At 39.5% G+C, this 72,089-nt stretch overlaps 1 protein-coding gene across 9 annotated transcripts; it reads left to right on the forward strand.

The window, feature by feature from the left end:
* Positions 1–11,594: 11,594 nt before the first annotated feature.
* On the forward strand, positions 11,595–48,501 carry TANK (TRAF family member associated NFKB activator). 9 transcript variants are annotated; one of them, XM_081956550.1, is made up of 9 exons: positions 11,598–11,753; positions 21,464–21,622; positions 25,384–25,492; positions 28,090–28,220; positions 34,412–34,591; positions 36,589–36,665; positions 38,028–38,146; positions 40,639–41,028; positions 46,992–47,130. In XM_081956550.1, the coding sequence occupies exons 2-8, from the start codon at positions 21,524–21,526 to the stop codon at positions 40,992–40,994; spliced, it is 1,071 nt and encodes a 356-aa protein (XP_081812676.1). In that variant the 5' UTR covers positions 11,598–11,753; positions 21,464–21,523; the 3' UTR covers positions 40,995–41,028; positions 46,992–47,130. The 9 variants fall into 9 exon arrangements, with proteins under 9 accessions (XP_081812677.1, XP_081812676.1, XP_081812670.1 ...); XM_081956544.1 differs by having other exon boundaries at positions 11,602–11,753; positions 40,639–40,946; positions 46,992–48,501; XM_081956549.1 differs by having other exon boundaries at positions 11,607–11,742; positions 40,639–40,946; positions 46,992–48,501.
* The last annotated feature ends 23,588 nt before the right edge of the window (positions 48,502–72,089 follow it).

Below are 72,089 nucleotides of genomic sequence, written 5' to 3' on the forward strand. Positions count from 1 at the left end.
AATCTCCCTTTATGTTGCTCAAGTTCCTAACTAAAAGGTGGGAAACAAATCTGACATAGAAGTAAATATAAATCAATAAATTATGAACTGGCCTAAAGTACACAGAAATCAAAAGATGTGCATTCATCCATGAATTACAGTAAAGCATAAAAAAACATGCAAACCAAGAAATGTTGGGGTGGGGAATGTTTTGATTCAGTCCTTCTTGCAAGGTAACTTTTGATGCTAAAATAACAAACATAATTTATCCATTTCATTATATTTCTCCCTGTGGTCAAAATGTCCAAAGCCACAATGACTGGAAGGAACTGATGAGATTGGATTTCGGCTTGAAATGCAGAGATCTCTTGCAGTGTTCATCCACTGAGATCAGCTCTAATTTGGTTATAATGACACAAGATTTAATTTCTCCACAAATTATTTGCAGGAAATTATTCATTGTGTTAAGTATTTAGTACTGTTTTCTATGCACTATTCTAATAACAATCCAGAAAGTCTACAGAAGAAAAAGTTTAATTAAGTAGGATCAGAGAGGCATCCCCCAAAGTTAGGACTGATAGGACTACTGTATACAGGTAGCCTTCAACTTACAACCCTTCATTCAGCTAGTGACTATTTAAAGTTACAACGGCACTGAAAAAAATGAGCTATGACTGTTTTTCACAATTACAGCCGTTGCAGCATCCCCATGGTCACATCACCAAAATTCAGATACTTGACAACTGGTTCACAACTGGTTACTGTGTCCTGGGAGGGGGAGTGTCATGTTTTCACCTTTTACAACCTTCTGATAAGCAAAGACAATGGGGAAGCCCGATTCACTTAACAACCAGGTTACTAATTTATCCTGGGCTCAATTGTGGGCGTAAGTGAAGGAGTACCTGTACACATTATAGATCATGCAGATCTTATCTTTCCAGCTCAAAAAAATGAAAATAATAATCTTCCTTTAAAAAGCTCTTAAAGAAGTACAGAAATACTTTGGATCAGCCTACTGTCGCCTCTTGAAGGGGTTACTGTGAGCTTTTTCGGAGATGGAAGCAAGGCATGGAGAAGACAGTGTCCATCCCTAATGTCCCTCATCAGGTTTGACCTTGGAAAGTACCACTGCTGCTAAATCTGACTGTGTAGATCATAAATCAGGATCTCTCTGTGGCCTAAACAGTTTTGCATCTTTAGTGCTCCTTTGAAAGTTTACATTCTTGTCATTGTTGCAAAAGCACAATCTCTTGCAGAATTATCAAAGGCAGGGGGGGAAACAACTGGTTACTGTGTCCTGGGAGGGGGAGTGTCATGTTGTCACCTTTTACAACCTTCTGATAAGCAAAGACAATGGGGAAGCCCGATTCACTTAAAAACCAGGTTACTAATTTATTAACAGCAGTGATTCACTTAACAATTGTAGCAAGATAAGGTCATAAAATGGAGCAAAACTCACTTAACAAATCTCTCACTTAACAACAGAAATGTTGGGCTCAATTGTGGTTGTAGGTCCAGAATTACTTGTAATAATTAGGCAATCTGATCCACTGTATGGTTCCATGAATTAATTCCACCAAATATCTTCAAAAATCTTATAGACTACGGAGGCCTTCCCCTGCTCCCAATTCCCCCAAATCTGCTGTGGAGAGGCTGGAAATCAAATCCCTACAATTTTACATCTGTTCGCTATATGAACTTAAAACCTTATGTTTTTTGTTTGGTACAAAAAAATGATAGTAATATTACAAATATAGCTGTCAATTCAATATTGTGCAAAAGGATTTCTGCTCACGCAATAGGATTTATATTATCCTCCACACATTGCATTCTTGTCTAAGTCCTCCAAATGATCAGTTAATTGGGAAAATGAAAAGAAGGATCTATTCCTATCTTACGCTAGTAAATACCAAAGATCAATGTTTTTTTTTTCCCACTCTCGGCGGCTTTTAAAACTGTAATTCTATTTCTGTGTCTTCTATATTTTTGTCTGGCACTCATCTTCAAGACTGTTTGACCAAACACTATCAGATCTGCTGATGACTTTAAATTTACTTTCTCTGAATGGTTCAACTTATATAAAATAGACTGTATCATCGTTCCACATTTGGCTAAGTGTAGACAAACTTTTATAGCCATCTGTTTATGAATTATGTCTACCATGATGATGGATGATACAACTGATATAGTTGGTGCAGGCTGTGTATTTGTGGATCCCTGCCGTTAATAAACTTTCCCTGTAATCTTTAATTCTGTCCTTTGTTCTGGAAACTTGTACTAAGTTTCTAAAGTCATTCTAACTCATACAGGCGAGAAGTCTTTTCCAGGAAAAAAAACAACAATTTTCTTATTGGCCAACATAATAAAAATACAAACAGTAGCTCCATTGTTTTAATTGCAGCTGCTCAAATTCACACATAAAGCTATTCTTAAAATAGTTGTTGATTTGCTGGTTTGAGATTTTGCTTTAGGTAATCTACTGGATTATCTTATTATAATTTGATTAACTGATATTTTAAATTTGTAACTGGATTTGTATTTTACATTCTAAAGTTATTCTGCAAAAGGGTACACATCAGTATTATATATCAGCGCTTTTACTCAGGAAAATTGCAAAGGCTTTTAGCTAAGCACTAACTATTCGTTTGCTACCATACAACCAATTTAAAAGTTCATACAGAACTGTGCTGCAGAAACTTCCAATTATCCAGAACATGCACTGCCATTCAAATTTGCCACCTGATTTACAGCTACACAGTGGCTCAAATTCTACCACAAAAAGATAGCTCAGAGCGTGCAACACCATTTTTCAAAATGTGAAAATGGCAACTCCTTTTCAGTGCAAAACTTTTTATCAACAAAAATACATCTAACCTATATGTAGCCTCCCAAATCTGAACAAATTGTGCATCTCCCCCCATAAAATATTTGTGATTGTTTTTCATAACCTATACATCTGGTCAAAATAAGCCTTGCAAAATACTCCCCAGTATCTGCCAATTAAAAGACCATTAAACTCCTCTATCCTTCAATTCACATCCATAGAGCAGAAGTTTTACTGTAGTACATGGCATTATTGACAGGATATTAAAGTTCTACGACTAGTTTATATTCTGTTTTCACTTTAAATTCTGATTTAGTGAGAGTACAAATTATAATGATCAGCTCTATGTGGCTACATACAAGGAAGTATCATGTGGGGGATTTTTCAGTGGGGGAAGTTCCCAGCTAACATCAGTCATTAGCTAACAAGATAGTACTGTACTTCTAACCTCCTTTTGAGAAAGAGTTATGATAGCAAAACAGGCATGGAAGCAGACCTAAAGGGTGTGTTGTCAAATGATTTGAATGTTCTGGAAAGCAAAGGCTGCTGTTGCTAGGAAAGAAGGTATGTACTCTGCATCAAATCCATGTATTAAAAAGGGTGTGGATTTTATAATTCACTTACATTTAGGGCCTACTACCTCTACGTGCTTTGGTGTAGATAATTAGATTATTCTGTTCTTTCATGATTTTATAAGCAATAAAAATATGAACTATGCAATTGGAATTACTGATAAAAACCTGTGACTGTTTTTAACACCATTCCCCCCAAACAAAAAGCATCACAACTTGTTAAAACAAATCAGAATGCTAAAATTAATACGTGTTTTTTCAATTGTATCTCTCAACTGTATCTCATGAGGATACCAATTCCTTCTCCTAGCTATCTTCCATCTGCAACAGGAATTTTCTCAGCTTGAAAAATTATTTCTCCTTTAAATCGAATTGCAGACATTTACTAATCCAAAACACACAAACTAATAGATTATTAATTTATGATTTTGTCACACAGTCAGCCAGATGTTCAGATTGGATTTGGCATTTTTGTCTACCTATTGAGTGCTTTTCAAGGACCTGGGATAGGCAAATGTAAGCTGTTCAAAGGAAAGCTGCCGCATTGTTGTTGTTGTTATTCAGCTATTATTATGCTGGGCATAACAAACTCTAAACATTTTATAATAGTGACTTAGTTTTATATGTAAGGAAACTATATTTCAATGTTGACAACATTGATATAAATACAATAGCCTCAGCCCATTAGAAGCAGAAACATTTCTCGTGCTACTCAAATTTGTTTCCTTAGGAAACTTCCCAATATTAAATTATACCCAACTAAAGATTTACCCTAGTTGTCACCCAGGGAAAACGTCTTTTTATTTTGCTACATGAATAAAAAGATGGACATGGACAGGAACAGATCGAGCTAGAAAAAAAATTAACCTGCATTCACCCCTAATCTTAACTTTGAAATTATGCTTCCCTGAACAGAGGAATATATCTCCGAGTAGCCTTAAAAAACTATAGTAATATGAGTACCATCCACAAACAGGGAAGTTATGTGAAAACACGCAATCAGCTTTTTAAAAATTTATTTTAAATATTGTTACCTTTTGTGCAATGATTCTTCTGGTACTGAAGAAAATCTTAAGAAATTTGATTAAGCACATCAAAATAATTCAAGAATAATAAAACAATAGCTGTTAACTAGTTCAGCTATGCCATCATGAGCTCTCAAATGCTGAGGGTAAATAAACAGATTTTCATTTCACAGCAATTGCTATTCAACCATAGCAAAGTTGGCACGTGCTCAATTTCTAAAGCAGAGAGTGTTTCAAAGAAAGAATGGTACAATAGAAAAGTTCTTTCATGCTGATAGAAGTGAATGTCTAAAGCATGTGGAACGACCAGGCTGGCTTTTAATTATTACTAAGGGAATGTGATTTTTCCATCTCTACAGAATGAGATCTCCCACCCATTAATTTGGACAATATCACAAGATTCGCTAATACAATTTTGTGTTTAAGGGAGGGTAACGGTACAAGAAAAGGCTCATCTAGAAGTGTCCCATGTTGGTAAGGGATAAGAATAAATTCTGCCTTTGAAAGTGCTTTCTCTTCTCTAAGCCTAAAAGTGTCTAAATTAAAAGTAGATATGCTGTTCACATAATCTGCTGATCACTTTTTTCCAAAACAGACTTGTTACATAGAGTTCATACAATACAATAATACAATACAATACAATACAATACAATACAATACAATACAATACAATACAATACAATACAATACAATAGCAGAGTAGGGAGGGACCTTGGAGGTCTTCTAGTCGAACCCCCTGCCTAGGCAGGAAACCCTACACTGTTTCAGACAAATGGCTATCCAACATCTTAAAGACTTCCAGTGTTGGGGCATTTACAACTTCTGGAGGCAAGCTGTTCCACTGATTAATTGTTCTGTCAGGAAATTTCTCTTCAGTTCTAAGTTGCTTCTCTCCTTGATTAGTTTCCACCCATGGCTTCTTGTTCTACCCTCAGGTGCCTTGGAAAATAGCTTGACTCCCTCTTCTTTGTGGCAACCCCTGAGATATTGGAGCACTGCTATAGTGTCTCCCCTGGTCCTTCTTTTCATTAAACTAGACATACCCAGTTCCTGCAACCGTTCTTCATATGTTTTAGTCTCCAGTCCCCTAATCATCTTTGTTGCTCTTCTCTGCACTCTTTCTAGAGTCTGCACATCTTTTCTATAGCGTGGTGACCAAAACTGAATGCAGTATTCCAAGTGTGGCCTTACCAAACCATTATAAAGTGGTATTAACACTTCACGTGATCTTGATTCTATCCCTCTGTTTATGCAGCTTAGAACTGTGTTGGCTTTTTTGGTAGCTGCTGCACACTGCTAGCTCATATTTAAATGGTTGTCCACTAGGACTCCAAGATCCCTTTCATAGTTACCACTGTTGAGCAAGGTACCACCTATACTCTACCTGTACATTTCGTTTTTGTTGCCTAAATGTAGAACCTTACTCTTTTCACCATTGAATTTCATTTTATTAGATAGTGCCCAATGTTCAAGTTTGTCAAGATCCTTCTGTATCTTTAGCCTATCTTCTGGAGTGTTGGCTATTCCTGCCAGCTTGGTGTCATCTGCAAATTTGATGAGTTCCCCATTTATTCCCTCATCCAAATCATTGATGAAGATGTTGAAGAGTACTGGGCCCAAAACAGAGCCTTGGGGTACTCCATTGCATACTTCCCTCCATGAAGATGCAGTTCCATTGAGGACTACACGTTAAGTGTGGTTGGTCAGCCACTTACGAATCCATCTGGTGGTGATGCTGTCTAACCCACATTCTTCTACTTTATCTAGCAGTAGGTTATGGTCTACCTTATCAAATGCCTTACTGAAGTCCAAGTAAACTATATCGATGGTATTCCTCTGGTCCACTAATTTTGTCACATTATCAAATAATGCAATAAGATTAGTCTGGCATGATCTGTTTTTGACAAACCCATGTTGGCTTTTGGCTATTACTTTGTTTGCTTCCAGATGTTCGCTAATTCGTTGCTTTTCGATTATCTTTTCCAGAATCTTTCCTAGTATTGAGGTCAGGCTGATAGGTCTGTAGTTTCCTAGATCTGTTTTTTTCCCTTTTTTGAAGATGGGAACCACATCAGCTCTTTTGCAGTCCTCTGGTAGTTCCCCGGTGCTCCAGGATCTCTGAAATGGTTTTGAGATCTCGTCTGCCAGTTCCTTCAGAACCCTGGGGTGTAATCCATCCGGTCCTGGTGATTTGAACTCATCTAGGGTAGACAGGTGCTCACTCTCCATTTCCTTCCCTATTTCAACTTGTGTTCCCTATCTGATTTTTGTGGTGCTGTTTTTGTTAGGTTGGACTGTTTTATCCCTTTGTGTAAAGACAGATGCAAAATATGAGTTAAATAGTTCTGCTTTCTCCCTGTTGCTTGTCCCTTCTTGCCATTTTCTCCCAGCAATGGACCAATTATTTCCTTAGCTTTTTTCTTGTTTTTAACATGTTGGAAGAAGCTTTTTGTTATTTTTTACTTTTGTGGCAAGCCTTTCTTCATTGTGAGCCTTAGCTTTTCTCACTTCATCTTTACATGCTTGGGCTATTTGCTGATATTCTGCCTTAGTTATGCCCCCCCCCCTTTCCACTTTTTATACTTATCTTTTTTGTCTTTCAATTTGTCAGAGAGCTCTTTATGCAGCCATGCTGGTTTCTTTTGGGAGCTGTTATTTTTCTTCTTCATTGGTATTGTGCTAGACTGGGCTTTTGTACTCTCATTTTTCAAAATTTCCCAAGCTTCTTGAGTTGTTTTCCCCTTGAGAATTCTCATCCATGGAATTTTTTCCAAGCTCTAAGTTTATTGAAATTAGCTCTCTTAAAGTCCAAGACTCTAGTTTCACTTTGTTCTACTACTTGTGTTTGCATAATGTTGAATTCCAATATTGCATGGTCACTTGCCCCCAGGGTTCCTGTGGCTTCAACACCTTCTATCATTTCCTCTCTGTTAGTGAGAATTAAGTCCAATATGGCTGATACCCTTGTTCCCTCCTCTACATTTTGGGAAACAAGGTTTATCTGCTAGGTTTGTTAGGAACATGTTGGATTTTCCACTTGGTGCAGAGTTTGTTTCCCAGTTGATGTCAGGGTAGTTAAAATCCCCCACTACTATTGTGGTGTGCTTCCTACTGACTAGCAAAAAGTTCATCTACTTCCTCTGCTTGGTTGGGTGGCCTGTAGTATAGACCTATGGCAATATCATTCCCCCCACCACCACCTTTAATATTGACCCAAATGCATTCAAGATAATTCTCATCATTGTTGTGCTCTATTTCTGTAGAGAGGTAATTATTTCTTATATATAGTGCAACACCACCTCCTCTTTTATTTGGTCTATTTCTTTTAAATAATTTAAATCCTTCTAGCTGTATGTTCCATTTGTCGGTTTCATCCCATCAAGTTTCTGTAATGGCAACAATATCGTATCTGCCCTCTTTTTCTTGAATTTCTAATTCACCCTGTTTATTCCTCATACTCTTTGCATTGGTGTATAGGCATTTGAGTCCATTTTGATTGACCCTGTGTTTACTGTCTACATAACCTGTATTATGCTGGACTGACCCTATTTTCTTGCCACTTGTATGATTCATGCACATGGTATGGCACTCACTATTAAATGCTTGGTTCTGCTTGACAGCGGGAGTGATAATCTTACCTGCACAAACATCTGTGTTACATGCACTGATAACCCTATGAATTTTAGATTGCTGGGGACAGAAATGTTCTGTATCAATTAATTCTCTGTCCCCGCTGTTCAGTTTAAATGTTTAACCAGAAAACCTGTGAATTTAATGCCAAGTAACTCAGTCCCTTTCTTGGATGGGTACAAACCATCTCTTTTGTACAGTTTTTCATTGGACTAGCTGCAGACATCATGACTAATAAAACCAAAGCCTTCCCTTTTACACCACTCCTTTAGCCACACATTAAATTCTCCTACACACTGGCCCTTCCCTTTTTGTTCCTTATATACTGGTAAAACCACTGAAAAGATAAGCCTACAACCTATACTACTAAGTTCATACCCCAAGCTCTCGAAATCATTCTTCACAGAAAGTACATCTTTTTGGGACAGATCATTTGTGCCAAGATGTATAATAGCATCAACATCATAGTCCTTACTTGCATTCTTGACTATCCTAAGAATACGCCTCTTGTCTCTGCTGACAGTAGCACCTGGCAGACACCTGACCTCTTTTAAAACCTCCATATGCTTTCCTAAATTTACATCCCTTATGATTGAATCACCAACCAGAAGGTGACTTCTCTTTTTGCATACCTTGCTCTTCTTGTGCGACTGATGTGTGATACCTGGTTCCCCATTTCGCCTTTCCGAAGTAAGTTCTTCATTTTGGACCATGATCCCCTGCAAATTTGAGTCATCATTATCACAACTACCTTGACCTGTCTCTTTAGTGTCCCCATTAGGGTCAGCAAGGGCGCTATATCTGTTATGCTGGGTCACAGCAAAAGCTTCGGGTTTATGGTTCACAGCTCTCACCCTGCCAGATCCCAGAGATGTCCATACTGCTTTTCTCCTGCAGGAACTTTGCGGTGGGGGGGGGGGGGCTGATAGCGTGGCATCTCCATAGTGTGGAATGGCCAAATTAGACACCTAATTTCTGCTTGGAGAGCACAGATTAGAGATTCTAGATAGGTAATCTGTCTATGTAGACTAGTAATTTGTTTACAAAGGGGACAGTATCCAAATTTGAAAAGAGTACTGCAAAAGACAGGTGCAAGACAGCTATTACATTGAACTAAACCGGTCATTTTGAAATAAAATAAAATCACAATTTCAAGCCCACTAATCCGGAATGTATTATTACTATTTTGGTTTATGGACATATGATTCTACCTACTCCTCTTTGTCTCTCTGCTTCCCCCCTTCCAGCCAGCAGCTCCAATCACCAGCCATAGGAAAGTTCAAATGAAATGGAGTTAAAGGGCCACTACCTACTCCTCTTTGTCTCTCTGCTTCCCCCCTTCCAGCCGGCAGCTCCAATCATTCTCCATACAACCCCATACATTCTAAAGTTCTTTTGATTTTTCCAGGCTACACTTTAGTGTCTTTAACATTTGTACAATACCTTGCAATAATATACATAATCATTATATCAATGCAAATTATATATAATGTTCCAGGCATCACAGCTCTGTGATCACACACCAAATTCTTTTCCTTTTTTTGCAAAATATACATCCGACACACTTTGATAGAGGATGGAGGTTTTTTTCTGTGGTTAGACTCTCTCCTTAAGAATTTTTTCAAAATCTATAAATGATCTTGTTTGTTCAAATGGCATCAACTATAACCTCCTGTTTTCTTCAGTAAAACAGTTGTAATGGTTTTAGATCACAGAAGAGCAGAATTGTTCCACTTTAGGCCACCATAAGATCTGCCAATCAAGACGGGCTTAATTTTCTCAGGATTCTGTTTCAGCAATCAAGGTAGGCTGCAAACATACATGGAAGTTGAGCAGTTTCCCTTATTTCCAACTGAATATGTCTGTGATTCATCTGTTTTCCTCCTTCCTGCAAAGAAAGCATTAGTAGTTTTTCTGGTGATCAGAGATACACTTATTTTTTTACATAGCTGTTGCAGAAGCCAAATATTTAGCCACCAATATAGTAAAATAAAGCTTTATATAAGGCACTGTCCAAATGTTTAGTCTTTATGTTGCAATTAAAGTATAACAAGTAAGCCACTATCAGCCACCAAACCAAAGTTAATGGGAAATACTGAAAACGTCAATAGCTGTTTTGTCTCGTAAATGTCTGTCTATGAAACTGCATCTGTAGAATCCACTAAATCATAGTCAGCCACATCTTAAATCTAGTATGATGTACAAAAACCCATATCCCCATAAGGTTCAGTATGTTTGATATCAATTTATAGTTCAACAGGAGGGCCAAACCTATAAAACTGAGACAAGGACAGATGTGACTTCAAATATTCCAACAACTGTACCAGGGGAACAGAGATAAGAGAAATCTCCACCCATTGTCTGCTATTGGGTGGTCATCCAGATTTTTGTAGCCCAGATATGATAGGTGATACAAATAACTGTCTGGGTAAGCAACAACTTATATAGTATAGCCTTTATTGTCATTGTACATCATGTATACAATGAAATTGGTTTTAGCCTCGCTGGTGGAATCCATGACAAAAAATACAAACAACATAAATAGTATAAAGAATAATCCCTATGCAAGTAATTAGTAAAAACATACATCTGATACTTCTACATATGCAAGGTTCTAGATGTCCATTATGGTGGGTCCTTACCTGCAGCTTACTTTAGAAATTAGTAACTAGGGTACTGCTTGATCCGCACACTTGAATCACTGCCTCCTTCTGTTCTTTAGATATGGAGCAGGATTAAGCTGTGCTCTTCCCAGCCACTGTATATTAGCTGGAAGATAAAGTGGCCTCAGTTCAACTAAAATGCTGGGTTTTTCCTGAATACAACAACCTACTGCATCATCATTATTATTATTATTATTATTATTATTATTATTATTATTATTATTATTATTATTATTATTATTATTATTAATTAGCGTTTATATACCGCCCCCTCTCCCGAAAGGGACTCGGGGCGGTGTACAGTCCGTATCAAAATACAACAAATTAAAACATAGTAATAACTACATGAATACATGTATTATTGCACACAATAATGTCACAATGCTGTGCTTTCTTACAGGGTGTTTTTCCGATTGTTTGATATTGCCTAGGGAAAGATTGGAGGATTTCCGGGTGGTCCCCCGACCTTGTATTCCGAGAGGCCAAAGGGAGAATTACCAGTTTCTCTCATAGGGGAAACGGAGAAGGCAGCCGCAAGGAGGAGCGCAGGCCGACGACCTTCCTGTTGTCGGCTTCAACCTCTCGCTAGGTGGTGCAGCGACCGGGCCTAGCAGCAGCCCAATTCTCCGGGTGGGCAAGCGGGCAAACCACGGGCAGAGGTTCTTCCTGCCACTTTTGTTTTTCCCTCGCTTCCCGCTCGGGAAACCAGCAACCCCCACTTCCTCTCCCGGCGGGAAAAGTTCTCCTTTACCGGGCTGCCCAGCCAGAGGAAAGAAGGCGGGCGAGGGAAAGTTGCGGGAAGAGCCCATTTTGCCCTCTTCCTCCGACTAGGACGGGCAGAGAAGAGCCCGCGGGCAGGGCGGCAAGGTCGTGATCCGCGTCCCTGCCACCCCCGCCGAGCTAGCCCAGCTGCCGAGAGCTGGCAGGGCTTGTACGCGGCGGATCACATGGCGGCGGCGGCGGCTCAGCAGGAAGTTCGATCTGTTCCTGGGTGGCGCGTCGGAGTTTCGGTCTTGCTCCGAGGCGCTCGGAGCGCGTAGCCGATCACGGTGGGGGCTTCGTAAGTTTCTTCTCGCCTTTTACCAGATATCCCTCCACTAAGCGGCCGAGCCCGCAACTTTTCACTGTATTGCTTTGCCTTTTTCTCCAAGCCACTTTAACACCCAAGTTCGGTTCCCCCAAAGTTTCTCCCCCCACCCACCCACTCACTTCTTTGTACTTTAGCAATTCTGCTTCCGTTTTTTCTTTCCATTTTAAGCCCTGCCCGGGACTTCTTTAGCCTTTGGCGGGCGATCTCTTCACGCAGCAAAAACTTTACCTAGCTGCCTTTATAACCCCTAACCGTGCCGTTGTAAACAAGCTTTCTTTCTGGTCCGCCTCCCCTAATCTGGCTCCCGATTTGAGGTGTTGGGCGAAGAGATGCCGTCCTGTGTTTTCCTGGCCGGTTTTGGGATTGCTGGCCAGGGCCTTTGGGGTCACAACGCCACAAGGGTTGTGGATTTCAGCGCCTCCTGTCATTCATAGGTATAATTTTTTTTTCCCTCACAAAGGCGGAAGCGCCTAAGGAGGAAAAAGTACGCGGAGGCTCAAAGGGGAAAGAGAAGCGGCCGGGTGGCTGCTTTGTCTAAAACCAGTTATACCTGAAGCAAAGAAACCGCCGGTTCGTTTCCCCTTATAAGTAACACACAAACACATTTGGGTGTCTCGTAGCCTCCGGGTGTTTACGACCCAATTGCGGAAGGGCCGAGGAGAAAAGTTCCTCTTCCGGAAGCCTTGAACCCAGACGGTGGAAGATTGTTTGTTTTTTAACTGGGGAAACTGCACCTCTTAGAAATTCCTAAGGGCGAGCATTTGAGAAACCAATCTGCTCTTTCTCCCTAGACTGAAATAGAAACCCTGAAGGCTGTGAAGGTATTCCTCCAGTTTCCCTTCATGAAAAGTTTCCATCTTTGTAGCTCAAGAGAGCTGGAAATTACCCTACTGAAGCCTTTTCACAGTCATCTTTCCTGAAAGTAACAGAACTACGCCTAATTAAGTCAGAGTTTAGGGTTAGTGTGATGTGTGTATCCAGCCATACATTTTGTATACTGTTTATTATGTTATATAGGAGTGCAGTCAATTGTGGGTGGTTTTTGAGAAGCCATAGCTAAACAAAGATGGTTCTGTTCAAATCTGTGGGAATTATGTTTTTAATCATATGCATAGGTTTTAACTAAGAGAGATAGGTTCACATCTCTGTATTCATGTACATTAATTTAGAAGAAAACTTATTTAAAGTGATGGGAATCCATTTTAGTTAGATTCATGTGAAGAGCAGGGTAAAATATGCTCTGATTGCTTTCTGAATATAATGTACAAGGGTAGCTTTCTCCCCCCTCCCCTCTCTTTGGATTCAAAAACATTAGCCTGCTCCTCAAGATGAAAACACTATGCCTGTCCTTCTAAAATCTACAATCAACTGACTTTTTAAATATATGTATGCTGCCTTCCATTCAGTATTGATTTCTAGGAACTGTCTGGACAAATCCCTGCAGTTTTCATGGCAAGATTTTGAAAGCCCCCCCCCCCCCAATCAGGGTGATAGCATTTTGGGCGCTTGGCAACAAGCCCACATTTATGGCTGTTTGCAACATCCCTTGGTCATGTGATCATGATTTATGACTTTTTAGCCAAAAGCCGGCATTTACTTGGTTTCCAACCCCAAAATATCACAGTAAATAATGGATTTGCTGAACCAACACATTCACTTAACAACCACTTCAAATGTAACAAAATCAAGTGCAATTGTGCGGTGACCCACTTAATGAGCAGCATGACCTATGCTTATGTCCATAATTCCAGGCTCAATTACAGTTGTAAATCAAGGACTACCTGTAGAGTCTGGCAACTTTAGAAGCTGGGTCGGGGAACAGAATTGTGTCTGTACAACCAAAAGGTGGCATGGGCAAAGAAAAGATTGCAGTAGATTGTGTACATCAGATGATAGGCAAACCACACCACCTTATTCAACAATCGTGATGAGCATACTGACAAATCCTGAATTGTTATGTGAAAAAAGTCAATTTCTCTCTCCAAACCTGGAATTAGAAAAAATATAGGGCTGAAAGGTACTGATAGAACTCACATATCATTCTCAGCCATAATCAAGGTTGCTTAGTTTCAGCTTAGTATATTATGTGCTTGTTCAGCCACCATTTTTAAGCAAACCCTGGTAAATTTTGGGTGATTTTGAATCCCGCCCAATTCAATATCTCGCCTCCGAAAAATGGTCATTGAAAGTATCTGTTTAAACAGTTAAACCACTTAAGCATTTGTCATAATAATGTCGATGCTGAAAACTCCATAGAGGAGTTAAAAATTTCTGTGAGATTTTTATTCCATCACTTCAACTACTACAGTGATGAGTAAGGCATGTATGAGTGTAAAAACCTGCTTGTATTCTGATGCTAGGATTAAATTCTATCAAAACATGTCAGAATTACTTTCAGCAATGAACAAAAGAGAAGGGCTGTAGCTTGCTCTCCTAATTATAATAATTAGTTTTATGCAAAATTAAAGAATTTCAGCTAAGTATGATCATCTTAGATATTTTTAAAAAGAAATTCATCGCACACATATATGCATACTAGAAAATAACATCTTTTTAAACAAGATTTCTATTTCATAATTCCTGCAAAGAAAAAGGTGGACTATAGTATATGGATGTAGAATAAGCTTCAAACTAATTAATACAATCGTTACTCCAATTTCCATGGGGTACTAGGTAACCTTTATTATTGTCCCCTTGTATCCCCACAACTATCTTAGGAAAGTCTTCTTTTGAACCTGGCTTTAAAATGGCAGACTTGGCAGTCACAATTGCAAAAAATGATGGATAGAATGAAGATTAACTTTGATTTCATTCTCATGCATTACAATGTCTTTATTACCCTCCACTCAATTAACAATTTCACCCTTCAGTCATACAATTTGATAATTGTTGAGGTTATGTGGCAGTTACATGTTAGGTTTTAGTAGAATAACACAATTCAGGGGGTTTGAGCTCAGAGATTCTGACTTGCTCAGAATCAACTGTGAATTTCATGACTAAATAGAGAATCACAATCAAGCTCCATGTCCAACAGTTGTAGACTATTTATGGGTATATTGGCTAGAATGATGATTCTTAACAGTAATGTTCAATTTGTTTGCTTTTTCTACACCTGCCATTCTTCTCCCCATATTTTTTTGCATTGGTGTTTTTTTTCCTTTTGTCAGGTTTTGCAACTCAATGAGCTACTTTGATTTACAGATATTATCTTTTCCCCTGGTTCAATGAACTGGTGAATCCAGTGAAATATTTCTCCCTATTTTGTTTCTCTTTGTTGGTGAGCTTTGGATAACAACATTGTATTTTTATGTTGTTGACTTGAACAAAAAAAAAGCTACTCCTAAGTAGCTCGGGGGTAGAGATTCTGACTGGACAAAACTTCCATTTCTTTAAAGAAAGATACATTTTTCTTTGCTAGAGAAGTTAAAGTTGTGGAACTTTTCTTTAAAAGAATACTTATGTTTCAAGGGAAAAAAGGCTGACCCCAGAATGGCAACTCTGCATAGCATATTCCAGAATATTCATTTCCCACAAAAAAAAAGCTTTCAGAAACCCTAACAATTAAATTAAAACCATTTTCTAAACATTGCCAAAATGTCAAGTGAGAATGCTGAAATTTCATTCAATTTCTTTTGTAGTTTTTGAAGTCTTGCTTAATAAAATCATGCAGCAACTTTTTTGCTTTGCTGCTTATCCAAGTAGCTTCTTCAGTCTCAGGTTAGATAAGACTTGAATAAATGGTTAATTGTTTCAAACCAAAAATAAGCCCAACTGCCATGACTCAACTTCCAGACAACTCTGCCTGGATGACTGAGGATCTTCATTGACTTAGTTTTAGATGGTTTTCAAAGCAACGTTTCTCAACTGGGTACCCTCCAGATGGATGGGATTTTGACTTCTGCCATTTATAGCTAACATCGTCTTTTGCCGATGCCAGCTGGGAATGATGGAAATTGAACTTCAACACAACCAGAAATCCTCTTTAGAAAAACTGTTTTAAAGGATTCCACTGCCATCTCACATCTGCTTCCTAATCTCTGAAGTCAGTGGGGATAAATCCCCGATAACCTTTTACCCCATTTGATTCATTTGTATTGAATTGCAACTGAAATGGCATCTAAGCCCAATTTTCTTCCACCTCTCACTAAGTTTTAAGTCAATTACATTAGTTCTTGGCTGAGAAGCAAAACGTGTTCAAGGAAAAACAAAGAAAGTCTAGTTGCCTCTTGAAAAAGCACCTTTGGGATATTAGTTTTATAGGCTATGGAACCAGTTAGTTGAGAAAAAAGAATCCCAGAATCCCTGATTAAGAGACAAAGTTCTAATGCTAGAAAATTAGGAATAAAATTAAATTGTGTTCACTATAAATTATTTATGCAAATTTATGAATTTCACAAACTTGGATGTACCAATTACTGTCCCAGAAAGACATTTTAAATCAATGTTTCTCAACCATGCCAATTTTAAGAAGAGTGACTTAAGAATGCTATCTGAAGAATTCTGGGAATTAAAGGCCACACATCTTAAAGTTGCCAAGGTTGAAAAACTCTTATTTTAAATGGAAAATTAAAGATTTCAGCATACAAAAATTAAAACTAGTGTCAGACCTGGAAGCAATCTTTTACCTTTGGGACTTCAGGTGTGCCACGTTTTCTACTGTGGGAATATGGGAGGGGGGATTATACAGAGTGTGGGTGATATTTAGCCATAACAACATTCTTTCTCAGAAAGTCAAGGTCGTCTGGCCCTGCAGCTGCGATGAAGTGACTGGGAGGCATCTCCTAGACAATTCTAGTTACACAATAGAAGGCTGATGTTTCAACCAAGCAAATCAAAATTCAGTAATTGCAATTTGACTGCTATTTTTGAGAAAAAATGTACGGATGTCCTTGGTTGCGTTTGAGCTTTTGGCTTGTCTTTAAGCTCTCCCAGAATCTGATCAAGGTGTTGCAGGACCTTAAGGTTCCATGGAAAAGTTTCCAAACCTACTTGGGCATTCTGTGAGCAGGGTTCTAACCTAATTTAACCCATCACATGCATATTGCTTTGAGATTTGTTTTTCTAGGCAGGTATGTAGTTTATTTCCTATGCATATAGAATTTATATTCGGGAGCTGCCTGTCCTACCAGTAGCTCTTGGTCCTTTTATCTCTGCATTGGGATCAGTTGTTTCCCTCAAAAGGATGGGATGGTAACCTGGAAGTTATGGCTTCCTGTGGTGAACTTCAGGCCCCCTAAATCCTCCCCCTCCTTTACCTCCAATGTTAATTCCTGTGACAGAGTATATGTTTGGATGCTTTCAAGGAGAAACAATGCCCACGGATTGTGTACAGGTAATCCTTGACTTACAACCACAATTGAGCCCAAAACATCTGTTATTAAGTGAGACAGTTCTTAAATGAATTTTGTCCCATTTTACGACCTTTCTTGCCTCAGTGATTAAGTGAATCACTGCAGTTATTAAGTTAGTAACACCATTGTTCAGTGAATCTGGCTGTCCCGTTGACTTTGCTGGCTAGAAGGTCGCAAAAGATGATCACACGACTCGGGACACTGCAACCGTCATAAATATGAGTCAGTTGCCAAGCATCTGAATTTTGATCACGCGACCCTGGGGATGCTGTGATGGTTGTAAGCGTGCATAATGGTCGTAAATCACTTTTTTCAATGCCTCTGTAACTTCGAACAGTCACTAAATAAACTGTTGTAAGTCAAGGATTACCTATACTGTATTTGCATATTCTTTTAAAAAAGGTTTCTCTGTTTTTCTCCCAAAGCGTATAGTTTATGCTTCCTTGTTTATTTCAAAAAAAATTTTTAAAAGTAGCGGTACCTAACAGGGAAGCCCTGCAAAGCAACTACTGTAATCAAGGCCAAGCATCCATTTCCTCCCTAGCTTTAGTCCTGCATAGCTGAGTGACCTGATGCATTAATTATCAAAAAGATGCTCTCATTCCCATTTTGAAGACGCAATATTTGGCAGAAAAACACAAATTTCTTTATAGTCCCCCCCCCGCTCCCCCCATGTTGTGGATGCCAATTTGTGACATTTATCAAACTCTGACACATTTGGCTACTGTTGGGTTGGAAAGCTCAGCAGTTGTAGAAACATAACACCATGGCAACAGTTGTCATACATATAAAATTAATAGCTCCCTAGGGCTCTAATCCTCTTACCTTTGTCTCAAGGGATTCAACGGGGCTCACTTTTGAGTTAACATGAGCATTGCTGGACCATGGAAGAGCATGGAAAGAGGAGACGTCGGCAGTAAGGCCAATGTGTCTTCTCAGTCTTACAAGAGGGAAGAGTTCATTTTAGCCCAACCAAGTGAAGCATTTGACTAGTCGTCTGCAAAAGTACTGAGTAATCTTTGGCCTTTCATTCAGATCCCACTCCTTCAGGATGGTTGCACAATGGATAGAATCACCCTGGAATTACTCTTTGGCCTCTTGTGAGTTCTATCAAGCATCTATCCAGATAAGCGATTAAAAGCTGGAAACTCAAATCTCTTAAGCAACCACCTTGAGCCTACAAATTGCAGGAGATTCCTTGTGTTTGGTGATGCTAATGAGTTAACTGGCTTGGGAATGCACTTTTAGAAATCTATAAACCATTATGTTTCAGCTAAAATGAATGCTGAGCAGGAATGAGTAAGGGCTCCTTAAATAATAGTTTTCCCTCAATAATAAATAGGGAAGCAAAAGAATGCTGGTGCCAAAGTTGACTCTGTTTAAATTAGAAATTTGTCACATTTAATTAATTATGTTCTGGAAGCTGTTCTTGTTTGTTTGGTATGAAATCTGAGGAAAGATAATTGGTTTTGGTTTTTTAACTAGCATTAAAAATGTGGTTAAAGAGAACTCTGCAACATTTTGATCTACACAGGGAATAAGGACTGTTCCAGGCCATAATAAACTTCATTGCTGGTATTGCATTTAGATGATCTCATATTTTAAAAGAATTATAGTGGCAACTTGAGTATTTTCCTTACATATTCACACTACATCTTGTATTTGTGTTGTCACATGGTAGCGTGCTGCAAACAGGCTTAGCTAATAGATAAATATCCTAAGTGCTTTGTCCACTTATCATTTAGGTTTAAAATAACACTTTGATTTTTAATAATTTTTATTCCATTATAGTGTTACTGTAATAGGGTAATATTAAATGGGAAATTATATTTGACTGCTTTTAGTTAGCAAGTTAAATTGCCTCAAAATTCAGCATTTCAAAAGACAGCCCATTGTAATAGCAAAGGATTTTGTAAGTTGCAAATTACAGGTAGCTTCTAGGATAGCCCAGTTTCAATATTTATCAGTCTGTTTATAAGGTGCCCTCATTGTAACTTTTAAGGCATATGTGACTTGGATTAAATTAACTTGAAACACTGCTTTTTCATCTCATTAATTTATCTAGATGTTAAGGTTTTTGGGAAAAACATTTTTCCCTCCACTGACTTTAAATCACACATAATGGGAAAATTAAGAAAGATCTTTTGAAGGGTTTTTTCCAAGTCTTGAAATGCGTCTCCAAGATTGGTCTATTTCTTTTTCTATTAATTGCCTATTAATTTAAATGTTTATTGGATTGTTGAAGAGAGTTTTAATCAGGTCGTTCTCTTTTTTATTGATTTTTAATACTCTTAATTTAATTAAACTGTATAATTACATTAGTCACAGTACCATTTTCAAAAGAAAAATAACTTGTTAATAAATAAACAACCTATATAGACAATCTAGATAACAATCTAGATCTAAACATTAAAGCCTGTGAAATGTGGCTCGTCTAAGAGGGAGATTGAGAGGAATAACATTGGCTGTTTAGCCTGATTCTTCCTTCCTCCTGGCCAGTGGCAGTATTTCTGTCCCTCCCAGGATACTCAGTGTATTCATGCTGCCCACCATGGTAACATTCCTGGCATTATTTCTGGCTGCAATGCATCTAAGATGTCCATGGATACTCCTGTCCCCTAACAACCTGCACGGCCCTGTGAGGATGGCGAGTTCAGGAAAAAGAACCTGGAAATAACTTTATTGATTGTAGGATAAGGTAACAAAATCATAAAAGCCTGCAAAAGCAATTCTCCAACTCAGTTTATACTTAGCATAATTAAGACGGAGTCACCTTCTTTTTCATGCTATTCCCTCTGCTGGACTCGAGTAATCTCTTCTGCTATAGCCCATAATTATCTCCCTCACGAACCTGCCCCAGCTCTTCACTCATTCAATTCCATGGCCCCGTAACCACCATGGGGTCTCCAATTGGGCAGTATTTTGCAGTTCTTGGCTGCTCTACCAGGGCTTCCCACACACCCCTTCCATTCCAACCTCCTCTCCCATCACCGTGAGATGTCTCAGCTCTCAGCAATGTACTAGCAACAGCTTCTAGCCCCTTTTCTCACTGGGGGACGACAAGCCAAAGCCATACAGTAAGAACAGAGGAGTTGCCGCAGCTCCACCCAATCTGATCCCTAACTTCCAGGATCTCCCCTTCACCCATCTGGAAACTCCTATGATGCATGCAAGCTGATGTTCACCTGAATGGCCCATCTCACCTGCATACACACATCCACCACTTCCTGCTAACCCCTAGCAGCAAAACAGGGAGAGCACTATTGCTTCTGTAAGCCTGCACATCCTCACTCAATAAGGAAACGCATGGGGGCATCTTAAAAAACAATATAGATTGCCTGTTTGTAGCTTTTATATTTCTTTCTGGAGGGAAGCAGGGATGATTAGACAAGAGGAGATGTTAATGCCTTTTGGGCTGTTTTAGTGGTTGCCAGAAAGCTTGCTTTATAGAACTTATCAATAGGACTTAGACTTATATAACACTTCAGAAATGTTTTACAGCCCTCTCTAAGCAGTTTACAGAGTCAGCCTATTGCCCCCAACAATCTGGGTCCTCATTTTACCCACCTCGGAAGGATGGAAGGCTGAGTCAACCTTGAGCCATTCAGAATTGAATTCTTAAGAGTAAGCCAGCCTGAATAAATACTTGCATCTACATGGAACATGCATTTATAATTTATGGAATCCAAATTCACTTAAAAGCATTATCTGTGGCTACTGAATTTATAATAGCTGTGTGTTTCATTTCATACATTACAAGTAGACCTTGACTTAGTAACCATTCAAAATTCCAATGGCCCTGAAAAAAATGACCCCTTTTCACACTTATGACCGTTTCAGCATCCCCACCGTCATGTGGTTTACATTCTGCTGCTTGACAACTGATTCACATTTATGACAGTTGCAGCATCCCGGGGTCATGTCATCCCCTTTTTACGACCTTCTGACAAACAAAGTCAAAGGGGAAGCCAGATTCACTTAACAACCGTGTTACTAACTTAACAACTGCAGTGATCCACTTTACTACTGTGGCAAGAAAGGTCGTAAAATGGAGCAAAATTCACTTAAAACAAGCAAAAGAAATTTTGGGCTCAATTGCGGTCGTAAGTCGAGGACTACTTATACCTGGAGTATCAATGTTAAAAAGAGATCTTCAAATTAAAAGTGAGGAGGGGAGCAGCCCTTGTCCTAGGCAAAAAAATTTCAAATAGTGTCGAATGGGGTTTCACTACATTGCTCCATTAGTTGCTCTTTTCTCTGGACAAATGTGAAGCAGTAAAAATAATGTACTACAATAACCAATATTTTTCCTTTCCTCCCCCCCTAAAGTAATTTAACCAGATCTGCTGCATTCATAATCTATTCAGTGATGAAATATTGCTGGGAAGTATGGATAAAAATATTGCAGAGCAGCTTAATAAGGCATATGAAGCATTTCGACAGGCGTGTATGGAGAGAGATTTTGCTAGAAAAGAACTAAAGCAAAAGGTACGTTATGTTTTTAGTATCTAACCGTACAAGTAAAGATTTCCTTTACGTTTGCTTCTGGGGAAAAAAGGGCAACTCAGAATTCCCACACAACAGAAATATTGTGTAGTTTAAGAACGCTATGTTGATTATCTGCCAAAATCATACACTCACAGGTACGGAGCTGTGCCATGAGAAAGATAGTTTGTCTGTTTATGAAATTGAATTTTGTATCCCTCAAGGATAGTTTGCCTTTCTCTTTAACTCTTAGGCAGTTTTGACATGTACCACCAGTTGCCTCCAGGATTGCCTTTGTCAAAGGATAGTAGGGAAAGAAGTCTCCCACATTTGCATGAGGAAACAGTGAAGAAACAGCATGTGAAATGTTGTTTTTTTCTTTTGCTGGTAGTTTAGTATTACAGAAGGTAAAGATGAAATGAACTATAAAGTAGTGTTAAATTTAAAAATATAGTCTAGTGCGGTGTTTCTCCACCTATTTCAATCCATGGTGCAATATTGAATATAGAGCAGTAGTTCTGTGGCACACCACAAAATTATTAATCTTATATATGTATTTTTAAATATGTAACACATGGTTTGAAGGAAAGTTCTATAAAATAAAAAATATAACTTTTAACTTTTGTAATGTGTGTTTTTTAATGCTGTACACCGCCCGGAGTCCTTTGGGAGAAGGGCGGCATATAAATCCAATAAAACAAACAAACAAACATATATGTGCTGTACTAAATATATGGGATGGATGGATGGATAGAAGATAGATGATAGATAGATAGATAGATAGATAGATAGATAGATAGATAGATAGATGATAGATAGATAGATGATAGATAGATGATAGATAGATAGATAGATAGATGATAGATAGATAGATGATAGATAGATAGATAGATAAATAGATAGATAGATAGATAGATAGATAGATAGATAGATAGATAGATAGATAGATAGATAGATGATAGATAGATAGATAGATGGTAGATAGATAGATATAATAGACAGACAAACATGGCACACCCATATGCTGCAGCACACTAGCTGAAAACCACTGGTCTAGGGACATTATAGAGCAGTGATGGCAAACAGGTGGCATGCGGAGCCATTTGTCAGGGCACGCGAGGCGCTGCCCTGTCAGCTGGCCAGCTGAGTTCACCCTTTTTTAAAGCCATTTTTTGCCCTCCCCAGGCTTCAGAGCCTTTATAGGAACCTGGGGAGGGCGAAAAGAGCCTCCCATGCCCCCCCCCCCGAAGGCCCTCCGGAGGCTTCATGAGCTTCCCTAAAGCCTCCGGAGCGCAAAAAACCGGCCCTACGGGCAAACCACAGATTCAGAAACGGACTTCCGGTTTGCTCAGAGGTTCCTTTTGAGCGCTCCGGAGGCTTCGGGGAAACGTCCTGAAGGTCCCTCAAGCCTTCGGAGCGCTCAAAACGACGCTCCGAGCAAATGGGAAGTCATTTCCAGTTTGCTCAGAGGATCGTTTTGACTGCTCCGGAGGCTTCAGGGAAGCGTCCTGAAGGTCCCCCAAGCCTTCGGAGCGCTCAAAATGACCCTCCGAGCAAACCGGAAGTCACTTCCAGTTTGCTCAGAGGTTAGTTTTGACCGCTCTGGAGGCTTCAGGAAAGCTGGGGAGGGCATAAAAAGCCTGGGGAGGGCAAAAAAAGCACGCAAAAAATGGGGGGGAGCACCTGTAGTGCGCACATGCACACTGGGGGGTTGCGCATTGCATTATGGGTGCGGCACGCCTGCACAAGACCCCCCTGCGCTCCCCCCACTTATGGCACGCGAGCCAAAAAAGATTCGCCATCGCTGTTATAGGGCAATGAATTCTTAAGAGGGATGAGAGGAATATGCTATAGCTCAGTGGTTTTGCATGTAGAAGGCTCTGTATTCAGTCATTGGCATTTTATGTAAAACCATCAAACAAAATCCAGTAAGTCCTAGGAAAGCTGAAGTAAGATCATAAACACAGATGTAGTTTCACTTAGCAATCACGTCACTTAGCCACTGAGTTGTCAGTCACAATTGTGGTCACGAAACAAGGATTATCTGTATACTGTCCTTTACTGGATTGGCTGTAGATCAGTCTCATCTATAGTTCTGCAGCTTTGCAGGAAGCCTTTGTGCTATTGCTTCTGGATTTTCACTTTTCATTTCAATTGAAACACGGTAGAACTGGAGTTTCTCTTCCTTCTATTTAAGGAGATCTAAGAAGTATTCAAGCAGTGGTCTACCTACTACTTATCAAAGTCATTTGATAACTTTTAAATTTATTGCTGGCTGTTTTGATTATTTGTAAAAGTTTTTCAGGGGAAGTTTTTGCCTAGAGAAGTTTGCTTTACTGAACAGCCAAGGGGTTCTTTTTCTTAGTCTGAATGAAGGGCCTCTACATGGTACAAACAATTTAGCAGATCTCAGCTTAGTGGTCCCACCGAAGCAGATGACAAAATCTGCCCCTACACTATATGCTTCTGTGCCTCTGTGATATCCTGATTACCATTTAATACATTAACAAAATAAGTAGATTGTGTGGGGTGGGGTGTGTATGAAATGCCATTTAGATTCTCCCTTTCCTTAATTAGTTCATCTGTTTGAAGTTTTCTCTCCTTAAATTCCCAAGGGCAAAGTATAAGGCAGTTGCTTAAAGTTTGTCAACTTAGGAGTGTCTCCTCTTTAACTTGGGGTCGACTTAAAGAAGAGGCTTTTGTTCCGGTGACCCTCCTCCTTTTTGCTCTATGGTCTCAGGGACTGGTTGGAGCATCTGTCAGTTTATGGCTGATGGTGGATTCTGGTTGGCCACTTGTTTTGCTAGACTCTGCAGATCAAAGCTGTGTCAAATGCATAGAAGCCGGAGTCATCACAGCCAGATGGTACTCAATACAGATGGATATTTGGTTGTCAAGTATATCTTGTAGTTACTAACTTGTTGCTGCCATCTGACTCTAAAAGAATCACTTGTGCACGCTGGCTGTCAAAAGCATCTTTTCTTCTGTCTGTTTTAGCTGTCATGAGTGTGCTCTGTACAGAAGTGTTGACAAGACATTGCTGTTGTACATTTTCAATTTGGGTCTTAATGACTTTTTCTCTCTCCTTCTGCTTCCTGGGGTCATCCAGGCTGCTCAAATATACTGACCTCTTTGCCTTTTAATGGGTTTATGATGCAGCTATTGCTATCTGCTGAGCTCTTATTGTCTTTTGAGATACTTGCATCCTTTCCATTGCCTGCTCAAAGCTATGGTTTTCAGGACTGGAAGAATGGGGGGGGGGGGGAATTGAAATTGTGGCACTGCTATTGTTCAACCAAATAACTCATCTGTCTGTGCCAGAAAGCTAATTGTTTTCTTGTCCATAATTGTCTTGTCAAAAGTGGTGGTGGTGGGGAAATCCAGAATTTATTTTTAAAATGGCAGTACAGTACAGGATACAGCCATGAATATGATATTGATACTTTTTGACAAGTCACTGTTCTGCAGCCACACCGTCCTTTATCAGATTATTGTGAGGTAAATGGTGTGTGTGTGTAAACAAAGCCTTATATTCTATCCTGGTTCCTCAGAACAACAATCAAACAAGAATACAATAAATAAACAGACAGTAAACAAGATACATAGGCATTTCTAGCTCCTTGAGTATAAAATCAAGCTACGGTATTTAGAGTGAGGCAGTAAAACTAAGCACTTAACGCCATGGCGTAGCCATTCTTTGTTCCTGCCTGAGGTAAAACCTATTCAACATAAAATGATTGCTTCCAATTACACTATCGTTACAGACAGACAGCTATGAGAAGCAGATACATGAACAGCAGGAAAAAAATGAATTTCTAATGAGCATTGTTGCAAAACTCAAATCACAATTGGCTTCTATGACTGCCAACAGAGGTAGGTAGTTTTCAGCCTGCTTTTTACCGACTCTCTCCCTGTTTGTGTCTCTTGCCATCTTTGCGTGTCTGTGTTTGTGAGTCTGTCTTGTGTGTATGATGTCACAGGACTCTAGTTCTTTTCACACGATTCTCTTAGTATTGGAAATATCTACATTTATAACTTTTTTTAAAAAAAACCCAGGCAGTCTCTTATAAGCTGATTTGCCTCCATTCAGAATTGTATTACATAAACAATTTCTGGTCACCATTTTATAGCCTAAAAAGTTGATGTATGAATATTGAACAAGAAATTGAGATGAATAAAAACCAAGGACTGATTTTACCTGGGCGAAATCGTGCACCAAAGGGCAAAACATTTTCAACTAAGATACTTCAAATATCACTTACAGATTATGTCCAAACTCCAGGACCCATAACTCCCATGAAATTAAAATTTGCCAAATTTTATAAAACATGACATAAACATTTGGGACAACCATGACCCGGATGACTGAGAATCTCCAAAAACATGGTGCAGGAGTATGAATGAATTTCCATAAGAATTGCAGACTACAGGAACCATTTGTGCTTCAGTTTGAGATGCAAACAGCACAAACCCATCTTCAACAGTCTGCACCTGTGTTCAACAGTGAAAGGACACAGGGCAGAAAACATTCTGCAGAAAGCACAGCTCCATAACACAGTGCTTTCAGCAGTTCCAAGAAGGCATCACACCCATTTTCACTACTCAGGTCACCCTGAAGTCACAGAAAAAACTCCCAAGTGGCCTCAAGGACTCTCTAAAAGGATGCAAATGACCAGCTGTCTGAAAGGAATATAAATTCTTCCATTCCCCACCATCCAGTCAGAGCTGAAGAAGGTTCTTGCAAGAGAAGCAAAATGTCTTCAAAGAAAAACAATAAACTCCAGTTGCCTCTTGAAAAAGCACCTTTGGGATTTCCCGTGCTGGTGTTTGATTGTGCCATACAGTTCAGTGTGAGCTATTTTCAAGGCAGATATGTCTCCAAATTGTCCAGTGAAGTCAGTAAATTGTTGAAGGCATTGAGGAATCTGATAAGTAAATAATGTCTGAAAGGATGACCCAAGGAGTCATAGTGAAATCCTAAAAGTGGAGGAAGTGAAGGAAACCTCTGTGAGTGGATCAACAATATTTTTGGCAGTCCATTGTGGACTTTATTTCCACTTCCTCCAGTTGGTACCTTCCATCCAGTCTTGAGAGTACTCAACTTTTCAGCCTGATCACTTGATCACTTTTTTGGATCTTGCCCTTTAAAATTGCTAATAATATGCTACCGTACATTGGGAAAAAAATTGAACTTACTTTCTCTGCGCTATTTTGTAACTAATGGAAAGCATTTTAAAAATGTAAAACTTTAACTCTGGAAGCTAAAGAAAACAGCTAAAGCAATAGGAAATAGAAAACTGATTTCTCTTGCAAAAGAAGACTGAGAGAAAAGTTGAGAGTAGGATATTAATATTACCTGCAAGAAGGTGCAGACTCACTCTCCGCTAAAAGGGAGTGCAGGTCAAGGATCAGTGAGCTGATTTTTTTTTTAAAAAAACGATCATTATAGGGAATTTCCTGACAGTAAGCTATGGAGGAATCTAGGACAGTAGTAGATTCCCACACTGGAGTACAGCAGGAATAATTTAATGGTATCCTGTAATGACCAGTGGGTTGAACTTAGATGTTAGAGAAAGGCCCTCCAATAAAATGCTCAGTCATATGACATTGTTCTGTTCATACATTATTTCATTTTATGCAACAATCAAATGCCCTATTTGGAGGGAGCAGGTGAACGCACACATGCATTTCGTGTGCATATCTTGATATGCACACCGAGATAGATTTTAAAAGATTTGATGACAGTTAAATATATATATAGATGTGTTTTATAGCATAGAGATGTAAGTTAGGTACAAGCATTCTGAGACATTCCAGTAGGTTGTAAATTGGATCTTAGAAACTTGACTTCAAGGGAAGCTGTTTCCCAAATACTCACTCAAAAGAGCAGCTGAAATCTAGATAAGCCAATATTTAAAGTAAGAACTCTGTCTGACACTTCCAGCATTTGAGAAGCAGCAAATGATTAAGGCAAGGTTCTTGGGGGAAAGTTGGCAAACTCTCTACGTACTCAGAAAGAATCCTTCAGTTTAGTCACTGACGTTATCCCTCTTTGTGAACCCCAAGTTGGATTAAGTATACCCCTAAAGAAATAAGCTTTGATTCACTATGACGTTTAGCCAGAAATGAGTAACTGTTTCATTGTGTTGCTTATTGTTTAGTGGAATATCTGTTTTAACTGGTTTAAATAATTTGATTTAATTAATAGATTTTGCATTGTTTTGCAGTATCATTAAACAGCAATAAAATGCTATTTTAAAATTTATGCAATCTTTTTATGGTTTTCTTTTGTATATCTATGAAAAAGGGTTTTATTTAGAACATGTATACTGTTTTATCCATGTGATGGTGGAATGTTGCATTTTTAAATTCAAATTGGGATTTATTTGTGAAACAAAATCCTAATGTATTCCACATTTTTTTCACACCCACCTAAATATTTTAATTCAAAGCAATACTTTCTTTTATAGTCAACACACAAAGTCAGGTTCCAGTCCACGAAGACAATGAAATGAGAAGAAATGGTACCTTGTTGAACTCAGATATTGATCAGCTCCAAGAAAAGCTGAAATTGGCACTGCAAAGGGAAAAGCTTTTGAAGGTAGGACACTTTCTTTAAGATACAGTATATGGTGGCTTTAAAAGTTTGAAAGAGAAAAAGATAACTTATAAGGCAGTGGTGGGTTACGACCGGTACACCCTGGTATGGGCGTACCAATGCCTGCCGGGAGCACTGGGTACCATTCCAGTACGGTGCTCCGCCCACACTCATTACCGGTATTTGAGCTCTTTGGCACTTACACGCACAGAGCATATGGCGTCTGCACGACCCTCCGCCATGCAGCTGGAGCATCACAGGCGGTAAGTACTCATGCGCCCCATTGCACTGTACCAGTTGAAACGGGATCTGGAACACACCACAGTTATAAGGGTATATTATTGTTAGGAGAAGCCAATTTAATGGGAATGAATTTGAAGACATCATCATTCCTGCTGAACCTCAGCGGAGATATTTCAACCAGCGGTATGTTTTTGATCCACTGCAGCGTGTTGTTTCTTGTCAAAGCTTGTCAAAATGTAGGTAAGCTACATGGACAAGCCTGTTTGGAATCATTTGACACTCTTCAACTAGCCACAATTAAGAGTCACCACAATATAACTTCCAATTGAAAATGGAAGGCTTTAATTCTCTCCTTTGTGACCGTATTGGTCACAGTAAACTAGTGGCAAGTAATTTTCTGGTGTTCCCGAATTATTATTCCCAGCAGCCTTAGCCAGCATGTCAAGTGGTGATGGATGTTAAGAATTGTAGTTGAGCAGATAGTTGGAGGCCTGCAGGTTTTCTCCAGTATTATTTGCACTTCTTTTGCTTTTTATCTTCCTAGAACCGTAATGGCGAACCTAGGGCACACGTGCCACAGGAGGCACACGGAGCCATTTCCCAAGGCATGCAAGGCGTTGCTCTGTCAGCTCCAGCACATGTGCGCACACTGGCCAGCTGATTTTCGGCCTTGATTTTTCACCCACAGGGTGAAAAACCGCCCAACGCACAAACCAGAAGTTTGGGAACGGACTTCCGGTTTGTACTTTGGCTTGTTTTATGCCCTTCCAAGGCTCCTAGAAAGCCTCTGGAGCCTGGGGAGGGCAAAAAATGGATCTACGAGGCCCACCGGAAGTCAGAAAATGGGCCATTTCCAGCCTCCAGGGGGGGGCTGTTTTCGCCCTCCCCAAGTTCCAAGAAAGTTGTGCACGCATGTGCGGGGCAGCAGGGGGTCACGTGCACATGGTGCGGGGGGCATTAAATTATGGGGGTGGGCACGCAAGTGTGTGCAAAAGCGTGCATGCTTTTGGCACCCGAGGCGAAAAGAGTTCGCCATCACTGTCCTAGAGGTTATATATGTTTATGAAACAGAGAAGGTCCCCCAAGTCTGTTTGCGATAATCAATAGATAGGATCTTACCTCAATAAAATAGTATGTGGTTTACATGTAATGCTACTTGGGATTTTGGCCATTTTCTACCATCCCTAGCTGACATAAGAAAATTAGTAGATAACGGGAAAAACTCAGTCTGGAATCTTGGAGAGCTCAAAAAGATTAGTACTTGGCTAAATGAATTTTCTGATGCAGATTAAGGCAGCTTTTCTCAATTCCTAATATCAAACTCTTTTATGAAGGCTTATTTTTTAGCTTGCAGATAATGAGCTAGGGACTTGTATTTCTGTCAACTAAGCATATTTTAATCATATGTGTTAATTTGTTAATAAAGAATACCTATTTTGTCAAATTAGTGACACTTGGTAATTACGTTGGAGAAATCTAATTTCAGAATCTCTCTCATTCTCTCTTTTCTCCTTTCTCTTTAAGCAAGCTTTGCAATTTCTGCTTCAGAAATTTGGAATTGGAAACAAAAAGAAAAATTACATTCCTCTGGTAACAATATAGTACCTATATTTACACATTGCAAATATGGATATAAGAAATCCTCATTGCCCCTACAAAAATAGCCTCAGTATATTTGCTTATTTGTGTTTTAAGCAATGCTTGCATTGTGACAACATGCAGATGTCCAACTAATATTGTGTTCACAAAGTAACCATAATCAAGCCTCCTGTCCTCTGCTTCAATTCTCTAACTGTGGTAACACTAACCTACTTTAGAAGAGGGTCACACAAATTGGAAAAATAGAAGATGGCAAGTGTTTTGAAATTCAAATGTTATATGAAGTACAAATATCATTATTGTTTTTTAAACGATGTACCGTTATTTTTAGTATATATCAAAGGCAGAGGGTGTTCATCATATTTGAAAGTCAGGAGGTGAAAGGTATTTCCTGTTTTATCCAAACACAAGCCAGAAGAAAAAGAATATCTCCATAAAACAGGCAGCAACGTGCTTATTTTTTAAAAAAATTGCACGAAGAGGACACTCTTTGGAGGGTTGAGATCACGTCCAGATCAGAAAAAGAATAGGTCTATTGGGAAACGAAGAGGAAGAGCAGGATGGAAGTCAGAAAAAAATAAGCGTTTTTCCTGGTATACACTTAAACCATAAATTGTGAAAGCAACTGCCAAGGTCTTAGTCCCACTCATCAGATGGTAATAGTGAGGATTCCTATTAAATGTGCTTGTGGTTTTGTTGGTGGGGCTATATAGTTTGAATTGGGCTCTTCATACAAGTGAAGTTTAAGGCTACAAGCCAACTATTTTTACTTCTTTTTCTCCATTGTTACATTCATGCTTGATTCTCCCGTGTTCTCTTGAATAAGTGTGATGCTGTTGTTTGTTTACACAAAACATTAAATCTCCTTCAAATCACACTCTTCTCATGGTAACTCCAGGGATGTATAGCTGTGTAAGCAACACTACAGAAGTAATTTGTCATTGGAGGTTTCAAGGTTTTGGGGGGAGAGTGGGGGGCATAGGGTTGTTTATTTAAGTTCCCAATAGCACCTACAGCTGGGAATTTCCTGGTGTCTCCTCAACTATTTGCAAGGGTCAATGAAGTCCTTTTTCAATCTCATGTAATGAGAAGACTTTGATCTAAAATTTAATACTACAGAAGCAACAAAAGAGAAAGGAAAAAAATCAACTAGGATTATTTTTACTTCCAAGTATTCACCCCACTTCCTGGGCCGTGTCCAAAGGTTTGAAGGAAATAGGAAGATAACATAGCCCAGCACAGATATTCTCTAAAGCAGTTCCAAACTTAAGAAACAGCAAGGAAAGAAGGAAGACTACTGCAAATCTAGAATGATGGAATTCCAGGAGGCAAGAAATAATTGAATAAATTTTAACCTTGTTTTGTTACTTTTATAATTTTTTTAAATTCTTCCAGCATTCTTTTCAATTTGAAAATCAAAGATTTACGACCCTCCAGAGGTTCATAAATGAGCTTCAGGAACAAGACTAGAGACAAAATAATATTGGAGTTACAGACTGTCAAACTCTGCTTTAAGCATTTTTAATGTATTGTTTAGTTGTTTTTGCGCTTTAGGATTTATTTTTAGCAATAAAAAGTGGGTTCAGATATTCTCAGTCTCATAAATAGATGCAGTTATGCACCTTCTCCAGGTCCATTCTAACTTCCTTCCGTTTATCGTGTGAAGTTTGGGATTAGAAAGCCCTCATTCCATTGTATTATTTTCAGTTACATTTTAAACATTTTTTTTCTTTTTTAAAAAATCGTATATTCCTTAGAAAGGTCAGCTTGCTTGTTGCTGTTTTTAGAAACCTGTCACTGTCTCAGTACTTTTCACATCTTTCATTTGTTTCTTCTTCTGTTGTTTCTCTCCTATTATTTATTACCATCTTCCTTGGCTCCTCTCTGAGCAAAATGTGGTGCTAATAGCTTTTCCCACACATCCAGAAATAGAAAAATAGATTTCATCCTCCTAAAACCTTTCTATCAAACACGTCCACAAATTTATTTTATCATTTACATTTACGCAGGCAGCTAATAGCACCAAATGTTCTCTAGGTGGCTTACAAAAAGAAAAGAATGAAATACAGAACCCAGAGAATGACTGAGCAGCATTTTTAATAGTGGTTAAAGTCCTGGTGGCATCCACCTTATTTTCTTATTTCTCATTTTATTTCATTTCTTTATTAATTCAATTTGTTTGCTGCCTATCTCACTGCAAGGCAACTCTAAGCAGCTTGCTATATCAAAATAAAATATTTCTAAGTTTATACAGTCACACATAAATAAAATCTTTGAAATTTCAACTGGGGAATTAAAAATGTATTTACATAGATAAATACATATTTACATAGCTGGCCTGGCATAACTATAACTATAACTGTTACAACTGTTACCTCCTGGAAATATATTCTCAACTGGTATTTTAAGGGTATTGTTTTAAATCTAATTGATTTTAGGGCTTTTAGAGCCATATTCATATTCTTCTGTACAGTTCTTTTAATTTTTTAACCTCCTCCATATGTATATTTATATTTATATCTATATTTGTATTTATTATCTGTTATTTGCTGTGTGGACTGTACACCGCCCCGAGTCCTTTTTGGGAGAGCAGGCGGTCTAGAAGTGCGAAGAATAAATAAATAAATAAATAAATAGATGAGCTTTCATAACTGCAGCAGTTTCCCCTCTTTTCAGTTTGAGGAAAATACTTACCTTCATAATAGCATTTTGCAACCCAATATCTACCCAGAAGTAAATCTTATGGATGAGCCACTAAGACTGCACTTTTCTTCCTTCCCCATTCAAAATGTGAACAAAAAACAAATGTATTCTGGTTGTTTTGCTTGTCATTAGTTAAACAGATTGACCAGATGGAACCAACTAAGGCTTTAGCTACTCATCATTTTCACCACGTTCCAACTTCTGAGCCTATGTTTTCCAGTTTTGACTCTGGACTGCCATTTCTCAAAACACACACATACAATATGTAATATGATTACATTGAATTACTGCTCTTCATAGTAAATTGACAAATGGCATGCATCCATCAGAGCTGGAGATTTTAATCTTCAGGAAAACACAATGTTGTTACCACTGCTGGTGGTAGTGGTGGTGGTATAGCTTTGTGTTTTGATTTTATTTTGTTTTCTTGCTGAGGTTTTCCCCCTTTCTGTATAGATTGTCATTATATGCAGAGAATTAATAGATTATATCCTAATGATGCAGGAGAAAAGTAGACCATTTAAAAGTAGACTATTACGCTTATTTTTGAAGCGTAATATCTTGAGTCTTGCAAAATCCTAAGTGCTAAATAGCTACATTTTAACTGTTCCAGAAATTAAGAGCCTTGAAGACTATTGTCACTTTCTTTAAATATATTTTATCTTGATTCTAGCACATGCTGAAACTAATTAAATATTAGTGAACAGACTATATAAATGGAATAAGACAACATTTCTTGCATTTCTAAGCACTAATATGCATAGTGGTGGTGTGACTCCTTTTATGTATGTGTTCAAAATAAAGCACAATTGTTTTGAATAATTGTCCACAAGGAAATTAACTGCATGTTGTAAGTAAATGAATTATAATTATTTTATCTTAACCTAATGGTACTTACTCAAGTCTGATTTCATATAGGAGCACAAAAGGAGTCCCGATCAGACCAAAGGCCTATCTGGTCCCTTAATCACATGACTTTTGAAGAAAATAGGACTTTCCACTCAGTTGCTAAGCAGGTGCCATTGAAAAGAGCCATACTATCTTGGACCTTGGGTGCCATATTTAGCTATCTTACTACTCACTTTTCACTACCAACATGCTTGATGGGTTTTCCTGATATTGTCAGCCTTTGTTCAATGGTGAATGTCATACAAATCCCATCTTCCACTTCCACTGGATAATTCCAATAAATGAAGGAGAAACTTATCTATACATTACCTGTTTACATTGTGGCATATTATATATACTTTTATGCTGTATCTCTCTTAACTTACCATTTCTATTTTCTTCATAGAAAAATTACACCATTTCCTTGATCATTTTAATTGCTCCTTTTCTGCCTCTTTTCCAGCTCCATCACATAATATTTTTTTTTAAAATACAGCTACTAAAACTGTGTGCCATATTCCAAGTGTGGTCACACCATAGATTTGTATAAAGGCATGATGATATTGTCAGTTTTATTTTTCAATCTTTTTCCTAATGATCTCTAACATGGAATTCGCCTTTTCACAGCTTTTTCACAGATTGCTAAGACTTAATTTAGCCTATAACAATCTATTCTATAATGACATTCCTCAGAGCTTGAAAATTAACCAACTGTGCTCTCTCTTTCTCTGTGTGTGTGTATGTGTGGTTTTTTTTTAAAGGAACAATTGGAAAGTGAGAGTGTAAAATTTAAAAAAACTGAAGAAGATAGTAATTTAAAGGAAAAGAAATTTGAATCTATTATCACTGCCAAAGAAGATGAAATAAGGAATCTAAAAAAGCAGCTGAAAGAAAGAAATGAAGCACAAAATTGCATACAGGTATCAAGATATGAAAAAGAGGTAAGAAAATTCAGAGATCCTGTAGAGATCTGAAGACATTCAGATACTGTAGGATTGAAACTAATTTCATAAGCCAAAAACTAAATGCAATGTACTCTTGCGTAAATAAAGTACTCCAAATACTGGCCTATCTATTAAAAAAATAATCAGATTACCGTATTTTTCAGAGTATTAAGATGCACCTTTTTCCCTTCAAAAAAGAGGCTGAACATCTGGGTGCGTCTTATACATCAAATACAGCATTTTTTTTGCCTCCTGAAGCCCCGCCCCTTCACCAAAATGGCCGTGCCTACCCTTATGGAGGCTTTCAGACAGCTGGGGGCTGGCGAGAGCAGAAAATGTGCTGTTTTTTGCCCCAGCCCCCAGCAGCACTCTATAAGCCTCCATAAGGCTATGCATGCAGGTTTTTTTTGACAAAAAAACAGCCCATTTTTGTGAAAAATGGGCCATTTTTTTGCTTTTTGGGGGGGCCCACCCCCTCAGGAGCACTCTGCAAGCCCCCCCCCCCAAGGCTATTCATGCCTTTTATTTGAAAAAAAAAACAGGCCCGTTTTGGGGAGGTTTGCAGAGTGCAAAAACTTTTTTTTCCTTTAGCTCTTTAACTGATTGATGAGCATTACATTGATCAAGTGCTGTGCCAGCAGAAACAAGTCTTAGGTGCTGCAGGTTGTCCGTGATTTCCTTCTCCAGCACATGGATAAATACACCTGGAGACATCTACCTACCTACCTACTCTCTCTCTCCTTACCTATCTACTGTATTTCTCTCTCTCTCTCTCTCTCTCTCTCTCTCTCTCTCTCCCCCTCCCTCCCTCCCTCCCTCCCTCCCTCTACCTACCTACCTACTCTCTCTCTCCCTACCTACTTACTGCATTTCTCTCTCTCTCCCTCTCTCTACCTACCTACTTTTTTTAATTTGCCTCTTCAAAACCTTGGTGCGTTTTATACTCTGAAAAATACAGTAATTTCCTCTGCCTTTTGGAGTGAAAAGCAGATATGCAGTCTGTCATTCCTTTGTATACCTAATTTTATTTTAAAGACCATACTATACTGGCTTCATTTACCCAGGAAGATCTTTTCTAAACTCTTTTCTAAACTCTGAAAGCTATGTAAATATGGATCAGCAGCTTGTGCCAACCTTAATGGGGCTCTAAAGATAAGCAAGGTGGGTCTAGTTAGGGCATGCGTGGGAATGCTCTGAAAAAAAAATGGGCTGTAGGGTAAACTGATTTAAACAACAATAGTGGAATACCACTTTTTTACAACCATCAAGAAAGCTTCAAGGATATGTCCATGAAATTCCCAACAGCCTTTGAAATAAAACGCCCATGTAATACAGGGGTAATCCACAAGGTGGTAGTAAAATATAATAACTTCTCTCCTTGCTTGAAAAAAAAAACATGTTATATTAGCCCTGGATCAGCTTTAATAAAAAGCAAAGTGGAGTTTTTCCTGATAGTTTTATGATGCATGTTAATGTACAAAGGCTGATGCATAAATATGTATGGACTTAGTAATCCCTGCCCAGTTTCATTATGTGGAGAGAATTCTACGTGGAAGAATATTTGTATGAATTCTTTTTGTATGGAAATGACTGAATTATGCGAAAGCCTTTAATAATAAAAAAAGAATGAAATGCAAGTCAGCATTCAGTGTGTCCCTCTTATTTAGCTAAATTGGTTATTTCTGAGGTATAAGTGGGAAACCAGGGTGAACAGCACTTCTTAGTTAACTCAGCTATCCAAAATACTTTGGGTGTATTGTAGCACCTAAAAATAATGAGGATATAATCCATAATAGATTTCCAGCATGCATATTTCTAAACAATGATTTATGGATGTTATTTTATTTTTTGCATAAAAAGTAAGGCAAGATGCCATTAACAAATGGATATTCTATTAGTACTTTATGGTTCTGTTAATTTATAGGGGTGATTCTTGTAACAATGTTATAATTCAAGTATTTTTTTTTCTTTTTCTTACTTCTGATTACCTTCAGAAGGCAAGGAGTGAAAAACAGCCTTCGTCTAGACAGGAATTATCATCAGGGGTCTCTTCTGCATCTGTCTGTGAAAGGTATGGAATTGGGTTTTTTTCCCTCCTATAGTAATGCATTGTTTGTCCTTGCTTTCCAGTTTTAAAAGATATTTCCCCCTTACTTCTCCCATCCCACTTGTAAGATAGATGTTTAGAATTTCTTTAGAACTTCTGGTTTGACACATCACAACTAATGTGATTTGCTTGGTTTTGGCTTTTGCTTTGTAATTTATGATTTGGGACTTAGGCAATATAAGTACATAGGCAACTGCAAATAAGCCAGGCTCATCCACTAAATCGTGATTAATAAAATCACGGCTTAGGGTGACGTGTGCTCTAAACTGAACAATTAATAACATAAAAGCTGCAGTGGACACCTGGTGCCTTAATTAACAGAAAGGGAAGGCTTGGTCCAAGCAGAAGAGCAAATAGGTATTAAAACCTATGCATTAAAACCTTCACTTGCTGGATTTCACAGGGATCGATTTAAATGAAGCCTGGATCACTTTTCAAAAATTCTGGATCTGAATTGGAAAAAGAATCAGGCTGGAACAGACCGTCTCCAAAGCCAGAATTATGATCTCCAAAAAGAGAAAAGAACAAAGTGATTGTTTCACCTTTCACTGTGCTCACTATTTCGCATCTTTTAGGACATATTCCTCTCTCCAAGCAGCTTTGGGTCCTCAGTCAACCTCTTCTGATTTCAAGTGCTCCAAGAGAACCCCTCACTATCCAAATGTGCTTAAACGCTGCAAATGGAGAGGCATTTTATCCATGGATGGTATCAATAAGGGCTGTTTTCTACATACCGTTCAAGGATAAATGACAGGAATATGCTCAAATTTATTTTGCTTTCATCCTGCATATCAAAATAAAGGTATTATATTGGTTCATGCTGGATCTCTCTACTTTAAAAAAAGATCATACTTAGCAGAGAAAAACACTGATATCTTTATGCCATAAGTTACTTCAGTTATTTTAATTCCTCACACTTTCCCCCTGAAAACCCCCTCATGCTCCAATATTAATTTTGTTGGAGGCCAGAAGGACAAATAACAAAATCCCTATAGTGTGCTTGTTGTATTCTCTAATGGAGGCTGCAGTATGTAAGAATCATTTAGTTTGTGGGGAGAGGAGGAGTGGGAAGGTTTAATCACATCTCTGTGTGGTATTATTTTAGCCAGTTTGAGAATCTCTCCTTCCCATCAGCTACCTTATCAAGTTGCCGTTTTATCGAAATTTCTTAAAGATGGGATCATGGATCCCCTCCCATAATTTGTGGCCTCGAGTATGGGTTGCAAGCACAGATGGTGCTGGTGTTTTTAACGATATGCTTGTTGTGCTAAAGGAAACAGGAAAAGCACAGGGTAATACTTTACATCTGAAATCATTAATCTTTAGGGATGAACTGGAAAGTGTTTTCTGGGGCATGAAGGAAGAATTCAGCCGAATACGTGCACTGGCAAGAGCACAGACGGACCAGCTGAATAAATGTAACCTAAGGAGAGAACCTACAACTGGTATCATTTTATTGCAGTACTTTCTTCTGAAAACTATGCTTTACTGCCTTCTAACTCTTTGCATCAACTGCGTAGAGATTCAGTTTAAGATTACCCATACCTTTTTGTTATGCAGAATGCCACATAATATAATGCATTTATTTGATATGGCAATAACCCTTGGGTTTGGGGGAAAATACCAATGCATCTTCATTTATGGCATGTGATTTGACAGCTCACTTTGCTGTGAGTGTACAAATTCCATTTTGCAGTGGTTATCTTGATGAGTTTACTGGCAAAATAAAGACTTTTGGTCACTCCAAAAATAGACTATGTAGAAGGAGAAAGGCAACAGTGTCTGCGTTACCTCACTCCTTCCTAACCACCATATATTGCTAGCAAAAGCTTACTATGATCTCAACTGGCATAAAGCCATTTAGATTTAGGAATTTCGGTCGATTAGGTTTACAACCACATTCTAATGAATATATTTATATCTTTGCAGCAGACATGTTCACTGACGGTGGGAACTCTAAATTAAGATGTTTGGGTTAGAAAGTGAGGTCCTTATTTCCCCTTGATGCAATACTGTATCAGGGTTTGTTTGTTTGTTTGTTTGTTTTAATATGCATGGTAGTGAGATAATCTCAGTGCAACACAAGCCTCATGTGAGGCTGCTCTGGTTATTTAAGCAGATATGAATTTGCATGTTGTTGCATGGTATATGGAAAGGATGCATACTATACAGGTTTGCTTCAATATATGTTTTATATATACACCTATCAATCTATCTATCACATATCCAGAAGTATAATGTGATGCATTTAATCCACAGTCTAAGATACCTGATTTCTTTTTTTTCAAAAATGAGTGGCACAAGAGGGTTTATCTAATAATTCACATGTATTTCTAGGGATTGGGCTGCTGGTAATATTTTGAGCAGACTGAAAAAGCAGCATACTATGACTTAACTTTCTTCTAGACATAAATCATTTAATGTAATGTGAAAGTCTAAAAGCTACTGACATGCAAAGCGTTTCAGGTTTGAGCAAATAAATACACAAGTTGAAAGCTATTCTGCATTCGAAACAGACTAATTTTGGAAATATTTTGCACTCTGATAACTCCGTTTTCGACTTCAAAACACCCTGTTTCAATCTCAGAGCACTTCCGAGTGATTGAAAGAGCCTTTTTAAAATGCAAACTTGTTTCAGGTTTTGAATTTAAAACAGTTGAAATTTGAAACATTTGCACACCCCCTACTGAAAGCCCTTTCCTCACCTCAGTTGTAAAAACCATCTTTGCTAGATCAAACCAAAATCTGTCTAATCTATGACAGCCAACAGGGGCCGATCAGATGCTCCTGCAAAGTATATGCGCTTATAACCCAATTTTCGACATTCTTTGTTCTCTAATAATAGCTGCTCTGATTGCTAGGCTTGACTGATTTATAGCCAACTTCCAGAGCTTGGGCAGTTTAGGAATAGCTGGTGTAGGTGCTTCGCAGTATAACATGCATTGGAAGAAGTTAAGTCTGGACAGAGACAGTCATTTCCGTGAATAGCTATAGGGTAAGCTAATTCAGACATGGCTTTTAACCTGCCAGAATTGTCTATATTTTACCAGAGACAAATATGGGCTTCACTTAGTCTCTACCAAGTGCAGATATGTAGCTGTTGTAGCAAATGGTACAACATGGCTGAAATGATATGACCTGATGTGCTAAAAGGATGTCTTGAAGTTCCTCATCCAGTAGTATCTCTCTGAGCAAGGATTTAACACCATGGAAGAAGGAATAGTTAGTGACCCCTTTCAATCCATTCTTCCTCCAAGGACTCCACCCTCCCTCCCCAAAAGGGTCTCTGGAATGAAAGGGGGAAATCTTCTTGAGGGAAAGGAGGAAGACATGCCCCTTCTCGTGGAGTGAAACAGTTGAAATCTGTCTTAGAGCACTGAAACAAATGAGGCTGGTTTGAATGAAACCAAGCTGAATTGAAAGAACAGATGTAGTTACAGATAGAAAAGTAATTTAATTTAATATAGAAAATAAATAAATATATTTATATGTAAGTAATAAGCCCTTGGGAAAAAGACCTGAAAGTCTTGTCTAATTGCTAGGCTACTAATCAAGAAAGCTTTAAAACTTTGAGACATAAAAGCAATTGTGTAATATTTTACTTGAGTTCCAAGCAAGATTTCTAACGTGTTTATCCCTGAAGAAAGGAATTAATGGTTTGACATGGAGGAACATCAGCATCAGCCTGCTGTGTCAAATGAGGCAATGAGAAGAATAATGCCATTAAAAAAAAAAACCTGTTTAGAACCCGAAATCTGCCATAGTGCATTGGGGGGAATTTATTTATTTTATTTTTATATATATGTTAAATTTGGAGACTGCCCATTTTCCTCACAGAGCGACCTCTGGGTGGTAGAATTTGTATAACTGAATGATATATTTTAATCTGGTCTTTGGGTTATCTTTTAATCTTTTCCTTTGCTATTTTTTTTACCAGAAATTCCTTTTTCCAAGCCTATCCAGTGCACCGATGAACAAACAGATGACCTTTGTAATCCATGGGTTAAAAAGGATACCAACAGAGATGTACCTCATTTCCCATCGATTGCGTCAAGAGGAATGGGACCAGACGAGGAAGAAAACTCTGTGGAATCCCTTTCTAAGCTTAATGTCAAGTTCCCACCCACAGATAGTGATACTGAATTCTTGGAGAGCTCTCCAGAGACTACTCCAATTCTAAACACTCTGATGACTGAAAACATACTCCCAAATCTGCCATTTAACATGGACCTTGGGGACCAGGAGGTGAGTTTCAATAAGATGAACTCTAACTGGAGGAGTACGAGCAAATGACTGTACTACTTCAGTGATGCAAAACAGGTCAAAGGTAAGTTTACCCAATCTTCAACTCACCCAAATCTGTTCACCCAGACTCTTTTGAACCAAGCTTCATGTTATATAAAAACATGTTTCTTTATAACTCTGGAACTAGAGACTATATAATAGATAGAATATCTCTGAATTTAATTTTCCCCCTTCAGAAGCGAATGAGAAAAATGTTGGGGCACCTCAACCGGTATCAATCTTTTAATATATATACTTTTATTTTTACTTATGATTGATCTGTGAGCTGTAAGATCGAGTAGGGACTTCAGTTTCTTTCTACTATATATTTCCAAGGCAAAACTTACTGGTTGCTGTCATAATCAAAAATATCTGCATTAGTCCAGCAACATAGGGTCTGTAAGCTCTGAAATATCTGCCTTGGCACTCTATCCACCTGATTTATTTTTACATTTGCAAAAAATGAAACCAGAAATTGGCATGTCTCTAAGTACCACCCTTTACCAATTTTCATGCAAGTACTGTTGGGTCTGCCAAGATCCCAATGAAGTAGTAAGACATTACCTGCCTGGAACTGATTTGCTTTCTGATAATGCATGTTTTGTGCCTGGACCTGGCCAATTTACTAAGTAGGCAAGTCTCCCATACCAGCCTTTTCAGGCTCACTTGCTCGCAAAGTACTCCCAATCTCCAAAAATTTGCCTGCGTTTTTATTATACTCCGTGTATAATAGCATGATATATTAGTATTCTGATGGTATTTAAAATTTTGCTATGGGACAAGAGCTAGTTTTCTCCACTCTAGCATTTATTTGTTTAACGTATTTATTCAATTACTATAGCTGCCCATCTCAATCTTTTAACTCTTGGTGGCTTAAAATTTAAAACATCTATTACAATTAAATATACCAAAAATATTTTAAAATAGTAAAATCACTTTTTTTAAAAATCAGAATTTTAAAAATCAGATGATGCATGTTTTTAAATTAACATGGATGTTAATTTTAGGCAAGTTTACCCATGATGTGTGAATGATTGCAAATAAGTGATTCCTTTATAGGTTGTTCTTAGTTTACTTAGGGGCCTCATGTTGCATGCATTCAGATTTCTTTTTCCTGACCTGTTTGAACAACTCTCTGGACATAGTCATGATGTATGCATGGAGTTGCTTTAAAACAGGCAGCAGTGAGCAAACCTCATTTATTTTTTATTAATGTTTTATTCTTCTTCACTCCTAGGACAGTCTTCCTCTATTTTATGTATTCCAGATGTATAGGACTTCAGAGATGGCTTGGTGAAGCCCAATACATCTAGAAGTCCGATCACAGGAAGTCTGCTTTTGGAACTTAGTATGATATCCTTGGGTTCCTCTCTTTCTCCCTATTTTTATCCTTCCATAGCCCAGTAGTAGAGGTGAAGGTAGAGGTTAGAAAGTAATTTCTTTACAAATGCACAGAAGATTTACAACTTTACTTCTGAAGTGACTCAAGATATTTAAACCTTTCAGATAACATCACAATTAGTCTTATGATTCTCTTATCCCCTGGCTCAGCCCTGATTGTTTTTCCCATGCTGCTCCACTTCTTTTCTGTCTCTGCACTGGCTTAGCACACTGCTGTGCCATATTGTTGCTGCCCTGTTTCTATATTCTGGTAGCAGATTGGGCTTCTATTAGGCTGCAAACCTAAACACGCCCCATAAAGCAATATAGATCCTCTTGAACCTAATGCAGCTGCCATCTGAGTAAATTCACACCAGATTGTACTGTGCAGGGGTTCAGACGTAATTTAAATATAATCACCACTTTTGTGAACAGAAGCTTCTCATCTTTAAATGGTCAAAGATTACATGCGTACACCTTTACCTATTGGAGCATTTTACGTTAACATTCCTAAAGTATTTGAATTTTTCATACAATAAAATGAAATGTTTACAATGCGCATTTATTTTATGGAGAATAAAAGCTGATAAAAGCATTTATCAACTACTTTCTAGACAAGACATATTAATGTCATGTAAAATACATGCAGTATAGATTTCTGAAGACTCCTTCAAGTTCTGGAATGTGTGTTCTAATATTGAGAGATGACTCCAATTGGTGTAATTGACAGAGAATGGGTGTCCACCCAGTCTTGTAGAATCTTTTTTTTTTTTCAATCATAAAAGCACGGAATAACATGTCTAGTCTCCTCTTAGCAGTATTCAAATGATGAGTATCAAAAGAAAACATCTAAAAGTGTTTTCCAGAACAAAAATCATGTGAAAAACTCTGTCGATGAGAGTATTTTACCATACATAATTTATATACATACACATGGACGTACCAAACTGTTTGTTTCCTTCACTGGGTTTTAGTTTTTCACCCGCATTATTTTATGACTAACCTGTTTTTGCTTTTCATTGCATCAAATCCTGAGCTGAGTTGGTATAAAACAAATTAAACTATTTTTTCTATTACTATGAAGATTCCTGTGGCGTTACAAAGCATCCGTTCTATTACTTCTTCCTTTCCCTTTTCTCCAATATGTCTCCTGCCTGTTCTTTTAACTAGTTAGACTGTGTATTCATTTCTCAATAGATGGCACCCTGCATTGTATAGTAAAGCATGTGAAACAGCTGATATGGGATTCTAAGTTGATAGAGAATTATGCAGTTTAAAACAGACAGGCGAACAGAAGTTAAAAGTGTCATAATTTTAAAGATATTAGGCTAAATTTTTTGTTTTTGAAAAATAAGCACATGTATTTTTAAAATTCTGAATAGCCAATACCGTACTATAATTCAGTGATAGCCAGGATGTCTTGATATCTTAAGTGTTTACATTTGGAAAGACAACTGGCGACAGAAAATAGTTCCAATATTTGTTAGTTTTATCCAGGAAGGAATGTAGAACATAAGGCCTTTGATTAAAATTATGTATCTTATCCAGAAACGTAGGCATAAGAAGCCAATGCTACTTTAGACTTCATTAAAGATACATACACATATATTTGCTTAAATATTGCTACTTTTCTTATCCTTAAATTTTTGCATTCCTTTCAAATATAAAATTGTTTTTATAATTTGTTTTTAACTGATCAAAATCACTGCTCAATTATAGGCAGGAAAAGAAGCGTAAATGCATAGTCCTTTTTAGCGACGGGGGGGAGGGATGTAAAAGTTCCGTTTTGCTAAAAATACTAATGGCCCCAATTCCTTCAGCATGCTAACATGGCTCTGGCAAGTTGGCATTAAAGTGAAGGAAGGGTCCTTCACTTTAATGACAAATAAAGTTGGCCTGATTTGATGAATGCATCTCAATGAGGCTGTGAGACTGTCCTCTCCTGATAAAAAGTAGGTAGTAGATTCACTCCCTGAGTCAGCTGAAGATAGCTTGAGGCACCTCATTATCTCGCCTGCAGAGTAAATGTAGACAGTATGAAAATGCATTTAAAATGTTTGGATCCTTGTATACAGGATTAACCTTGCTGACATCCTAATATTGCTGATTTACACACTTGATTCCCCCATCCTTTTTTTTTCTTCAGCAGACAAGAATTTCTGTCATGTATTTAGTACATGTGTTAACAAGTAAAGATGAGGAGGGGAAACTTAAATGCAGCGTAATTGGCAACCATAAGTCGTTAGAACTGTGGCTCTCAGTTGATGTAATAAATTTAGCTCTTCCTTGCAGACTAAATATAAAAACTTGAGTCTGCTTTCTTAGTGTATTGCAGTTTCTTAAACACCTGGATTGAAAACTGTAATAATGAAAACAAGAATGAAGACTGAATTGAACAGTTAGGAATGTTGTGCATCCCTGTAATGTGGCTCATTTAGGGGTCTTTAGTTCAAAATGGTTTGCTCCTTATTTTGAGGAAAGCAACTATAAAGGGCATGCCACACATGTTAAATACTTTAGCGTAGGCTTAGATGTCTACCATTTAGAAATATATATCCCAATACTTACACAATTACATGGTGGTTAACCATCTGCATGAGCCACTCAATTTCTCTTAACTAAAAGCTACACTAGCAAGGAGCATGCATAAAGTAGGATACAGCAATTAAAATGCTAATTCGCTTATTTTAACCAATGGGCTGCAAGTTAAGGTCACCTTTGTTTATCGTTAATTCTCTTTGGATTCTTGTTTGCAACTGAAATAAACACATTAAGTAAAGTTTTTCCTTTTAACATGAAGTGGTACCTAGTAGTTGATGAATTTTAATTGTCTTCTTTAGTATTTCAAACGTATGCATGTTGAAATTATGGAAATGGAAAATATGTATTTCATTAATCACTTAAAAGGCAACTAATTAATTGCAATATTAAAATTATTGCAAACATTCATAACAACATAACATAAAAAGGACACCATCAGCAGCAATCCAAAATAAAACCTACCCAGCTATCTTAATTTCTTCTATAGTGCAAATTTAATCCAAAGAAAAACATTTCTAATGTCATTTTCATTAGCTCATGGGTGTCAAACTCTATCGTGTCATGTGACATAGCGTGACATATCACAATGTTTTTTGCCTTCGCAGAGCTGGGGATGGGCGTGGCCTGCGCATGACGCATCCAGCCCACGGGCCGCCAGTTTGACAGGCTTGCATTAGATGTTAAGTGAAGTTGTTAACTTAAGGGGAGATTTTAAGAGAATTTTAGATGACTAGTCAAAAGTAAGTTTGATTGTATTCAATGAAACTTAATTCCTAAATGAATAAAACTGCATATTAAATGGAGTTGCAACACAAAACTCAGTTGAAGGTCTTACACAGCTTGTTTTTTATTATGGTTTGTTAAACAAGCTACAGTGACCTACTCTGTACAGAATATTAAGACATCATGGGTGAATTCACACGTCATATTTACCCAAAAACCAAACAAATCACATTATGTCTTAAGTGTTAACCAGGCCAGTAAATAAAAATTCTCAAGAGAAGAGTTGGTGTGTATATGATCAAATATTTCCAAAAAAGCATGAAATGCTTCCTGTTACAGTTATTAAAACTGCCAGTTTAAATGAAGGTGGAGTTGCAAATAAGTAATTAAAAGCACACTTCCATAGTGGTACTTAAAAACGCATCAATGCTTAGACAGGTTTCCAAAGCAATTTACACCAACAAAAAAGTAGTGTTTGTTAGAACTTGATGTAATTATATCTAATTAGCCTGGAAGGATTGATGACTGACCACAGTACAAGATGTACAAGATAAATCTGCAAAGGCCCTGTGACAAATCTTAAATATTGTTTAGACAAAGCACTAACTCTAAGAGAAACAGTAGCTGCTTCTCTGTTCCCCATCCCTTTTAAATTAACTACTTTATTTCAAAATTCACACATCAATAATATGTTTAGGAGTAGATATATACATATTTTGTATATTGTATTTAAATATCAAAGAAAACATGTAGATTCAAATGGCATGTTCTTACATAATAAAATAACACAGAGAACCTCTAGAAATATATCCTGGGTTTTGTGCCCTTGTCATTTTGTTATTGCATAATCACATTTTCAAAATATGTATTATCTTTAAAAGGAACCCAGTCTTGAAACACCGAATGTATATTTGCTTACCAAAATTATTCTGGCTTGTGTGCCATAATCAATGAACTCCTTATTTAAGACTTCAATATTCATGTATTATGATTATTTTAAAAGTATGAAGTGCTGGTGATCAAAATTCTTACATAATGTGAATTCCAGTGCCTTAGTATTATAGTTATAGAAGTAAAATATAATGCCTATATTTATCATGCTAGAACTGCTGACCAAATGTGCCTGTTAATGGTAATCAGTTCTAAAATTAAATTAAATATTTTACATGCTTCAGGCTTTAGACCAGGGTTTCTCAACCATAGCATTTAAAACTACGTAGATTGCTTTAGAGAAAATCCAAGCTTGTTCTTTAGTAAAATGCTACATATTTAAGGAAACTAACTAGCACTAAACCACTGTCAGTGAGAACACAACACTGATTATACGGAAAGCATTCATTCCTTTTCCCCCTTTTCTTACAGCCTCCGTGGAAATCTTACTGCACTCAAGACACTGACTTACTGGCACTCGCTTCTGAAGACTCGGAACTCAGACAGTCAGGAATATGTGAATTCTGTCAGAAAGTCTTCCCACCATCTCTTACATCCAGGGAGGATTTTCTGAGGCATCTGAATTCACATTTCAACTTGAAGTCTTAGCATCACTGGAAAACAGACAAGTTTTAGTTAATTTAATTGCGGATGCTGTCTTTGATCTTGGTCCCAACAGATATACAAATTTCAGAATATAAGGTGGCATTTATAACAATCTGTCGCGTTCATGCCCAACGTTAATATAATTAAAATCAGATACAAAGCCCTAAAATAAACATATTGAAACTCCTTTTGAATCAACATGTCTTGAGTTAAAACTTGTAGTTGCAGGGGGATGCTGAATATTATGATCCAGTCCGATATGTGACAAACAAAAATTGGGATCGTATTTTGTATATAGAACTGATAAGTGTGTATCATTGTTTATATTTCTAAATAACATTTATTTATTAGTATACAATTTTTAACATTTGGCATACCCGCTCAGAAGTACATGAAAATAAGTGCTATGCATATTAGTGCTTGCAAGTACACATTGACCCTTATATTAGGCATTTAACTATGAACAATTTATGAAAGTGAACTTCTTGCTTATGTTACCCCTTTTGTAATAAACGAATGACCCACATGTTTCACCAGCTTATAAGTGGTATATTAATGTCAAAATAAACCATAAATGCATTTACATATAAATACGCTTCAGTGGTGGGTTCCTACCAGTTCGGCCCGGTTCAGCCGAACCAGTAGTGATTTGACAGTCTGAGTCGCTGGAACTGGCAGTGACCCAGGCCTGCCACGCCCCTGAACTGGTTCTCCAATTTTTATTGTACTGTGCACATGTGCACAGCGCGCACCAAGCACGTGCATGCAAAGCACCCACAAGCAAAATGACTGCCGGAATCCACACCTGGTATGAATGGAACATGTATGCGGGTACAAATGCTTTATTCTGTGGCCCTATATCTATTTTATTGCTAGTCACACACAAAAAAGTTCTTTAGAACAGAACTTTGTAATGGTAACAGGAAGTAACAATCAGCTACTATTTAAATACAGCAAATATTCTTACCTCTACTACAATAAGACTAGAAGTTGGACTTCCCATACTTAAAAAAATAACCCTGCTATTCAAAGTCAGTGTGCATTGATCAATTTGGGCTGAGATTTAGTGCTTAGTTTCTTACATCTAACTTTGAGCAGAATCACGGACTTCCATGAAGAAGGCAATGGCTATGTTGCAACAGCCTTATCCTGCAATTAATGTCCTGCTATGTGCTTAACTGAAGTCACTGAAGGCAAAGGATTCTTGTCATCTGCAATTCAGTCTATTGCATACAAGGAATTTGTAACCAATGTGCAATGTTTTCCTGGTTGGGCTGTCCTCCATAAAAAAATATTTAATAAATATCCAGCACTATGCTGACTTTGTTCAGACCGAGAGGTGAGGCAAAGCAGGTCAAGCCTGGTTTGAGTTTGGGTAGGGGACGTGCAGCCATATCAATGAAATAATTAGGAATCCAGCTCAGCTCCACAGGCTTTTTCTTTTTTCTTTTTTTTAATTAAATGACACTCAGATATTAAATATACAGGAAAAAACATTATTTCCTTGGTAAGTGAAATCACGTTTTGCACACAGTATCACTGAGATTCAGTCCCATCACTCCCAGAGCTGGAGTCATGGAGAATCATTACAGACAATGCAGATAATATTGAGCAAAAGGGTATCCCTCAACTTACGACCACAATTGAGCCCAACATTTATGTTGCTAAGAGAGACATTTGTTCAGTGAATGTTGTCGTTTTACTACTTTTCTTGCCATAATTGTTAAGCGAATCACTGGTTAAGTTAATAAAATGGTTGCTAAGTGAATCTGTCTTCCCCATTGGCTTTGCTTATCAGAAGGGGATCACATGATCCTGGGACACCACAACCATCATGAGTCACTTGCCAAGCATCTGAATTTTGATCACATGACCATGGGGATTTTGCAACAATCGCAAGGGTGGAAAATGATCATAGGTCACTTTTTTCGGTGCCACTGTAACTTTGAACAGAATTGTTGTAAGCCAAGGACCACTTGCATCTGATTCTGTATTAGACCCCTTATATATAAGCACACACATAGAGTCAATTGTTCAAGCTTAGGAGAGGTGAACCAAAATTCCTTTCTCCTCTAATTGATTCCCCTTGCTACATTGTTCATAATGAAAGTTCCTAATAGTCTAGTCTAGTCTAGTAGTTTTTTTTAATCTCAGCAACTTCAAGAAAATATCATTTGGGGTATTCTGGGAGTTGAAGTCCACATCTTAAAGTTACTAAGGTTGAGAAACACTGGTCTAGTCAGTCCTCAGTTTGTAAGTTTTCTTGTAAACTAAGGACTGACTAGGCCAATGATTCCAGCCTAGGTTATTTTCTTCTTTCTCTAAACTGACTGGTATTATGACTAATCTTAAAACTGGAAACAAGAAAAAAAACAAAGAATTATATGAAGGCGTAGTCTAATCATTGTGGGATATGATAGATGAAGTTTGAAACTTCTAGCTCAGGGGCCCCCAACCTTTTGGGCCCCAGGGACTGGTTCCATGGAGAAAGTGTTTTCCGCAGACTGGGGAGGATGTGGTTTTGCATGCTGCCTGCATCCCACAGATGGGGCTTCAGTGCTGGTCCATGGATGGGGGGTTGGGAATCCTGCTCTAGATGTTGAACTACAATCTCCAAAAGTTTCAGGCCAGCATGACCAACAGTGAAGGATCCAGTTATGGATCAGCAGCATCTGAGATTCCCTACTTCTGACTTAAGAGGAAACTCTACTTTAGTAGTAGAGTCACAAAGACCTGCAGTCACATCCACAATCTCCAGTTTAAAACAAGATTAGTCATTTATATTGAGCTTATTACAGTAATCCATTTTACCTACTACAGTGTAGTATTTTTCAGGAAGCTGTACAAAATGGATAAATGGAGTCTATTGAATTTTTATTCCAGATGTAAGAATTTGTACAGCGATCAGTTTTAATAAAGTGTCAATATATGCCATCAAAGGTTCTTTTTTTACTTTCTCAAAATGTCTTGTGCAGTAGAAATGTGACATGCCCATGTTATAACTGGGCTGGGGGAGTGATGCCTTGCATGATTTGTTACTCATTTGGTCATGCAAACATCTTTTACAATTTTGGTTACAACCTCTAGGTCTAGGATATCCTTGACAAGCTGTTAAAACCTGTGCGCTAAAATAAATATTCTACAGATTTTACTTGTAGCATGCTCCAGAATATTTTTGATTTTTCAAACTTTTTACAAATGCATATATAACAGGAACAGAGAGATCTCTCCAGCCCTGCCTGTTTATGCTGCTTTGGAGGATGAATTTGGGAAAGAAAAGTCATAGCATGGCTTGAAAATAGCATCTGATCCTAAAATTATAGATATATAACAGGAATATATATGTTTAATGTAATGTATTTATGTTCTGTAATCCTTCAATCTACAGAATGCTGTGTTAACAAATACAACCAAACTAGACAACTGAAAAATGAGAGGAAGCTGCTAATTTGTTGAAAGGGACTTCTAGAATATAAATTGAGAGCAAACCCCATTCCCTACTTGCACTGATGATGTTACCTAGTTTGGGTAGGCAACAAAACAACCAAGCTCAGAGTCCACCAAGGACCCTCATTTCAACCCTGGGCTACATTGCCCTTTATCAAAAGGGACCTCTATATATTTGACAATAACTTTGTTCCTTAAAGGGTAAAGAAATCCTGTTCTATAATTCTTGCAGATAAGGCAGTCAGCAATGATTTTCGGCCTGTGGAGCACCACCTAGGGAAAGTCAAAGAGTATATTGTATATTAACCTCTCAGTATCGCCCATCCTTACGTGGAGGCGATTGTCTTGAAAGCAAAATTCTGCAAGGCCTGCCTAACAGGATACCCACTGTATAGATACCCTGATTTTACCACTGCAGAAAGCAACGACTTGTAAGGGGGGGGGGGGGAACCCATATCGGGATTTGGGAGTATATGGCATTCTGCCCTCCCGGATTACGCGGTGATATTTAGCTAGGAGTGGGTAGAAAACAATGAAGAATAAACGTGTTCCTCCTGGAGTTGGGGGGGGGGGAGCCATCCCCGTCTGTTACTCAAGGAACCTCAGGCGGTAAAATGGAATAAACGCGGCCTTCGCTCAGCAAAAATGACTGGATTCAACAGAGGCCCGGCTTGTTTTTAACGCGCAGTAATGGAAGGAAACAAGTTGAAGAAAAATGAGAAGTCCCTCCTATTATTACCCCACCTCAGATAATAATGCGTTATTGCCATCCTCTCCCTCCCGTAATGCATATATAATGTACGGAAGGGCCCGTTTTCCACGCTCCGACAGGCGGGCGAGCGGGGGGCAACTTCCAACAAAACGCAGCAACCGGAGAAAAGCACCGAGGGGCGAGGAGGCTCGTCCGGGGAGAGCCACGTGCGGCTTTCGCCTTGGATTCCTCTCCTCCGCGCCGGTCGCCTACGCACCGCCGCGCACCTTTCTTCCCGGGCTCTCTCCCGGCTACCTCGCCAGCTGCTTCTTTGCTATGCCGTTTCCCGTAATTAGGCTGTCAGCGCTCGTTAGAGGCGAGCGGGAAACGCTCCTGTGACAGATTCCACTAGTTCATCGAGGGGGTGCGATTTTCGAAGGGAAATTTAGTCTATTAATTTGAGGTCTCCAGCTCTGTCCTTTTCTGGAGGTTCCCTCCGCCGTTTGTTTATCGCCACACTCAGCTAGACTTCCTTTTCCCTTCGCCTTCCAGCCCGCCAAGAAGCGCCAGATCTGAGTCAATCCACCATTGCAGCTTGGCCCGGGCCGCGAGGCCTCCCTTGCAACGACTTGCCGTGAGCTGAAGGGGGCGTGCTGGAACTGCCACCCTCACCGAGCCCGGGGAATGCTCGCTAGGGGGGGAAAGCGCTTCCTTTCGCCCGCGGCAGAGCTCAGGCGTTCTCTCCTCTCCCCCGCTACCCCATTGACTAACCCACCTATTTGTCGGAAGCTCTGGTAGGCTCGCATTCCCCCCCTCTCAATCTTCCTCCCTTTGCAATTCATGCAAGGTTAACTCAACAGAGAAGACTCAATCCAAATGGCAACTGGCATTGCATTTATTAAAGAAAAAAAGGGGAAAAAGGAAATCTGAAGGAAAAGAGGGAGCGTGGGGTGGGGGGTGGGGGGTGGGGCATCAGAAACGGAGAAAGAAAAGAGAAAAAGCAGCAGGCTGATTACGAGGTGTCAAAACTGCCAGGAGCAAGAAGGTGATAGCAATCAGGGGTGAGAAGAGTGCGCCATTCGTGCGGGGCAGCTAATTATCCGTCTCATTTGAGGCAGCAGCGTTCGAAGCAGCAGCGTTCGCCTGCTGAACGGTGACAGATTGGCGCGGAGGAGAGGGGAGGTGTTAAAACAATGGAGCCGGGCTCGGGAGCGCTGCTGCATGCTAATCAGCCGGGCCTCCTTCCTTGCTTCCTTCCTTCGTTCCCTCTTCCTTTTCGCTCGGCTCGACGCGATCCCGCCTTCCCTACTACTCCTGCGCCGGAGAGTGAAGCTTCATCGCCGACGCTTTCCGCGCTCAGGCGCATCCCTCACAGATGCCCACGCTAGCTTCCACGAATGGGGGAACACGGTCCTCGCTTCTCCAAAGACCCATTTGGGGGAGGGGGATCCCCCGTTGCCTTTAACCCAGCCGCCGCCACCAGCGTCCCTAATTACGCGAAGGGGAGGGGGGGCGAGAAGGGCCGGGAGGGGGAGGAAGAGCGAGGGTTTAATGGCTTGGGTGATCTTCCACAGGCCAATTAGGCCGACTTTCAACCGGCTGGCGCCCCGTTATTTACTGAGCACGCTATTTAACTAGGGAAAGAAGCAAGCCTGGTTGAGGTCCTCGCGTGCGGCCGAGTTAAGAATTCCTGCTTGTTTTGAGCCTTTTTCTGATGAGGCGATTGCGACCTGAACGTGGCTAAATCAACAGCTGGGCCTCTTGGGTCGTCCCCACGGGCAAGATGCACCTTTTGATGCAAGCAGCTTTGGACGAAGTGGTTATTAAGATGTTATTATCTGCCTTTTGGGATGGAGTGATTTCTTTGAAAGCCCTCATAAGAAAACCTGGCTTTGAAGAGCGACCTGTGTGTTTTTAAAACAAGTAAAACTCAACTTGGCTCGCTTCCAAATAAAACATTCATAGAATTGATTTTACTAATGAATTATTTGTTTCTGTCCTGGTTTGCACTCGGCAGGTCCCTCGCATTTCTCAAACCGTCTTAAATAATCCAGTTTGGAGTAAAATAAAAACACAAATGGCCAACTTAATTCAAAATCCAAGAAACCACTACTGTTTCCCACACTAAATATGAGACTCGTTTATCTCCATTAAAATTAACAGTACAAATCCTATTCAATTGGATTTACGTCTGAATCAATTGTCTAAACTAGTACTGTAAGTATGAACCTTTGCTCCAGATCATGGCAGAAATGCCTTTGTGAAAATGAAATCTAATTTAGCAGAGAGCATCACATTTTCTTTTCTTGTGAATGTTTGGGAACAAATTCTTTCTTCAGGAACCAATTCCTGATATAGATGTTTCTCTTCAAATTATTGATTACAGGTTACAATACATTAACCCTATGATTTGAGTGTTTAGCCTGAGTCCTAAAGTAACCATATTTTGGCCTATGCTGATATATGAATCCATCTAAATTAAGGACACAGTGGCCCAGGTTCTGCGAACCTAGCAGTTCCAAAGCATGTAAAAATGCAAGTAGAAAAATAGGGACCACCTTGCTGGGAAGACCACATGACCACGGAGATGTCTTTGGACAGCGCTGGCTTTTTGGCTTTGAAACGGAGATGAGCACCGCCCCCTAGAGTCGGGACTAGCACATATATTTACTTTTATAATTTACCTTTATAAATTAAGATGATGGAATACATCGGTTTTAATTTTTCCCCATTAGCATTACTGCTTATAACATTATTAGCATTTGTCCCTACTGTATCTTATTTCAGCTTTAGAAACTAGTTCTACTGATCTGAGTTTGACAACAAAGAGCCAGTGGCTTAAAAAAAACCAACCCTTGTGCCAATAAAACAAGCTGCTACAATAGAATTCACCAGATTGTATCTTCTATTTTGTGTTGATACAGGCAGCCCTTACAACCATTCATTTAGTGACCATTTGAAATTACCATGGCACTGAAAAAGTGACTTATGACCATTTTTCACATGACCAATGCAGCATCCCTATGGTCATGTGATTAAAATTTGGATGCTTGGCAACTGGCATGTATTTATAACACTTGCAGGGTCCCAGGGTCATGTGATCACTTTTTGCAATCTGGCAAGCAATGGGGAAACCAAATTCACTTGCCTGTCCTATTAACTTACCTGCAGTGATTCACTTAATACAGGGGTGTCCAAACTTGGGAACTTTAAGACTTGTGGACTTCAACTCCCAGAATTCCCCAGCCAGCCATGTGGAGTTGAAGTCCACAAGTCTTAAAGTTCCCAAGTTTGGACACCCCTGACTTAATAACTCTGGCAAGAAAGATTAAGGACAGTTTTGCTTAATAATGGAAATTATGGACTCAATTGTGGTCATAAATTGAGGAATACCTGTTGTACCTAGTTATTCAATCCACAATTGTCATGCTATCTGAAGTTCTAACTTTTTTAGGCCAGTGACATGAGTAAAGCATTCTCCCTGTCACATAGGGGAAAAGCTGACCACATCTTTCCAAATGACATCCCTTTCCTTAAAAGGTTCTATGGAATGATGTACACTTTGTTGTGTGGAAGGACCTGGTTAAGTTAAACAGGAATAACTAGTTGCTTTCTAGAGAATAAGATTGTCCACATTCTGACAGAGATCAGCATTATACCATCAAATGAAAACATTGGAAGTGCCTACCGTAGCATAGGAAACTGATGGAAAACTATTAGGAAAGGTTGCAATCTGTAGACCACAGACTGGTTTTGACAACATTCTGAATGAAATTGACCTTGCCCGTTTTGTGGTTGTGTGTGTTACACAAACTCAACAAAAGTATTATGCCTGTGGCAGTGGTAAATACGATTTCTCTCCATTGAGAACTACAAGGCCATGGCTACTTTCAGTATAGTTTGGAATTTCAAACCACACACAATTGCCCATATCAGAAGTGTAACAGGTGTTTTGCATACTAAAAGTGCAGCATTCCCAGAACCTTTCCAAAAAATCATCAACATCTCAGTTCACAATATACACGATAGATATATAGCATGTTTTCCTGAAAATAAGACAGGGTCTTATTTTCTTTTGACCCCCTGAAATAAGTGCTTGGCCTTATTTTCGGGCTATTATTTTTGAGGGGCAGGAGGCGGTGAGTGTGGTCACCTCATGGCTGCTGCTGTGTTGCAATATTTTCGAGGAGGGCTTGTTTTCGGGGAAGAACTTATTTTAGTGCATGCGCTCAAAAGCCAGATTGGGCTTTTTATCCGGGGAGGTCTTATTATGGTATATTAACCAATCTAGATTCTTGAAAAAGATCTGGCAGTAAAAAGTTTTTTTTTTAAAATCCAGTCAGAACTATTTGGTTGACTATGAATGAGCACAGCAATAATAGTAATTTGAACAACAGCTAAGTATGGTTACATTTGGTTAATACCTGAATAGAAAACCAATAAGACATGCCATGATTCTGAACTAAACTGAGAAGTTAAAAATGTTGGATTTGCTGAGAGTACAAAAATACAAATCGGAAAATTAAATGATAGAATAGGGCAGACCATTTTATATTAGTTCTAGGAAAAATGGAATGAAGATGCCCAGGTTATCATTCCAGTTCCAATGAAATATTATGTTTAAATCAGCAATGGCATTTTCAGGTGCTACGCAAGCTTACAGGTCATATTGGAAGAAGGACTACATTAAACAGAGCTGTGTCCAGACACAGGACAATGAGCTCACACAATACAATTTGGTAGGCTAAAATATGGTTGGTTACTTCATGGTTCAGTGGTTGTGTTCTTACTACAAACTGAGCCACCAACTGGTAACATATACTTTAAACCTAGCAAAGTGTGCGTTGCTGGAACTCAGGAAAAATGAATATCCCTAGAAAATGCAGTCAGGCTTATTAAGAGAATTTCAAGAACATGGAGAACACTGTATTAAATTAACAAGGATAAACATGTAATATATCTAGTATGTGAACTCTATCTATCATTTATGGCTCATTGGTTCATCCAAATCCAGGCAGTTAGACTAATTTAGTCAACTATGTTTCAACTGAGTTATTATACAGTATGAAAAAAGCTGGAGGATGCCACTCCACCGTCACAAACGCCTGGTTCCAAGTGTCAGAAAAGGGTAGCAAACAGTTATACGATCTGTCATTATTCAGTTTTAAATGCCAAAGAAAGAAAAGGCTTGTAAAATTTTCTGCCAAAATAATTTGATAGGTTTTGGCTCCTGTACCTTGGATTAGGTTGGGATGGGGTTTGCAGTCCCTCCAGATCAAGCACCAAAATGTCTTCCACTGATAAATCCCTCAATTCAGAATAGATCTCTAATAGATCTCTAATCTCAGGGCAAAATAGATCTCTAATCTCAGGGCTCAGAATTGCAGCCTAATATGACAGAGGACTCCAATAAACCCCCAGAACAATGAAAAGACAACAAGGTGGCAATCTAGCTGAGAACCAAACCTTGTGGGAATGGTACAGTTACCATGCCTGCACTTCTCCAAAGCAGTCCCTCTTTCAACCCCTGGTCTCACCTTCAAGGCTTGGACTCTATCCCTGCATACCACTTCTTCCTGATGTTTTAGCATTTATTTATTTTTTAAAAAAGAAAGCCATATCCTTCCTCCATGGCAACTGGAAGCACCCGGTGCCTTTTACTCGTCTTGCGAGGCAGAGGAATGAGCGTTGGATTGTTTACTGTCAAATCCTTCTCAGTTTCCATTCCATCCTGCCCCTAAAGATTTTGATTACTATACACTTCTCTTTTAACATTAAAATATTATTTATTACAGACTTACACAAGCGGCACGGCTGTTTTTAATGTGAGGAGAACAACATATTGAGGCATGCTGGAGAAGGCTCCCCATTAATAGTCAGGGAGAGAAGCGCTGGAGAGCCACGCGTTCCCCGGGATAATTCAAAAGGGAAGCCCGCCAAACCAACGCCCTTGGGGAAGCGAAGCGGCGAGGCTCGGCCCGGCCTGCCTACATTGACGCAACCGGCGAAGCCCCCTTCAAGACAAGACCCACGGGAGTTTGGGGAAGATCGTGGACATTTCCCTCCCTTTAAAAAACTCGCACACCTTCCTTGGTTTGAGTCCTGGCTCTGTTCATTCTACCCTGGGCCCGCGAGTGTTAAAAACCGAAGGGATCCCGTTGCTTTAGTATCGTCGGTGGATTATTTTTCCTGGAGGTCCTCAGTCTTTTACTTGAGGAAAAATACTTTCAGAGAGGCGCTGGATTTTGCAGAAGGCTTCAAAAAACGGGGTGGGGGCGGAGCCGGGGAAGCGGCTGGTCTCTTGGACGCTCTGTCGAAAAGAGCGAGGTCGTCGGGGTTCTTCCCGAGTCGCTCGGTCCTGGTTCTGCTGGGCGGACAGAAGGGAGACTTGACGCAGTTTACTCTGGTGCGGTTCCCCGACCAGATGGCTCTGGATATCGTTGTTATTGGTGCCTCTGGATCGTCTGTCCACGGCTTTTCTGAGATCCCACCAGATTATGCTCCGGGGAGAAGGGGAGCGAGAGAGAGGATGGGTGGATGGATGAATGGATAGACAAAGAGATGGATGGATGGATAGAGAGATAGATGAAGGTAGGTAGGTAGGTAGGTAGGTAGGTAGATGATAGATAGATAGATAGATAGATAGATAGATAGATAGATAGATAGATAGAGAGAGAGAGAGAGAGAGAGAGAGAGAGATAGAGAGATGGATGGATGGATAGATATAGAGAGATAGAGACAGACAAGATAGAGAGAGAGAGAGAGAGATTGAAATAAATACAAAGAAATGGATGGATAGATCGATAGATACAAAGATAAAGAGATGGACAGACGGACAAACAGACAGATAACCAAGCGAGGGACGTCACTTTGTTGCCTCGTTTAGAGCACTTAGGCCTGATGAAGCTCACGGAAAGGCAGCGTGTTTAAATTGCAGTGCAATTAACCTCGAAACGAAACGATTTGAGACGCCTCAGAACGTGTTTCCAGACGGGGTCCGGAGAAGGAATTCCATCAAACGCTTTCTGTATGTGTCCGAAAGCGATGTCACTCAGGAGAGCGGATGAAATGAACTATTACAGTCCACCAAATCTGATGCTGAGAAATAGTTTTAATCCTAAAAGTCCTACTGGAATCTTTGGGGATATTTTCATTAAGCTTAGAGGTCCTTTGCTTCTCTATGAAGCGGGAAAGAGGTGGAATAAGAAAGAGCAGCCTTACCTTCCATTTATCCATTGGACAAAATGAAAAATGGAGGTGGTGTTTTATTCCCCCTCCCAAATAAGTTTATCAGCTCTATTGCTCCTTTCTGATTTTACTTACAGGTGCTAAAGCAAAGGACTGAGGAGATGGTTTTCCTCCATAGTGGGCTGAAGATAACTCAGGGATAGAGGCCAAGAAGGCAAGCAAATATTGAAAACCAAAATGTAAAATATTTATAGGGCTCAGCTTAGTCAAGCCAGAAAATTATCCAGCACTGTGGAATTTTGGTGATCCTGTTGGTTTGGCAACTTTGCACACTCTTGCTTCAAAACCCCATTTTTGTAAGCACAAAAGACTCCTGAAATGCAGTAACATTGCAAGACTACAGCAAAAGAAACCAAAGCATGCCACAGCAATTTCACACACAATGTGTACTTTTTGCTGAAGAAACAGTTGTATTTAGGTAGAAGTATGCTGCATTGGATTTGTTGTTTGCAGGAATCACCAAATCCTTTGATACAGGTCCAGGCTGCATAGTCCACTGATTTTAGCAGCAAAGAGAAAACTTGATTTTAAGAACAGTTTGCTCACAAATAGCTCCCCAATAGTTCCATATGGCTTTCTCCCAAGTCCTTGTATGTAGATTTTCAGACTTCTTAATTCTTCTTGAAATTTAAGGACTTCAAAATTCTATTAGTCTTGATGGTACTCATAAAGTTTAAATACATTTATCAAAAAAAGGCTTTTTTTCATCCCTTTCATGCTTTCTAATGCACGACAGCCTTCCTAGGCAGAAAACCTACTGATTGTGGGTTGTTGTAAATTTACTCAGAAGCAAAATACAGTTTTGGGCTGTGTCAACCAGATGTGAAAGAGACACATTTTCTGGGGAAATCATAACTGCTGAGTGGTAGATGGAAGGGCTTTACTTTATTTCAAGTCCTGCTTTTTTAACAGGAGGAAAGCAGAACTTGGAATAAAGTGAAACCTTCCATGTACTACCCAGCAGTTATGATTTTCCCAAAAAAGGTTTCTTTCACTTCTGGTTGACACAGCCCAAAACTGTATTTTGCTTCTGAGTAAGTTTAACATGCTCATAATGACTTTTTCTGCAATTCAAGGAATAAACTTGTCTTCCCAGCAAAATTACTATTAACAGTCTGACAAATAGGAGCCCAATGGATGAAACTTTTCACATAGAATGCATGACAAATACAGTACACAATCTGTTCCTTGACCAATTGTAAATTGCTTAAAAATTGCTACTCTGTTTAGATACAATCCAGCCTCAGTTGCAATTTGGGTCCCTTTTTAAACTTAAATTCTGCCAACTGAGTTAACGAGATACACAATATCCAAAAAGAGGTATTGTGTAAATTGAATGGCATCCAATATGTCATTAAATTGCATCCACCATATCTGAAAATGTTTGGAATTAGTATTTTTCCCAATAACATAAATAAAATTTAATCATTGCCACTATATATTTAAATATTGCACAAATGAAACAATGCCTCTTTTTTTAAATTACAATGCAGTAAAGTTTTTTTTTTTAAGTTTGGGTGTCCCAAGAACATACCAGCGTAAAACCATGCCCTGAGTGGAACATTATTCCCATTTCACAGATAGGGAAAAACTCATTTGTCCGTAAAGAACAATTAGTACTAGCTTAATGAGACTGAATAGAGAACTAGAAGGGAAACTCTCCCCAACATTTTGTGGATTAGGATTCTGGCTAGTTGTAAATCGATAGCAAGGAGTATTGCTTGGGGAGTGTCAAATACTTAACCTTTGAGTTGGAAGCAGCCTTTTAGTTGTCGTCTAATTGATAAACGGTCTCAGGTGTTACTGGTGGACTTAGCTATAACTAAAAACAATAACTGCTAACTAAAGATAAAAACAATTGCTGGACTCAAGGAGAAAACACTCCTAGTCCTATGGAGAGGCTGTCTCTGCCTATAGCCATGTGGAGGAAACTGCCTATCTCTCTTGCCCAAAGTAGCTCCATCCTTCCAGCAGAAAATCAGTGGACCCATTGTGGGTCCCACCTGATGAGCTGTGATTTTCGCAGGTGGCACCACCCATCTTTCACTGAGGCAGCAATATAACCTACCTCCCCTCCCCCCCAATCCACAAGAAAGGGCTAAAACTGAGAAAGAGTGGTTCTACACAAGCCAAAGTCAATTGTCTCATTTCCTATTATAATGTGGACTTCAGAGCAGAAGATCCAGATGGCTTAGTGAGCAGTGAGCCTGTCTTTTCATCTCATTGATTAAACTACTCAGGGAAGGTAGCTTCACACCCCTTTTGATTTTGAAAAGATCACTCAATCCATACATTGACTTGGGGACCCTTAAACTCAAACCATCTCCATGGATAATACCACCATGCAACACATTCCTGAATCCCAATGACCTCTCCTGAATTGGTACAAACATCCTGAGGTAATGATTTGGCCTACTGTATTTTACCCAAGAGCTTTCCTGCACATCCAGTCTTTGAAAACACATAGGTGAGAAAACTACTTGTCCTTCAGTGGAGGTTATTTTAAAAGTCTCATATTTAAGAATATTTGAATGAAATATGAAGGATTTCACATCAAAGGATATGAAAGATATTTATAAAGCCAAGTACCCCTTTTGAATATTATATTAAAATTAAGCAACAGAGGGACTCGGAGGAGCCTAAGAGATAAACTTGTTATGCTTTTAAACAATAAGCATAGGTATTTCTGTGGGGTACGTCTGTTAAGGAAAAGGGAAGCCCCTGGAGCTCAGTCTTAATGGCAAAGTCCTAGGGAGGGCACCCCAGAACGCGGCAGCTCTTTTGCCCAAGAGAGTCTATTGGCACTTCTGGACATTAACCTCCACATTAAAGGGCGAGGACAATAAAATGGGAAGCCCCCAGTCTCCCACTAGATGTGAAGCCTGCTTGCATGCAGCAGCGGGGCATTTTCCTCGCTGCTTGGGTGGCGCAGTGGTTAGAGTGCAGTATTACAGGCTACTTCTGCTGCCTGCAATTTGGCAGTTCAAATCTCACCAGGCTCAAGGTTGACTCAAGCCTTCCATCCTTCCGAGGTGGGTAAGAGCATCCAGATGCAATATGCTTACTCTGTAAACCACTTAGAGAGGGCTGTAAAGCACTGTGAAGCATAAGTCTAAGTGCTATTGCTATCCCGAAGGAAGCACTTGAAGCCATGTGGCCGCACCATTGTTGGCACGCGGAAATGGGCTGCTGAGTTGAGTTGCTTGCTCTCCAGATGGGAGGAGACATCAGCCTGGTTTCTTTTGGCTTCACTTAAGCATCTCACGCATGAATCCCCAGCTGCTGTGGAACACTTCCAGTCATTTTGCTTTGCAAGGACCGCCCAATAGTTTACTTTTCGTCTCTTTGCAACCGGAAATACAAATTGGGCTCTGGTTACAACACCTAGTTATTTTCTGAGTAACCAAGGAGTACTGAATAAAAAAATAATAAAGCCACAATGGGCTTGGATATACAACTGACCAATCAAAATAAACACCTCTATAGTTTAGTGTGATGACTACATGCAAGGCTGTGGGACACAATGTTTGTCTGTGTTTCCTGTCTCTTCTAGGAATGAGTTTACACAATTTACAAACCCATAACCCAAACCACAAAGGTGGTTTGCCTGTTGGCTCCTGTTTTGTTTTTTTTAAATCTGCCACTAGGGTCCAAATAGTTTGCCTGCCACAGACATAATAGATTGATGTGATATCCTTATTACAGTATGAATACATGATTGTGCAGATACAATTATTAAACATTGATCAATTATTCTAACCCATTTGGTGGGAAAGCTTGAGACAGCTGAAACAAGTGAACAAGAAGAGCAAAGCTAGCTGTGGGCAAAAAAAAAAGAACAAGCTTGCTTGTTGCTTGGCCTATTCTCTGAACCCAGCCAGTAATGTGTTTGGCTGAATGCATTGGATGAGCAAAGCTTGTTATAACCATTCTTCTTTAGTGGATAGGTCATTTAGGAACTATTTGCAAATATGCAATAATATATCTTTAAATATCATTATCTGGCCAAGGCTTGCACTTACAACCAAATATCTGCACCTGACAATAACACCTGAGGGAGTGATGAGACTAACATTTGAGATTTCTCTCCTTCCCTTCCATGTACAGTAGATGGAGGAGGAAAAAGCTCATATGCTTTTTTTTTCTCCTACAAGCTAAACTCTGTAAAATCAAGCAAAATATATACTCTAGAAGGCAAAGATATATAAGCTGCTAAGAAGGAACCCATATTGCTCTGCCCACAATGAGAGTAGCTTTCACCATGAGATCTCACTTCCTTTTTAATTGTTTTAAGAATGTCATGGGCCTTATTTTAGCTTCCCCCCCCCCCAAGATCAGCTGTGGAAGTTGGAATTGGGGAACTACTGGAGTCAATCTCATTGGGTGTGAACCAAATCTTCATTTCCATAAATACTGAATTTTACCAGCTTTTAGTCTCACACCCAGGAATCCCCCAATGTAAGTAAAAGCAGAAGATAATCTGAAGGGAAACTGTATATATTGTTTATATGGAAGGGCTCCTACCCGAAATTCAATGAACTGATTTAATTGTTCCCATGATATATGTAAGCAGAAAGCCAGCCATGTTTCAACCAAGCCAGCCCCATGTGCTTGGTTATATTAACTCAAGAAACCATGTTTGTGTTGCAAGCCAACTATGGGATATGACTGGACTGAACTGAAGGGTGGAATAAATTCAGGATCTAGGAAAAAGGCTATCTGTTTTCACAGTGATAGAGAACATTGGGGGATAAATTTGGAAAACTCTCCCATCCTATAGAAAGCAACATATCTTCACACATCCCTTCCCTTCCCCTAGCACCTTATTTCCCCTCAATTGAAGTTTGTTTGACTGTTTCCCTTTCAAGCCATCTTGGAAAAACTCAGTTGACTAACAAGGCAACAGGAATTAATGCTGAGATTCTACTGAGTGAAGGTGTGGGGAAAAACTTGGTACTAAAAATCAGGAGTGGAGAAAGAAGGCAGGACTCTTTTCACAAGCTAGACTTTTGTTGGATGCTACTTGACAAATCTTAGTCTCTCTCAGGATGAGACTTCATTCACCTTTATTGACTGAGACCACTAACCACAATGACTAGGTCCAGTGATAGGACATGGAAGGGTAACATATTGGGTGTGTTCATAGGAAAGAAACTAGCCAGCCACATTTTAACATAAAGTTTGTCAGCAGTCTGGTAGCAGTTCATACTTTTGTGCATCCTACAGAACCACAAAATAGGATTACAGAATAAAAGTGAATGTGTGAAACCAACCCATCCATAATCACATACTTATTGCCATCTACTGATTGACTATGCTGGAATCTCTTTTGCAATTTAGTGATTAGAAGTGATCACAGTATTTTCAGTGGGCAGTTTTATCCACAATTGTTAAGACACTAAATTGGTGTGCTATGTTCCATACAAATATATATATTTATTTATTTGTCTAAACACATTTAAAATTGCTGTGACATCAGTATTAAAGCAGATTGAGAATCTTAATATTTGATTTAAGCAACCTGGACAACCACTAATTCAAAGATCCTTACTTCTGGCAACACTCAATCACAGTAGCTATTTCAATATTCATCATTGGGCAGAGAGGAATATAAAATACTCATTCATTTCCTCCACTTCTCCCCATACCCTAACAGCTTTTAGACTAGGAGAATATTAGTAGGGCTTCAATACAGATAGTCCTCAACTTACATCATTTAGGGACTATTCAAACTTACAAAGCACTGAAAAAAGTGACTTATAATCATTTTTCACACTTACTTTTGCAGCATACCCATGGTCATGTAATCAAAATTCAGATGTTTGGCAAGTGACTCATTTATGACAATTGCAGTGTTCCAGGCTCATGTGACCCCCTTTTGTGACCTGACAAGCAAAGTCAATGGGAAAGCCAGATTCATTTAACAACCCTATTACTAACAACTGCAGTGATTCACTTACTGTGGCAAGAAAGATCATAAAATGGGGCAAAATTCATTTAAAAATCTCTCACTTAGCAACAGAAATGTTGGGCTCACTTGTGGTTGTTGAGGACTACCTGTATTTGTTGCCTCTTTGCAATTGGCCAAATGCAAAACAGTGGGGGTGGCTTGAAACATTGAAATTAATCAGTGTTTATTAGACAAGTTCTTTACTACTAGACCTGGGCATCAATTCATATACAGTACTGTGCAAAAATCTTAGGCAGTTGTGCAAAAATGCTGTAAATTAAGAATGCTTTCAGAAATAGAGGTATTAATAGTTTATCAATTAACAAAACAGAAAATAAACAGAAGAGAAATCAAATCAATTTTGGTGTGACCATCTTTGCCTTCAAAATAACATCAATTCTTCTAGGAAACTTTCAGAGTTTTTCAAGGAACTTGGCAAGGTTGTTCTAACATCTTGGAGAACTAACCACATATCTTCTGGGGATGTAGGCTACCTCAAATCCTTCTGTCTCTTTATATAATCCCAAAGAGATTTGAAGATGTTGAGATCAGGGCTCTGTAGGGCCAAACCATCACTTCCAGGACTTTTTGTTCTTCTTTACGCTGAAGATAGTTAATGACATTGGCTGTATGTTTTGGGTCACTGTCCTGAGTAAATTTGGGACCAATCACCTGCCTCCCTGATGGCATGGCATGAAGGGTAAGTATCTGCTTGCGTTTCTCAGCATTGAGGACACCATCCTGACCAAATCTTCAACTCCATTTGCAGAAATGCAACCCAAAAGTTGCAAGGAACCATCACCATCTTTCACTGTTGCCTGCAGACACTCATTATTGTACCGTTTCTCCAGCCCTTCAGCAAACAAACTGCTTCCTGCTATAGCCAATTTCTTCAAATTTTGATTCATCAGTCTAGAACACCTGTTGTCATTTTTCTGCACTCCAGTCCTATGTTTTAATGCATAGTTGAGTTGCTTAGCCTTGTTTCCACATTGGCAGTATGGCTTTTTGGCCACAATTCTTCCATGAAGACCACTTCTGGCCAGACTTCTCTAGATAGTAGATGGGTACACCTAGGTCCCACTGTGGTGATGGAACTGCTTGATACTTTCTGATGTCAAAGGAAATTAAGCATGATATGTCTTTCGTATGCAGTATTAAGTTTCCAACTACTGCATTCATGGTCCTCAACATTGCCCACATATTTGTGCCTCTGTAAAACAGCTTGAACAGCATATCTTGAAACCCCAGTCTACTCTGAAATCTGCCTGGGCGAGACCTTGCTGATGCAGTATAACTACCTTGTGTCTTGTTCCTGTGTTCAGCTTTGCCATGGTGTATGACCTGTGACATGAAATTGTCTTCCACAACCTCCCTTTAATAGCAGAGTTTGGCTATTCCTCATCTCTCCTACACAGCTGTTTCTGTTTCAGTTAATGACACGAAATTGATGATCATTGGCACCTACTTGGTATAATGGTTAATCATACACCTGCCTCTAATCCTACAAAATCCCTGACTTTGTGCAAGTGTAAGAATTGATGGTGGTTTGAAGCCAAAAGGTAAGTCCCACCAAAGATTGATCTGATTTAGATATTTCTTCTGATTGCTCAAAGAAATAAACAATTAAAACTATATTTTTGAAATATAGTCCTTAATTTACAGCATTTTTGCACAGTTACCTAAAACGGCTGCACGGTACTGTATGTCTCTTAGGACTGTGACCCTCAAAAGAACCATTTTCTGACATCTGGTGACTGCCTGACCCTTAGCAAAATAGGATCCTCACTACTGTCTTAGGCTATAAAAGGAATGGAGGAAAAGATAACTTTCATATTTGTACGATTGTCCTGGTATGGTAGATCAGACAGGAAATATGGCCAGATGAACTAATTATATTTATTTTAATATTAATTAGGTTTTTAGATTTACACATTAGAGATGACTCAGCTGTGCAGATAGTGTGAGCACAGGATATTTAATAGATCCTAATTACCATACTGTACTTAAAACTGCCTCCCCCTTAAGCCCCCATACAAAATATTCAGCAATGCTCCTTCTGATATGACCATTTATGATGATTGGGAGGTCAGGAATTAGATTTGCAGCTGCAAGCCTCTTAATGGTTGAATTATCAGTGCAATAGAGGGAGCACCTGTCAAGAGGTACACGAAAGCTAAATTTGAGAATAAGATTTTTTTTAAATTATAAACTGAGCTCAAATACAGTGATTTCAGAATTACTGTGTAAAAAGATAGATTCAAACAAAACTATCATCTATCTATCTATCATCTATCTATCTATCATCTATCTATGATCTATCTATCTATCTATCTATCTATCTATCTATCATCTATCATCTATCTATCTATCTATCTATCTATCTATTATCTATCTATCTATCTATCTATCTATCTATCTATCTATCATCTATCTATCTATCATCTATCTATAGGCAAAATTGTACAACCAGTAATGTGAAGTAAAACCTATTACGCTTTTAAAATTATTACACAAAAATATTTTATTAAAATATCTTGAAGTTAGATTTTTCTCATTATTGAACATTTTTATCCAACCCTACTTGCCCATGGATTTCAATAGTAGCTTCCTACGACAATTGGAGTGTGCAACACCTTTCTTGTGTCAATAGCTGTGCAACTTTATTAAATCAAGAGGTGCACACCTGCCTTTCAATAGCTGGTTGAAGGCCTCAATGCAAAGAGCATGGGGCCACATTAAAATAAGAGAGAGAGAGAGAAAGAGAGAGGGGGGGGAGACAGACAGACAGACAGACAGACACCCCTTTTGTTGGGGGTCCAGTATGCTATGTTTTCCTCAGGGTAAAACCGAGATTTCACTTTCCATAAAATATGCTGCTTAAAATACAAGATTTAGTTTTATTACATGACCTGGGAAAATAAACAAGTTTGTTTATTTATAAATAAATAAATGTGCTTATACAGCATACCAGGGTGAGACCCTGTTTATTTTTTTTCCAGATCAGTCAGGAATTTGACCTACCTAATTTAGAAGGGTAATGATACTAATTGAGGTGCAGTGGTGAAGGCATGAGGCCACAAACTGGGAGATAGGGAGTTCTAGTTCTTCCTTAAGCACAAAGCCAGCTGAATGACTTTGGACCAGTCCCTCTTTCACAGCCTTAGGTAGAAGGTAATGGCAAACCATTTAAGAAATCGTGCAAAGAGAACTGCAGGGACTTGTCCAAGCAGTTACCACGAGTCAACGATAATTAGGAAGTACCAAAAAGAAGTCACCTAACATCGTGCTCTCAGCTCCCCCCAGTATTTCAAAGAGTTAATAGCTTGACGCTGTTCATCTGACAGCTCTCACAAGCGACCTTCCTCCAAACAGTACCTGTAGAATCGCAGGCAGGCGTTTTTCTAAAACCTGTTAAAATGCAAGGAAGCCAGGCGTAGCCGGTAGCCACGGTTAAAAAGAAAAGGCAAGATGGCGACCACCAGCCCGCCTGTTTTTGACCGAAATTGCAAGGGGCGGCCGTCCTGGCCTTCATCTTAACTTTTTGGACCATATCCCGAGGTTATCCTTGAGATGTTAAGGGACCTGGTGCGGCTGAATTCATATTCTGGGTTGCTCACGCTGCAAATAGCAATGCTTTCTGTTACCTTCTTCATGCATCCAGGGAATGAAGTAATCATGACTGCACAGAGTTAAGAAAATCTTATTTTATTCAGCAGAGCTCTGCAGCTGCAAAACTAAAGACAATCTGGTTTCTGGCGCGGAGCTGGCATTCGCCTGGCGCGAAATGAATGTACGGCTCCTTTCCAGTTGGGAAATGCAACTAGCTGCAAGGCGCTTTGATGAATTAGGATTCCTACCATTTTCCCCGATCTGAGACGGCGATGCTGTGCAAAAAAAAAAAAAAATTACCTGGGCTCAGATTACAATTCTGGACTGTGGTCTGGGAGTAAATCCCGTCGAATTATGCGGATGGAGCGGGACGCGGAGTGTGGGGTATTATCACATTCCCCCCCCCCCCCCATATAGGTGTTGGACTACCACTCCCATAATCCCAACCGGCCGAGACTACAGTTTCAGAAAATCGGAAACTACACCTCTGCGGCCGCTTCAAAACCAAACCAGCGAGGAAGAGAAACCTGGTCCAAATTGCACGGTTCAGCAGCTACCCGGAGCTGCCAGGACACCCTTTGCAGCCTCGGCCGTCGTAGCACCGAAGCGCCCCTGAGCAGGAGGAGCCCTGGGCTAGCCTTACCCACTCCTCCGGAGGCATTTTCCCGGCTTTGAACCGGGATCCCTCCGAGAGTGGATGTGCGAGCGCTATTGCCAATCCCGGAGGGACTTTTCTCTGAGAGCGGCAGCCGCCAAACTGGAGCCGCCCTCCCGGGTCTCTCCTCAGCTGGGGCTGTGGCGCGCTGGACGGCCTTGGCTGCGCTGCTTTCCGCAGGACGGTTCTCTCAGTTGTTGCATTGTTTGTATTAATACGAATATCTTGTTCTGTTTGTTTTGTCTCTTGGGAGCCAATAAAGCTGTGAAGTTTTTCTTTACACCAAATGCAGCTCTACGGGCGATCAATCAATGGGTAGTTTTTGGATAATCTGTGAGAGTGAGAAATCTAATAATGCAAGCAACTCAGAAAAGGAAAACAGCCTATTTTCTCTTACGTTAGCAGAGCCAGGACTAGAACCGCGTATGCAAGAAATTAGTGCACGTCTTGGTTTGTGTGTATCCGCGTGTGCGCGCACGCGCGGGCCTGTACACAGACACATTGCCTATGGCTATTTTTATCAACGCACGAAAAGCATATGAAATTTATAGCTTTAATCGCATATTCTACATTACTGGAAGCACACGACTAAGGGGGGTGCGTGGGTGGCAGATTACTGAAGGCAGAGAGGGAGGAAGGGTGCAGGTTCGGCTGGCGGCTACGGTTGACAAAGGGAAAACCTATCTTTCTCGCTGACATCCCAATGGCCCACTTTATGCGACTGGATTGTAGCTGTAGCAGGAAGGTCTCTGCAAGCCGGAGGCACCACCCTTTTGCTGAGAAGCTATGGGACTCAGCATTCGTCTCTGTGGTCCAGGGACAGAACTATAGGGCATCTTATGCGCTGGGCTGTCCCGTTTATTGTAACAGCTTTCCAGCGCACTTTCCTCCATCATCCCCCTTTTCCCTTTCTGGAAGCCGCCGGAGGATGGAAGTTTTGAGGACAAGACTCTCCTCCAACCTGGCGCGGCCTAATAGGCCCGGCTCCTGAAGATTAAATTGGGGGCCTTAATCCGATTCCTGCAGGGTTTATTTTCTATTAAGAGTAGGATGTAGACCTGTTGTTAAGGATGATAATTGATAGCGCCCCCCCCACACACACACTTTTACTTTGTTAGGCCAAGGATCTGACTTTTAGCACCTGTGGGAGATGTCATCACGCCTCTCCCCAACCACTTTGCGAGGCAGAATTGTTGAAATGCAGGGGAAAGGCCAGGGACCCTTTTTCAAGTGTGTTAGCTTCGTGGAAAATTTAACCAAGCCACCAAACGACGCTAAATAGCTATGACCCATCCAAATGTAGCGCTTTAAAGTCTTATAGTGACTTTATATCGGAAAGTTATGTGTAAACCTGAAACTGAAATAAATGGTGGACCTGTGCCTTGGAAAAAGCGCCATCCTTCAACTGCAGGTGTGTCCTAACTTGCCAATCAAGCCCCATTAAACACGGCAGGGTAAACGAGGTTCGGCATCCTTTACCCAGAAGTAAGTTTTCGGGCAACTTCTTAGCTGTCGGCGAGGGATATCCACACGCTTGGCTGCCATTCTATCGCCTTTATGCCAGAGACTGGCCCCCATTCGCATCAGGACTGCTTTGAAAAAGATGATCCAGAAGACCGTATTTTGGCACTCCTGGGAAGGTCTCGATCCCCCAGTCGCGTTCATTGCATCTCTCCTCGCGGGAGAGGCGTCGCTGGATTCCCACGCCAGGGGAGATTGCGTGTGCTGGTTTGACGGCTTAATTGTGCCGTGGGAACCCAGCCAATTTAGAGGTATACGACACAACAAGGCAAAACCAGCTACAGACGTGAAGCTGGTCTTTCCCTGCGCAATGACTGGCTTCTCACGCGCCTACTCAGAGGTAAGGCCCCCTCGAGTTCAGCGAGGATCTCTCTCCAGGTAAGGGGCAGCAGGGACTCCAGCTAATCAGGCTGGGCTGCGAAAGAGCCCCAACCCCGAGCCCCCACTCCCATTAGCAGCTGGCTGGCAGCCGGAGCCCTGCTTTCGACGGTGATGAATTGCGAAGATCGCTGGAACCTTGTTTTAAAGTCACGGGTAATAATACAACAAGTGAAGCCACAACCACCCCCGTGACTCTGGAGATGACAACTGAAAATCCCTACAAATTATTTAATCAATGAAGCGTCTAACACAACTCTCACACTTCCCGGTCGCCTTGTTAATAAATGTAATTTGAGGTAGATTTATTAAAGAGGCGGAGCGGCGGGGGGAAGAGAGCAGCTCAAGCCGCGTTAGGCGCCGTTCGCGTCTCCCAGATGCCTACGGACCCTCGGAATGAGGTGTTAAAGAGACAAAAGTGACCCATACCGCCTTTAAAAGCGCAGCATGACCATGGATTTTATCCCCCCCCCCATTACTTTTCTGCAAACCGCCTCCCCAACACACACACACACACACACACTTTGCGGGTTTTTTTTAAAAAAAGATGAAACTTCTCTCCAACTAGCTATCACCCAGATTTAGTGTGAAAAGTAGTGTAATTGTAATTCACGCCATCAGGGTCTATGGCTGATAGACTATCAGCTGTTCTGTAGTTAGGGGAGGCCGCCTTCTTCCTTTGCTTTCTCTCTCTCTCCTTTTTCTTCCCTTGGAAAGAGGAAAGCTGCCAAATCCTCCGATACCTCCAGCAAGCTAATCGGATGCCAAAACAGCAGCTGCACACATATGCAAATTGGCAATTAATAATATAACATTCTGGGTTGGGGGAAAGAGAGAGAGAGAGAGAGAGAGATTTAATATTTCCCCCCACCCTCCAAAGGGAGGAGAAAAAGTGGAGCTACCTGAACGTGTCTAGCCTTCTCAGTGCCTGGCAAACTTGATCTGAATGTCACGCAATTAATGAGCCACTGGAGAAAGGGGGTGGGCTTCCTTGCGTGGATCTTTGTGATCCTGCCGAGTTTCCCCAGTTAGAGTCCCAGCCATGCTGGCTTTCCAGAAAGGAATCTCTCCAATTAGCATCGCTTTTGTCTAAAGGAAGGAAAAGAATTCACCATACAATTGTCTGCCTATAAAGGCAGCCTTCCCACTTCATCTATGGTACCAGAGCATTGTTGTTATTATTATTACAGTATTGTGGTTAGTTGCACAGTTAGTTAACAGTAATAACAACAGCAATAATAATACCCTGTTTCCTCTAAAATAAGACCTCCCTAAAAATAAGGCCAAGCCCTTATTTCGGGGGTCAAAAGAAAATAAGACCCTGTCTTATTTTTGGGAATAATAATAATAATAATAATAATAATAATAATAATAATAATAATAGCTATTGAGCTGCCAACCAGCCCCAAAGGCTGTGAATAT

Source organism: Natrix helvetica, assembly GCF_964273705.1.
Source record: "Natrix helvetica genome assembly, chromosome: 1".
Taxonomy (NCBI): domain Eukaryota; kingdom Metazoa; phylum Chordata; class Lepidosauria; order Squamata; family Natricidae; genus Natrix; species Natrix helvetica.

Excerpts from the sequence above, each read along its gene's own strand:
- TANK (XM_081956544.1), top strand. The coding sequence starts at position 21,524 with ATGGATAAAAATATTGCAGAGCAGCTTAATAAGGCATATGAAGCATTT. Across the intron at positions 28,221-34,411 it reads AAAGGGAAAAGCTTTTGAAG|GAACAATTGGAAAGTGAGAG; the intron begins GTAGGACACTTT and ends TTTTTTTTAAAG. Across the intron at positions 38,147-40,638 it reads AAGGAGAGAACCTACAACTG|AAATTCCTTTTTCCAAGCCT; the intron begins GTATCATTTTAT and ends TTTTTTTACCAG.